Source organism: Triticum aestivum, chromosome 6D (assembly GCF_018294505.1).
Source record: "Triticum aestivum cultivar Chinese Spring chromosome 6D, IWGSC CS RefSeq v2.1, whole genome shotgun sequence".
Lineage (NCBI taxonomy): Eukaryota > Viridiplantae > Streptophyta > Magnoliopsida > Poales > Poaceae > Triticum > Triticum aestivum.
The window spans coordinates 39,980,670-40,052,758 of NC_057811.1; the positions used below are offsets into that span (position 1 = coordinate 39,980,670).

The 72,089-nt window shown below is 42.0% G+C and overlaps 4 protein-coding genes across 4 annotated transcripts; 3 read left to right on the top strand and 1 right to left on the bottom strand.

Moving 5' to 3' along the window:
• The first annotated feature begins 13,264 nt into the window (after positions 1 to 13,264).
• Positions 13,265 to 14,407, top strand: LOC123141095 (ervatamin-C). The gene has a single exon (XM_044560326.1). It carries the CDS (start codon positions 13,265 to 13,267, stop codon positions 14,387 to 14,389), a length of 1,125 nt encoding a protein of 374 aa, XP_044416261.1. The 3' UTR covers positions 14,390 to 14,407.
• A 5,975-nt stretch (positions 14,408 to 20,382) lies between these two features.
• LOC123140969 (uncharacterized) lies at positions 20,383 to 25,627 on the top strand. The gene is made up of 5 exons (XM_044560224.1): positions 20,383 to 22,540; positions 22,617 to 22,669; positions 23,867 to 24,047; positions 24,667 to 24,728; positions 24,874 to 25,627. Exon 1 carries the CDS (start codon positions 20,518 to 20,520, stop codon positions 21,826 to 21,828), a length of 1,311 nt encoding a protein of 436 aa, XP_044416159.1. The 5' UTR covers positions 20,383 to 20,517; the 3' UTR covers positions 21,829 to 22,540; positions 22,617 to 22,669; positions 23,867 to 24,047; positions 24,667 to 24,728; positions 24,874 to 25,627.
• Positions 25,628 to 36,873: 11,246 nt separating this feature from the next.
• On the top strand, positions 36,874 to 38,257 carry LOC123140970 (NAC domain-containing protein 96-like). The gene has a single exon (XM_044560226.1). The coding sequence runs from the start codon at positions 36,971 to 36,973 to the stop codon at positions 38,207 to 38,209; it is 1,239 nt and encodes a 412-aa protein (XP_044416161.1). The 5' UTR covers positions 36,874 to 36,970; the 3' UTR covers positions 38,210 to 38,257.
• A 5,635-nt stretch (positions 38,258 to 43,892) lies between these two features.
• LOC123140971 (histone-lysine N-methyltransferase ATXR6) lies at positions 43,893 to 45,670 on the bottom strand. The gene is made up of 5 exons (XM_044560227.1): positions 45,290 to 45,670; positions 44,874 to 45,190; positions 44,673 to 44,773; positions 44,362 to 44,574; positions 43,893 to 44,270 (listed from the first exon to the last, which is right to left on the bottom strand). The coding sequence occupies exons 1-5, from the start codon at positions 45,591 to 45,593 to the stop codon at positions 44,111 to 44,113; spliced, it is 1,095 nt and encodes a 364-aa protein (XP_044416162.1). The 5' UTR covers positions 45,594 to 45,670; the 3' UTR covers positions 43,893 to 44,110.
• Positions 45,671 to 72,089: the final 26,419 nt, after the last annotated feature.

Consider the following 72,089-nt stretch of genomic DNA (forward strand, 5'->3'; position numbering starts at 1 on the left):
TTGGTGGTTGCATTGAGCATAAATATGATTGGATCATGTTTGTTGCGATACGGTTATTCATTTAAGTCAGAGAATAATTGTTGTTCTTTTTACATGAATGAAACCTTCTATGGTCTTACATCCAATGTAAATGGTTTACTAAATCTCGATCACAATGATACACATAATATTGATGCTAAAAGATGTAAAGTTGATAATGATAGTGCAACTTATTTGTGGCACTGCCGTTTAGGTCATATTGGTGTAAAGCGCATGAAGAAACTCCATGCTGATGGGCTTTTGGAATCAGTTGATTATGAATCACTTGATGCTTGCGAACCATGCCTCATGGGCAAGATGACTAAGACTCCGTTCACTTATTGGAAATAATACATACTGATGTATGTGGTCCGATGAGTGTTGAGGCTCGCGGCGGGTATCGTTATTTTCTGACCTTCACAGATGATTTAAGCATATATGGGTATATCTACTTAATGAAACACAAGTCTGAAACATTTGAAAAGTTCAAAGAAATTCAGAGTGAAGTTGAGAATCATCGTAACAAGGAAATAAAGTTTCTACGATCTGACGCGGAGGCAAATATTTGAGTTATGAGTTTGGCCTTCATTTAAAAACAATGTGGAATAGTTTCACAACTCATGCCACCTGGAACACCACAGCGTAATGGTGTGTCTGAACGTCGTAACTGTACTTTATTAGATATGGTGCGATCTATGATGTCTCTTACCGATTTACCACTATCGTTTTGGGGTTATGCATTAGAGACAACTGCATTCACGTTAAATAGGGCACCATCTAAATCCGTTGAGATGACACCGTATGAACTGTGGTTTGGCAAGAAACCTAAGCTGTTGCGATGCTTATGTGAAAAAGCTTCAACCTGATAAGCTCGAACCCAAATCGGAGAAGTGCGTCTTCATAGGATACCCAAACGAAACTGTTGGGTACACCTTCTATCACAGATCCAAAAGGCAACATCTTTGTTGCTAAGAATGGATCCTTTCTAGAGAAGGAGTTTCTCTCAAAAGAAGTAAGTGGGAGGAAAGTAGAACTTGATGAGGTAATTGTACCTTCTCTCAATTTGGAAAGTAGCTCATCAGAGAAATCTGTTCTCGTGATGCCTACACCAACTAGAGAGGAAGCTAATGATAATGATCATGAAACTTTAGATCAAGTTACTACCGAACCTCGTAGGTCCACCAGAGTACGGTCCACACCAGAGTGGTACGGTAATCCTGTTCTAGAAGTCATGTTGCTAGACCATGATGAACCTACGAACTATGAGGAAGCGATGATGAGCCTAGATTCCGCTAAATGGCTTGAGGCCATGAAATCTGAGATAGAATCCATGTATGAGAACAAAGTATGAACTTTGGTTGACTTGCCCGATGATCGGCAAGCAATTGAGAATAAATGGATCTTCAAGAGGGAGACGGACGCTGATAGTAGTGTTACTATCTACAAAGCTCGAATTGTCACAAAAGGTTTTCGACAAGTTCAAGGTGTTGACTACGATGAGATTTTCTCACTCGTAGTGATGCTTAAGTCTGTCCGAATCATGTTAGCAATTGCCACATTTTATGAAATCTGGCAAATGGATGTCAAAACTGCATTCCTTAATGAATTTCTTAAAGAAGAGCTGTAAATGATGCAACCAGAAGGTTTTGTCGGTCCTAAAGGTGCTAACAAAGTGTGCAAGCTCCAGCAATCCATTTATGGACTGGTGCAGGCCTCTCAGAGTTGGAATATACGCTTTGATAGTGTGATCAAAGCATATGGTTTATACAGACTTTTGGAGAAGCCTATATTTACAAGAAAGTGAGTGGGAGCTCTGTAGCATTTCTGATATTATATGTGGATGACATATTGTTGATCGGAAATTATACTCAATTTCTGAATAGCATAAAAGGATACTTGAATAAGAATTTTTCAATGAAAGACCTCGGTGAAGCTGCTTACATATTGGGCATCAAGATCTATAAAGATAGATCAAGACGCTTGATAAGACTTTCGATAAGTACATACCTTGATAAGATTTTGAAGGAGTTCAAAATGGATTAGTCAAAGAAGGAGTTCTTGCCTGAGTTGTAAGGTGTGAAGTTGAGTAAAGACTCAAAACCTGACCACGGCAGAAAATAGAAAGAGAATGAAAAGTCATTCCCTATGCCTCCGTCATAGGTTCTATAAAGTATGCTATACTGTGTACCGAACCTATTGTGTACCTTGCCATGAATTTGGCAAGGGGGTACGATATTGATCCAGGAGTGGATCACTCGACAGCGGTCAAAATTATCCTTAGAAGACTAAGGAGATATTTCTCGGTTATGGAGGTCATAAAGAGTTCGTTGTAAAGAGTTGCGTTAATGCAAGCTTTTACACCAATCAGGAAGACTCTGGGTCTCAATTTGGACACATATTGAAAGTGGGAGCAATTACCTAGAGCTGCTCCATGCAGAGCATTGTAGACATAGAAAATTTGCAAAATACATACGGCTCTGAATGTGGCAGGCCCATTGACTAAATTTCTCTCACAAGCAAAACATGATCACACCTTATTACTCATGGGTGTTAATCACATAGCGATGTGAACTAGATTATTGACTCTAGTAAACCCTTCGAGTGTTGGTCACATGGCGATGTGAACTATGGGTATTAATCACATAAAGTTGTGAACAATTGGTGTTAAATCACATGGCGATGTGAACTAGATTATTGACTCTAGTGCAAGTGGGAGACTGAAGGAAATATGCCCTAGAGGCAATAATAAAGTTGTTATTTATATTTCCTTATATCATGATAAATGTTTATTATTAATGCTAGAATTGTATTAACCGGAAACTTAGTACATGTGTGAATACATAGACAAAAAGAGTGTCCTTAGTATGCCTCTACTTGACTAACTCGTTAATCAAAGATGGTTAAGTTTCCTAACCATAGACATGTGTTGTCATTTGATGAACGGGATCACATCATTAGAGAATGATGTGATGGACAAGACCTATCCGTTAGCTTAGCATAATGATCATTAAGTTTTATTGCTATTACTTTCATCATGACTTATACATGTTCCTCTGACTCTGAGATTATGCAACTCCCGAATACCGGAGGAACACCTTGTGTGCTATCAAATGTCACAATGTAACTGAGTGATTATAAAGATGCTATACAGGTGTCTCCGAAGGTGTTTGTTGGGTTGGCATAGATCGAGATTAGGATTTGTCACTCCGTGTATCGGAGAGGTATCTCTAGGCCCTCTCGGTAATGATCATCACTATAAGCCTTGCAAGCAATGTGACTAATGAGTTAGTTACGGGATGATGCATTACGAAATGAGTAAAGAGACTTGCCGGTAACGAGATTGAACTAGGTATGTTGATACCGACGATTGAATCTCGGGCAAGTAACATACCAATGACAAAGGGAACAACGTATGTTGTTATGCGATTTGACCGATAAAGATCTTCATAGATTATGTAGGAGCCAATATGAGCATCCAGGTTCCGCTATTTGTTATTGACCAGAGATGTGTCTCAGTCATGTCTACATAGTTCTCGAACCCGTAGGGTCCGCACTCTTAACGTTCGATGATGATTTGTATTATGAGTTATGTGATTTGATGACCGAAGTTTGTTCGGAGTCCCGGATGAGATCACAGACATGACGAGGAGTCTCGAAATGGTCGATACGTAAAGATCGATATATTGGAAGGCTATATTCGGACAACGGAAAGGTACTGAGTGGTTCGGGTATTTTTCGGAGTACCGGAGAGTTACGGGAATTCACCGGGGGAAGTGTTGGGCCTTCATGGGCCTTAGTGGAAAGGAGAGAAGGGCCATAAGGGGAGGCCGCGTGCCCCCCATGGGCTGGTCCGAATTGGACTAGGGAGGGGGCGGCACCCCCTCTTTCCTTCTCCCTCTCCTACTCCTTCCCTCTCTCCCTTCTTGGAAAAGGAAGGGGACTCCAACTAGGATTGGGAATTCTAGTTGGACTCCCCCTATAGGCGCGCCCCTCCTAGGCCGGCCTCCTCTTCACCCCTCCTTTATATACGTGGGCAGGGGGCACCCCAAAGACACACAAGTTTCTCTTAACCGTGTGCGGTGCCCCCCTCCAGAGTTACACACCTCGATCATATCGTCGTAGTGCTTAGGTGAAGCCCTGCGCCGGAAATTTCATCATCACTGTCGCCACGCTATCGTGCTGACGAAACTCTCCCTCGTCCTCAATAGGATCAAGAGCCCGTGGGACGTCACTGAGTTGAACGTGTGCTGAACACGGAGGTGCCGTACGTTCGGTACTTGGATCGCAAAGACGTTCGACTACATCAACCGCGTTACTAAGCGCTTCCGCTTTCGGTCTATGAGGGTACGTGGACACACTCTCCCCGCTCGTTGCTATGCATCTCCTAGATAGATCTTGCATGATCATAGGTAAATTTTTTAAAATACTGCGTTCCCCAACGGGAGCCATTGTCGGACGTCCGCAACCAGCACCGACGTGCCCGCTCACCTCTACGACGGCGCTGCACCCTGGAGCCGTTTGTACCTAGGTACACTCCACCCCTTGCCGACGACCTCCATTGCGGACGGTGTTGGAAATATGCCCTAGGGGCAATAATATTGTATTATTATATTTCCATTATTCATAATTAAGAGTTTATATTTCATGCTATAACTGCTATGATCCTGGAATATGTGATTCAGTGGAAAACTCATATGCACATGTGAAATGACAAACAATAAACAATATGTTCCTAGTCTCGCCTCTAAGACTGGGTCAAGTGTTGTTGGTGATCACGTTTTCCGGATCTTAGGATATCGTTGAGTGTAACGATAGTCCTAAAACTACATTAAGGGTATGACGTTAGAAGAACAATCATATCGAATTGACCCAAACTTGGTTGTTATACTTTGTGATTATATCGTCTGAAATCATTTGTTATAACACAGAGTGTTAGCATGTGTTTTAGTTACTCAGACCATGAGAGTGTCTCGGTCACTCCTACCAGACGGTGGACTTTGGGGTTGCTCAAACGTCATCTATAACAAGGTGATCATAACGACAACTTTCAGGCTCACCGAAAAGTTTGACAAGTGACCGGATAGCTCGAGAGTGGGATTTGCTCCTCCAACGATGGAGAGATATTCTTAGGGACCTCTCGGTGTTACGGCATCCATCATCGTCTGGGCAGACATAGGTGACTACATCACAGGGATGCTGGAATATGTCAACGGGAAAGAAGAAGAAAACCGCAAAAGGGAGCAACGGTATAGTGAGCATGGTGATGACTCGGGAGGATACTGATGCACACCGGGTTTTGTAAAGTATCATGAAGCAAAGGAAACACCGCATGATAACCAAAGGTTCACTCGAATATCAATCATGTAATCATAGGGACCGATATGGATGTCCACGGTTCCGCTATCGGTCAGTGAACAAAGGGGTTTCATTCATGTCTATGAACAGCGAACCTACGGGGTCACAAGCTTAAGGTAATCACGATCTACTGAGTGTTAGTGGTACGGGAGTAATGAGAATATATTTGTGGAATTATTCCATTAATATCCGAAATAGTTCCGAGAGGTTTCGGAAGCGTTTTGGGGTCACCGGAAGGGTTTCAGTGAATATCGGTAATACCGGGTATTAGCAATTAATATATATATAGGTGGAAAATGTTTGCGAGGATATTAGATTATATATATATATTGTTCTGAAAAAGTTTAGAACAAATATATATTTAATTTAATATCAACAGGCCTAAAAAAGCCAAGAGGTGGAAACCAACTTGGGCCACAAGGGCCCAAGTGGGGAGAGGCGCCCCTTCCCTATGGAAGGAGGCCGAATAGTAGTGGGGGAGGAGTCCAACTCCTCCTCCCCTTGGTTGGACGCCCCAAGGAGGGGTTCCTTCCATGGTGGCAGCCCTCCCTCTCCCCTCTAACCTATATATAGGGGAGTTTTGGTGCCCAATTAGATACACAAGTTTTGGAGCCTCCTCTAGTTGATCTAGTTCTAGTTCTTGTTGGTCCTAGTTGACTAATTAGAGCTAGCCCTAGCCACCTCTAATCCTCATAATTAGAAGCCTCGTGTGGTTCTAATCTCCTCCCTCTAATTCTCCAGCGACGATTAGCTCTGGACGGTGAAGCGCTGCCAGATCGTGAAGACCGTACGCTTGCAACCAAGTAGAGAGGTTGTGCTTTCGGTCTTCCATTCGAGGGCGGTTCATGGGATCATCATCGGCGTTCAAGGGACTCCAAGTAAGATACACCGACTCGTCTACTTCTGCTACACTCTCGGAGTCGGTAATGATCATTGATCCAAACCCGTTATGCATCTTCATATTGTTCTTGGGTGATCGCAGGGCGAAATTTTTGTTTTCTACTACGTTTCCCAATAGTGGCGTCATGAGCGGTTTTATGAGTAGATGCAGGTTTCGATCTAGATCACATGTGATAGTGAGGGTGATGTTCTTGCTATGCTTCCCTCGAGTGTTGCTTTGGTTCAGTTCATTGACGGCATGGTATCGCTTTCTACAAGGTTCTGACAATCGTTCGGCTCTGGCTGTCGATGATCTGCTAACAGTTCCTTGGGCTTCACCATAGTCAAGAATAGTGAACCGTCGCATGCGCAAGAGGGCAATGAATATGGATGATCTTCTAGGGGTTCACGCGTATTAGATGAAATTTAGTGTGGGGGAACGAGATTTTTGATTAAATCTCTTCTTTCACACACCCCGAAAGTTAATCTAGCAACAAGGATTATCACTTTATGGTGTGCATGTAGGTAGCTAGGTTTATCCAGAAACCCTAGAAGCCACGTAATTAAAATTTGCCAAACCGATTAGAGGACGTCTAACTTGGTTTTGCAGGGTTTGCATATGATGTGGTATAGCCTTCGTCATGATAATGAGTTTATCTACAAGATGGTTATATGTTGTAATGTTAAGTGGCCTGTGCGTCACGGCATGATGGCTGGAGCCACGAGATTGCCACCTTAATGTAAATATCATAGAGATAGGTTACAAGTGATGGTGGCAAGATGTACACAAAGGACCCCGACGAGGATAAGGTGTACCAGGCGCGTGACGAGGAGCTATAGTTTCGTGCCACGGCAAAATTTCATATTTTGGTGCCACGACAACGTTTTCTGAAACGACCGCTACGACAACATTTTCTGAGATTGCCGCCACGACAACATTTTTGAAATGTTTGCCACAACAACGGAATATTGGCCGTCACGTCGCTTCAACTGGAGATTGAGGACGATCATAGAGAACTCCCGGTGCCCAGGGCTATACCATATCATGCTATTATGAATTAGATGTTTATCCCTTTGTTGTTTGCACCCTTTGATTACGCAGTAGTCAAATTATTAGGGTGATCCCTCACAGTAAATATCAAGTTAAAAGGTGCTCTTCCCAGTGTTGCAACCGTCTATAACACGTAGCATTCCAGAGTGCGGCATGTCCACAGGAGTACAAATGGGACGTGGGGTGTAAGACGGGGACGATCAGACCACGGATGCAGATAGTAGTCGGTTGTCTTGAAGTTCTAGCAGAATTGTTCTGAGCTCGTAGCATGAAGCATCGAAAGATGAACAAGAGTCATATGGAGATATGATCGGCAAGAGTTTGCCCACCGATCAAAATTCTCGTCATCAGTGATCTCCACATCAATGGGTGAGAACTAGATTTGGATCTTGAATCACTTAAAATCAATTATGAGAGATATTGATTTGAGTCGGAGCACAACTAGATTTGGATCTTGAATCACTTAAAATCAATTAACTATGTCTATGTGTAGTTTGCATTATTGTTATAGAATTATGGCTCACAGTTCCGCCTTTGTTGTTGAAATTGATTGGCTATTACTTATCTGGTTGAATCTTTATGATTGAGAGGATTGTCCTCTAAGAATGCCAAGAAGGATTTTGTCCTATTGCATGTTTACAATACTCTCCAGCTAATGCTATGGATGATGAGACTCACGTCCTTCGATCCAAAAGCTAGAATTGCATTACAGTTTGATTGCTTCTGAGAAACCCGAACTTCAAAAATGTTTGGGATAGTTATGTGATATTCTTGGAACTAAAAATTGTTTTTAGAAACAAACAAAGGTTAAAGATATGTGATATCTAAAGGAGTGTTATATTTTTCAAGATCTAGTGAAGTGTTCAACTATGTTTAAGATTAAAATGTGTAAGAACCGAAAGAGCACCGCTCATGAGTTGGTGGCGAGAACTTAAAGAGAAAGAACAAAACCAAAGGATGTAATAAGATTTACAAGCATATGGAAGTTCGGGGCTCACACCACTCTTAAAAGGTTAGACGATTCTTCTGTTGAGTGGGAGAAATATTGAAAGTAAAACTATAAGAAGTTTAGAGGCGAAAGGAAAAAGAAGACTGGAATGTCCACCTTAGGTATGAATGTCATACAAGTTATAAGATATAGAGAAAGTCGGTCAAGTAAAGTGTGATTCTTGAGAATTGTGATTAAATTTTTAAACACTAAATTCTTCGGGGATTGTGGTTAAAAGTTGATCACAAGGATACTGACTCAATTGCATGTTGTTGCGAATCGGTGCAAGAATTACTACGACCTAATGACCAACAAATTAATGAGGTTAAAATATGTGTTGAAAATTTTGTAATAGTTATGATACTTTTCATCAACACATTACCTCTGAATTTATTATCATAATTCATTTAGAGTTTCATACACTCTAACCCATTGCATAGGAGTTGCAAAGAGGTTGTTCACGAGAGAACAATAGTTGTTGAATGCAATGAACAAAAGGGCCCTACTCCTACTGTGAATAGGATTTAAGTTATGAATATTGATGATAGGATTGAACATCCATACCACTGTCACTAAATGTCATAAGACTAAAGGAATACCACATATGTGTGGCGCTGCATTTAGTCACATTGGAGATACCCGCATGGAGAAATTCCATAGTGATGGATTTTGGAGTCATATGATTACGAATCATCTGACACTTGCAACTTTCGTCCAATAGAGTAAACTAAAATACCGTTCACAGGCCATAAAGAACGAGCAACAAAAATAATTGGAAACATGCATATTGATGTATGTAGTCCAATAAGTGTTGTTGCAAGCAGTGGATTTATCTATCTTCAAGGATGACTCAAGTAGATATTTATATTTACTAATTGAAACATAAATCTGGATCTTTTGAAATGTTTCAAAAAGACTTTCAGTATGAAGTAGAAATTATTATAACAAGGAAATTATGTTTCTACAATTGGATTGCAGAAAAAAGAATATTTGATTTACAAATTTAGCGAATGTCTAATGAGCTATAAAAGAATTTTGTAGCTTGCACCTCCTAGAAACACTACTGAGAGTAGAGTGTTTTGAGTAGATGTAATCAAGATATGTATGACATGGTGAGATCAGAGATGAAATTGATTGTTCCACCAATATACTTTTAAAGTGATGCTTTAGAGACTATGACTTCTACACTGAAAAGACGCCATAAAATTTATTGAAATAAGTGCTACTTTGTAGGTAATCCCAAATTGTTGGGTATTCCTCAATCACTACGCCGAGGCAAAGTGTTTTGTCATAGAGTGCGGAAATTTTGAAGAAAATCTTTTTTGCAAAAGAGTGAGTGGGAGGACAGTGCAATTCGACGAGATTACAGAATCTTTGTGATCAGGTCAAAGAAAAGTAACACTAGAAGTGGTTCTGGAATCTTTTACCGCGACCGATACAGAAGCCTCTACATAGGATATAGAGATCTCGGTCGAACATGCAGCTGAACTATCTAGGTTAGAAAAATTCATACATACCTTCAGGGTATGCATACGAAATATTGTTGAATCAAACAATGAACCTATGATACACAAAGAAGCGTTGATGGGCCCTGACTCCGGAATTGGCTATACGCCAAAATGATCTGAGATAGTATCCATACATATAATTCAAGTTTAGACCTTGATAGACCCTTTGAAAGACTTAAAGTCTAAAGTGTAGTGATGGTATTGTATGCGCTCATACTCCTTTCCTTACTGCAAGATGATCTGCTCTTGTCTTGTCTATTGCTGCAAGATGGTGGCCCTGTGATGCATAGAGCTTCCCCCTCTCGTTCTGGCATTCTGCAGTATAGTCCATTGATATACCCCCATTCCTTTGATACCGATGCATATGTAGTATAGATCTAATGTAAGTCTTGCGAGTATTTCGGATGAGTACTCATGGATGCTTTGCACCCCTTTTCTTCTACCCGGTTGCTGCGATCAGGTGATGGAGCCCAAGAGCCAGAGGATTCCGAGCTTGCTACTACGTGGAGTTCGACATCGACGAGTAGTTCGGAGGTCCTAGGCAGGAGGCCTGCACCTTTTCGATCTAGAGTCATTGTTTGTTTTCGCCTTCTTAAGGCACCCTTGTATTTGTCTGTAAGACAGACCTAACTCTTGATGTAATTTTGGGTCCTACGACCCAGGCTTGTAATATTTTGTTCTTTGTTTAAATTTGAGTCACAGAGTCGTGTTCTGATATTATAGCGTGAGTCACTGATCTTGATCATGCATGTTGCGTGGATGTTTAGTGCACGATTAATTTAGGGGTCGTCACACATTCGGACGTGTCCACGGAAATTTAGTATGTCTATTTTGATGTAATGCATAGGAGATGCCTTTACGACAAGAATGTGTGGAGAACAATAATTATAGCCGGGAACAACAAAAAAACATGACTCAGGCAAAGCCGAATCCTCTGACTTCCACGAGGAATTTCTTGTGTAAAAAAAGGGAAGGCAAGTTAGAGACCTTTGGAGATTGATAGGGATATTTTGAAAAGGTTAAAATGAGGCTTTTAAAAACTAAAACAAGGCTTTTGAAAATTGAAATGGATCTTTTGAAAACTGAAGTTACTTTTTTAGAAATTGAAATGAGCATTGTTCATGAAGTTAGAGTGAAAGGAAAGTCAAGTAACTTTCCTTCCTCAGTCAGAGGATCCGGCTCCAACTCAGACAGTCACGAAAACTTGCATCATTCATAATTCATATTTTTTTGTTGGTTTCTGAACCCATGAAGTACTCGCATCGAACAAGGTTCCTGGCCCAAATATGTACCATAAATAAATGGTTTTGCTAATTTCCATCCGACTGAAAACAATTCATTTTCAGTCGGATATTGTGTCCGTTTGATCCATACGCACCTATTCATGCATGCTTGCTTGGTTATTTGTTTTAGCGGGCTCACTCATGTGTCATGTGTTTATGGACTGCCCGTTAACCCGTGCCGCTGGCTATTTTCCCTTCGATTCTGAAACTTCTCTATTCACTCTGTAGCTTGTCTTCTTTTTACACCTTCGTCAGCGGTAGTTCAAGAAATACATTAAGATCATGGGAGAGAGAGAAAGACATGGGCGATTTACATTCCGAGCTCTACATCTCTCATTGCTTGAGCATTTGGTTGATGTTCTCGCCCGTTGTGCTTAGAGGTGCTCTTCCAAGTGGTTCGCATATGTTGTTCTCCCATCCCTGTATTCCTTGTTCCTTTTCTAGATCTTGGTTCGTGGATTTTTGAGCTCTCACCCGCCAATCCTAGCTAGGTTTATGTTCATGTTTTTGCCTTTTTTTGTAGCTCTTCTAATCCGTTGGAAGGACCCCTTGCTTGAAGTTTAGGTTGTTGCGGTTGGCTCACTTGGAGTTTGCTCTTCCCAGCGGTTTGTTGTTGTTCTTCATCCATTACTGTATTATCTAGATCAGTGAGCTATGGTCCTCCATTTTGTTGTTCCCATCCTTGTGTTTTGCGTCTGGCTTGTCGTCCTTAAGTTGATAGGTAGGTGCTTTGTGCTTGCCATGTGTAATGTTGGGGGCAATTCTAGGTGTACTGTATGCAAAATATCCTCATTGGAGAGTTGGATTTAGCTTTCTAAGGTTATTAGTTCTTTATGTAATTATTTCACATCATGAAACTTTTAGTGGTTGTTGATCTGTAATTTGTTTTGTTGTTTTTCTATAAATTTAGTGAGTTGTCTTCGTAATTTCTATTTGGTTAAAGTCCACAACATTTTAAAGTTACTATGTTGTACCTTATGAATGAATTGTAGTCCGAGAGTATCTTTGTAAGTCTTTTAGTGATTATTTGCATTATTACCTCTGCATCTTCTAATTGGTTGTTTCCTGCAGGTTTGTGATGTGGCCATCTTTATTGGGAGTTGAAAAAACATCTTATATTTAGTCACAGAGGTAGATTTTTTAATGTTAGGTTTGGTTCAATTTTTGAAGTTCAATGATATGACGATATAAGCAGCTATGACTTGTGCTTCCTCTATCGAGGTTGTAGTATGATAGATATGCTCCGCAAATCATGATCAGTTTACTGTAGAGTTTCTCTATAGCTAGGTTTTATTTGTGTTATCCACGTAGTGATTCTGTTAGTTTTTCAGTCCTACTTTTCATTTTTGATCATTTTTGTAGTTGCTTTACATACCCCCCCCCCCCAAACACACACATATGTACTGTAAATTGATCAATCGCTTCATGTACTTTGTGTGTTTGTGTAATGCAATTATCGAGTTTGTCTACATTATTGAGTTTGCACACACATAGTTGAACTGTTGAGGCTACATGTTTCGAGCTCTCTTACTGTGTTTCTTCATGTTTCTTACTATTTGTGGGCTGATGTATTTTTTTTGCCCCCACATGTAATCAAATGAACCATTTGATTGTATACTCTTCAACCATCTCTTTATTCGCTAGTTTTCCTTTTTGTTGTGGTATGTTTTGTACTACTTTTCAGGGGACTTTTTGTTCCACATGAGTTGTAGCTTATGTAGGGGGTTAGTGTAATAGAAATGGGTAGATTCCAGAAGCTTGGGGAGAAGGGCATTCTTGTTGTGTCTTCGGATGGAAGTGTTGATTCAGCAGCAGATATATCTTTTGTTATGTTTGAGATACTTTATACTTTCGATGAACTTTGATAATAGATATGAATTATTTAAAAGACATGCATTGCGTGTATGCATTTAATAGTACTAACATACACATTTACTAGTACTCTACAAGTAAATGTGTATTATTGGAAAGGAAATCAATTGCAAGTTGATAAGGCAGAATATCATTTGTGCATTAATTATGAGATTAGCACAAACATTCATATTTGGTATGATATTAATTGTGCATTAAAAATGTTGAGGGCTCACCATTGTTATAGATATAGATAGAGATAGAGATAAGCATGAGTTAGATTATTATAAGAAGGTCCACCATTACCAGACACTTGAAGCAACTACACACAATGGCAAGAGCACTTGCGATGATGCTACTCATGGCCATCGCGCTGACCACCACTATGTCGGCGGCGAGCACCATGGACATCACGGATAAGGACCTGGCGTCGGAGGAGTCCTTGTGGGCGATGTATGAGCGCTGGTGCGAGAACCACAGCGTGGAACGCGAAATTGGCGACAAGACTCGGCGCTTCAACGTGTTCAAGGAGAATGCACGCATGATCCACGAGTTCAACCAACAAGACGTGCCCTACAAGCTAAGCCTCAACCTCTTCGGCGACATGACCGATGAAGAGGTAGAACGCACTTACGGTCGCTGCTCCAACATCAGGTCCAATAGCCGGAAGCGCCGGCATCAGGGTCGGCTCACGCAAGGATCCATCATTGCCCGCGAAGACCTCCCAGCTGCCGTGGACTGGCGCATGATGGGATACGACCAACGTCCGTCAGCGGTGACGAACGTGAAGCGTCAGGGAACCTGCGGGGGCTGTTGGGCCTTCGCGGCGATAGCGGCGGTGGAGGGCATCAACTCCATCAAGACCCGGAACCTGACGTCATTATCTGTGCAACAACTTCTAGACTGCGATAAGGGGAATGAGGGATGTCGTGGCGGCAACGCGGAAGGGGCCTTCAAGTACATTATCCACCATGGGGGCATCGAAACGGAGGCTGAGTATCCGTACGTTGGCCATGAGCACGGCCGCTGCTTGGTGCCCAAGCAGGACCAGAACACCGTCGTCACCATTGACGGCTACAAACAAGTGCCGCCCAATGAGGTGGCATTGATGCAGGCAGTGGCGGCCCAGCCTGTCGTCGTGGCACTCGATGCTAACTCGACGGCCTTCCGACGCTATGGGGGAGGCGTCTTCGTGGGACCGTGCGGGACAGACCTAAACCACGAAATGACAGTGGTGGGCTACGGCACTACCAATGAGCAGGACTCAAAGAAACGCATGGATTACTGGATCATAAAGAACTCATTGGGGCCTGAATGGGGTGAAAATGGCTACATCCGCATAGCACGCGACGTCAACAGTCAGGCCGAGGATGGGTTGTGTGGTATCCTCATATATGCATCGTACCCAGTGAAGTTCAAAAGGAAAGGCGTGAATGATACCATGAAGATAGTGTAACAAATGCGTATAAAGATTTGAGAGTTCTTTCAACATGCATGTTCCAGACATATATATGGACCCTTCATTTTATTATCGCACAATAATACGTATTACCTTTATCATTGGGAAGGTAGGATGATGCATGTCTATGATAGTATATAACGATTATACGGACCGCAATATTGTGGGAATGCTTTATGGGAGCGTTTTTCTCAGCGAGCGTCAAATTTGTCATGCCAAACCAACTAAAGTTGCCATGGCATCTTTGTAGGATTTGCCATGATTGGAGGATAAAATTGCCATATAGCGCAAAAAAAAAGCCGAAAAAATGTCATGTTTCGCAGAAAAATTGTCCTTCGTTAGAGCTTTGAGGGTGTCCGCTGGGAGGCCCAAAAATTCAGACGTTCACTAGTTATCATTCCTGTATACTTTTATAAAACAAGGAAAATAATATCTTTATTAAGAACACGACACCAGATTAGAAAAGACATAACAATGTCCAGTTAATGCTATGTCTATCTTCCAATTTTGGTTGCCTATAATAATTTCCAGTATTAACACATACTTCCTTCGTTCCAAAAATAAGTGTCTTAACATTAGTATAACTTTATACTAAAGTTAGTAGTACAAAGTTGAGACACTTATTTTGAAACGGACGGAGTACAACATATGCTAGTACAACAAAGATTCTTAGTTATACAATATCAAACTCTCTCTCTGAAAAGAAATATAAGAGTGTTTAGATCACTACTATTTCCTTATGGAGGGAGTACTACTTCCGTCCTGATTTATTAGGCCACCTCATATTTTGGATCATAATTTTAACAAATAAAATATAAATTATGCATAGAAAATGAAATAATTGGAAGCTAAAGTTAAATACGAATCGAACAATATAATTTTTTGTGACATGAATTAACATCTTGCTAGTCAAACATATGGTTAAATTATGACCGAAAATACGATGAGGACTAATAAACTCATAGGGAGGTAGTAAAATTTAGGTTGTGAAAACACTTGAAAGCATTTGAGGCCCTAAAAAATCTGACGTCAATACACAAATAAGATTTCACATGTCGCTACCCGAAAGGATGTGTATGCCAAGCGTATTGTTATTTGCCATGTCTGCCAAAAAAACAATGCACGGGTCTTTGCTGAGTCAACCGAACAGAACACTCGACAAAGGTTGCGGCGAGCACTCAGCAGAGCCAGTGCCACGTTTCCCTTGCCGCCACAAGTGATGGTGCTGTTACAATGAGGCAAGTTTGTCAGAGCATCTCATGTTGAACACTCGGCAAAGAATTTATTATCTTTTCCAGATGTTGAAAATATTTACTAAGTACCCGACATATAACACCCACCATTTTTGTTTTTAAAAAACATCCCTTCCCTTTCTTTCTCACCGTTTCTGCCCCTTCTTTCCCAAAAATTTAGAGTACTCGGTGGCCCGTTTTGTCAAGTGTTGTGGGGCTTTTGTCGAGTATTTATGGCACTCGGCATAAAACAGATTCTAGTAGTAATGTGCGGAGTGAAGTCTATTTTAAATCCTAAATTTGTATGTGTAGTCCGTAATGAACCCTGACCTTTGAATCCCTGAAATCCATACCCTGAACTTCTAATTCCCGGTCGTTACTCACCTTGGCTCGTTTTTAGATGGGATTACTGACGTGGACATGGTCAGTTCTGGGATTGACTGCAAAGAAGCAACCCTTACATGTGGAGCTAGTGCACGGGGTTGCAGTTCAGGTTCAGCGCCGGAGCACTCTAGGTGGGGAGCTGGGCGTGGGCTGCTGTCGGGTCACCGGCGAGCTCGCCTGGCGCAAATTAATCAAGCTCCAAAGGCAGCCATGCACACAACAAATGGGTACGCACGCATCAGATGGGCTCGGAAATAGGCTTCGTTGGTGACGGGGCGATGTCCTTGTCCTCCCTTGACAGCAGCGTGTACTCCTCGTTGGAGCAGCCTTAATCCTCCTCCTACAGCGTTGGCTCCTCTTCCTGCGCGAGTGACAGCAGCGCGTACTCCCTGTGGTAGCGCGTACTCCCTGTGGTGCTGCTATTGTGTACGGCGCCGGCGACCGCGCGCGCCGCGTTGCACAGCGGTGGCTGCGCTCGTCACGCAGAACACCTCACACGACATCGAAGGGGTTCACGGCGTCTCTTCGCAGGAGCAACCAGTACCGCCGAAGCAACAACTTCCACGGGAGTCGCACCGGAGCAGAAGCTGCCACGGACGCGGCAGGCGCCCAACGGAAGTGGTGGACTTTTTGCGGGCGTAGTAGTAGGCGTTGAGCGGCACGAGCACAACATTGGGATGGCGGAGACGGCCGAGCAGGGCCATGTGGTGCTCGAAATCCTTCTTGGTTGGTCGAATATATTTGTTAAATAATTAACTTTTGGCCTCTATGTGATGCGCACAATATTTTACTTTGTTATACTATATAAGTGCAGCGATTGACTGGGCCGGCCTAACAACCTATACGGGTACTGTAGTGCAAACATATGCAAAAAAAATCAAGCACTCGCTAGGAATCAAACACAAGACGCCGAATTCATGAGTGCGCGGTGCTAACCAAGGGACCACCGAGGATTCGTGTCTACATAGCAGCGCGAAGACTTAAGATCAACAGCAACAACAGATCATTTTTTTTTAAACAAACAAATCTTTTTAGAAATGAATATTTCTTGAAACGAGACCACTTTTAAAATTCATGAACGAATTTTCAAAAACTCATTTTTTAAATGCGACCATTTTTTAAATCTATGATCAAATTTAGAAAAACTGAACACAAATTGAATCAATTTTTGAAATTTCGAATAAAAATTTGAAAACATGAACACTTTCTGAAAACCCACAAAAATTGAAAAGGGGGACATTCTTTTGAAAAACATGATGTTTTTTCAAAAAAAATTAACAATTTTAGTGGGAGTTACTTTTTTGAAAATTCAGTATTTTCTTTGAGCGAGAACATTTTTTCAACAAAACTTTGTAAATTTGATCATTTTTTGTAAAAAGTGAACAAAACTTGAAATTCCAAAAGGTTTTTTTAAAAGCACGAATTGTTTTGAAAATTGATATTTTTTGTTATTTTTGTACAAATTTCGAAGATATGAAATTTTTTGAAAAAGTTTTAAAAAAATTCCAAAGATTTTTACATAACACGCTTTTTGTCGACATTCCAAGCATTTTTTTGAAGAAAAAAGACTTTGAAAATTTTGAATTTTTTAGATGATTTAGAAACTGACAATTTTCGGACAAGAAAAGAGAGAGAGAAAGAAACAAAAAAGAGAAAAAGAAAAATAAAAAATAGAAGAAGCAAATGTTAGTTCAGGAACCTGCTAGAAGGTTCCTGAAACCGGGGCGAAGGAATGGGTTAAATGGGCCAGCCAAAGTGCGTTGTGGGTATTGAGACATGTGCGTTTGGTCGACGTTCTTGCAAAATGCGATAGATACGCACTCCCTCAAGATTCAGTCCCAAGCCCACGGGAACACGTCTTCCACCCGGCCACCCCTCCCATCTCAAACCCAAAACGTTCTCTTTCCGAACATCTGTCATAAATAAACATACACACCAAACACCAGACTCCGTGCCATCATCGGCATTTCCTATTCGGCGCCTTACTGCGCATTTAGCAAACGTATGCACAGCCCCATCCGCCCTGGGCCGGCCCATTGGCCTTTTTTCTCTTAAATTGCAAAAAAAAGGTGCGACCGGCCTTAATCGAACCTCCAATCTCTTCCTCAAGTATAACTCGAGGTAACCACTCGGATAACTTGGCTCTTCAAACTTCATTCTTCTTTTTACGATTTATTCTTTTTAAGCTCACGGAAAGCCCCCGTTTTTTCCGGCCCCTAGGCAGTTTACGGTTCACAGAAAGCCACTGGTTTTTAGACCAGTTTTTGTTTTTTTTTTCCTTCCTTTTCCTGTTTATTTTCTTCAATGTTTTTTCTTTTTTCCTTTTTATTTACTTTTTTTTAAATGCTCAAACTTTTTTAAATTTGATTAACCTATTTTCAAATCAACAAACCTTTTTCAAATTTAATGATTTCTTTTCAAATTTTAGGAACATTTTCAAAATCGACGAACCTTTTTTAAAACAATTATTTCTTTCAGAATAGATTAACCTTTTCAAATTTGATGAACTTTTTTCCAAATTCATGAACTTTTCTGAAGTTTGTGAAACAAATTGAAATCTGCAAAACTTTTTGATTTTCTTGCTATTCTCTTAGAAAAAGTTCATATTTTCAGAAAAGCCAATGGTTGACCGGTCCGCGACTGGTCAAACACGGTCCGACCTACAAAAAAGAATGTGATCGAGCGACTAGGGAGAGATTGCCTTCTTCTTGGGCCGGCCCATGAGCAGGGCGCATGGGCGCCAACAAACCTATTCGGGCGCTTAAGGCGCTGAACGAGAAGCTCCTGTCATCATCATCCTTGCAATTTTTTTTTTTGAAAAATGCTTGGCTTTAGCCGGTGGATAGCACGCGAGCATCCATCCGTCGTCCATGTGACGTGTGTCTTTGTCTCCCACGTGGTCGCTGCTCGCTGCTCGCTATAATGCATTTCTTCAGCAAAGTCTTTGTTGCAAAAAGAACTATAATAAGACCTCTGTCGCAAAAAAATTAAATTGCAACGAAACCTTGTTGCAAAATAAATTAATTGCAACAAGACATTCATTGCAAAAAATTTAAATTGCAACAAGACGTCTGTTGCAAAAGAAAAAACCGTAACAAGACTTTTGTTGCAAAAAATCTGCAACTTGACCTATGTTACAAAATTTTCTACAACATAACCTGTATTGCAGAATTTTTTTGCGACACGACATGTGTTTATTTTGCGGGAACGACACAACATGTGTTGCAATGGTAGAAGATGACGCTCGGCCAGTCAATCCGTAAGATCCCATGGCTCGCGAGGCGACGGATCTTTTAAAATGATCTGCCGGCCTACGCGTAGCAGCGCCTTTTTATTTCTTTGAGAAAGTATCCTTGCACTTTTTTAGGGTTGGAAAAGTATCCTTGCAAATCTTCAGTGTGTAGTTTTGACCGACGAAGGGAAATCATTGATTTTATTTTAGGACAACGCTAACGCCCACACGTGTAGTGTGAGCCAAACCCGCCCACACACCCTATAACACACAGACTGTGCAACGTCACCGCATGCATGCATGTGAGAATCTTTTTGGATTTTTAGTTTTTAAAATGTTTTATCTCTTAAATGAAAAATCCGATTGAAAATCCGTTTTCATCATTAAATCCCTCGCGACGAGATCTTCGAAACTAGATCCCATATCAATATATTTCGACGAAATTTTGTGAGGGTTAAAAGTTGTCATGTCTATTGTACATGAATTACCATGATGTTTACACCGAAGTTGCCATGATATGTTTCAGCTATTTTTTTTCTATATTTAAAAGTAAATTTTCACATTTATAAAACAGGGAATTAAGAAACTAGACTTTCCATGAACCATAAACTAAAATTGCCATGATACATGCACTTAAAATTGTCATGGTTCATAAAAAAATAATTTTTATGGTCAAAGTATTGGAGTTGCCATCATAAAAATACTAAAATTGCCATGCTTTACAAATTGAATTGCCACATGGCAACTTTAGTTTAAGCACTATGGCAACTATAGTGTAAACATCATGGCAACTTTTGGGCAAAATAAAATTTCATCGAAACATATCAACATGGGATCTAGTTTTGAAGATCTCGTCGAGACGGATTTAATGGTGAAAACGGATGTTTAATTTGATTTTTTAATTAGGAGAAAAAATTGAGCCAAAAACCTAAAAGATTCCTGCTGATGTCATATGTTCAGATGTGGCAAAATGAGTGATAAAAAAGCGTGTGGAAGATGTGCAAAATGTCACACGTGGGCGTTAGTTTTTTCCTTATTTTATGGAAAGAGCCCACGGACGCGTCTTCCACCCCTCCCATCCCAAATCCAAGCCCAAACCCAAACCCGCGTCCTCTTCTCCATACGCGCCATCCCTCGAAGATTCAAGATTTCAAGCACTACAAAAGGCGGCAGAGAGCGCGCGCGCCTTCGATCCACCCAACCCGAACCCGCCGCCGGCGCCTCCCAGATCTCCCAAACCCTAGCCAGCTCCCCGCCGGCCGCCATCCCGATGTCCCATGGCCTCCTCCTCCGTCCTTCCCATGGGCTGCAGGTTCAGCCCCTCCGACGCCGACCTCATCTGCGCCTACCTCCGCCCCATGATCGCAAGCGAGCCCCTCCCTGAGCCCGCCGCCAGGTTCCTGCACACCGCCGACGCGTACGCCGCCGATCCGGCCGCCCTCGTCTCGGGCCTCCAGCCCGCGGTCCTGCTGGCGCCCAAGACCGGGGCGGAGAGGCGGTGCTGGTACTTCTTCGGCTCCGCCAAGGCCCTGTCCGGGCACAACAAGCACAGGTCCCGCGCCGTCGGCGGCGGCGAGGGCACGTGGCACGCCGAGAAGGGGAGGAAGGCCATGCTCGACGGCGAGGGACGCGGCGGAGTCGTCGGGTACAAGCAGAGTTTCAGGTATAAGCCCATCCATGCCGACGGATCCGTGGAGGCCGTGTGGCTCATGGTGGAGTTCCGTATGGCCCATGATCAAGGAGATGATGGGAAAGGTGAGACGGTTCCGGTTCTTTGCAAGGTCTACCAGAGCCCGCGCAAGCCCCGATCTGCGTCCGTCTCGACGTCGCCAGCATACAGGAGGGGGAGGAAGAGGAAGGCCGGAGACGACTCAGCTCCGGTGACGACTGTGAAGCGGCGGCTGCTTGTCCCTCCTGCTGCACCAATTCTGCCGCCGGTCGTCGAGCCACAGCTAGACTTGAACAACTGCTCGGATGGCGTCTCATTGGAGTTGGACCAGCTTCTTGATGATCTCATGTCCGGCCTCACGCCTGATCAAGTCCTGGGTGACTTCGTGATGCCTGCCCCTGAATCAGATGTCAATTGCAGCTTCTCCATGGCCATCCACGCCGGCAGCTACTGTGACAGGGTCCTCCTGGACGAAGGTGGTGACTTGTTGATGCCTTTTCATCAGAATTCTGATCAACTCCTTCTGGGTGACTTGTTGATGCCTGTCGTCCCTGAATCAGAGGTCAATTGCAGCTCCTCCATGTCCGACCATGCCGGTTCCATGGTGAGCAACTACGACACTGTCGTCCATGGCGGTTCAGTCACACCCCTTTTTGACAATTCTGATCAATTTGACTTGTCGATGCCCATCATCGAACCACTGCCAACTGACTTGCAGAACCAGACAGCAATGCTAAATTTCGGCTTCCTGCCGTGTGCCCTGTATGCTGGAATTTGTGATTCTTGGACAGGAGGCGACACCACGGACGATGAAGCGGCCTCGGTCAGCTGGTATGACTCTGCTCAAAGCTCACCGGCGGTTCCAACCGAGTGGATGATGCAATCACCATTTGCCACCCCATATCAATATCAATTCTGAAGCTGACCAGCTTCTTATTGTGTTTTTTTTTCTCACTACCCCATGGATAGGATATATGTTTTTGTTGCTTGTGCCAAGGTTCAAGACCTTGATGTGTTGGCTGATGATCGATACAGTTTCGTCTTATAATGATCTGGTTATGTATGTCAGGGTACATTATTAAGTAGTAATGGCTAAAAGATCATGATGTGTATTGTCATCTTTAACTGAATTTAGATGGCTGTTCAATCTGAATTTAGATGTTTTATTATTCAGCATGTGCCTGCTTGTGATTTCCTGTGTTGTAAGCTGTAATTAATCCCATTTAGCTGGCTGTCTTTGATCCTACAGCTGGCTCATGCACTTGGGATCCTTTGCTGTCTGATAACTAATGAGTGTAGTATATATTTGGATCTTAATTAGAATGCAATGCTTTTCTAACAGCTGGGGGAGAAAATAATGGTACTGAACTCATGGAAAAGGAAAAGAATGAAATTTACTAGTTACAGTTTGACATTGTTCTAGCTAACTCTTTCAGCACATCTAACACATTAGACCGGGATTCCTGGTTCTATCATTCTTGAACCATATGATTATGGAATATTGGAGACACAAATTATCGGCCTTAGAAATAGTTCTCTCTGTATTACTCACACTTTATTGTCATCTCATTTAGGTGGAATTTGTGGTGGGCCTATGTGCTGGAGCACTCGTACAATTTCTGCATCTTCCGGTAGGATCTTTGATCAGCAATTGGCGTGCTTCCTTGTTCTGGTTCTAACTATTAAAATAGTTTGCTCCTTGAACAGGCAAAGGTGCTTATTTTAATGGGCAAAAAATTCATGTCAGGTCGACAGATAAGGTAGCCTATTTTTCTCGTATACAACTGTACAAGAACAATATGAGCACACCTGTGTTTGCCAGCCATGAAAATCTTCCAGTGAGAATAGACCCAATGTATATGTTCATTTAATTATTCAGGATGCAGTCATAACTCATGTAATACAGATAGTTCAGGCAGCAGATACGAGCCAATATAAATTTGTTCAAGGAATTTACTTTCATTAGTAGGGTAAACTGTATCACCATGTGTTCAGTAACAAGAAACCAAACACCATGCACCCACTTTTCTCCTTTATGCTGTTTCTTTTATCCTTCTTTGAATTCCTTCAGGGAGTACAAAAGCTAGGCTCAGCTGCTGCTGATATGTCCCATGTTGGTCTAGGCATTACAGAAGCCTATTGGGAATAACGGCTTTAAGCGATAGAACAATCTCTTCTGGTAAGGCCTTGTTTGGTACTAGGGTTTTTGAGGGGATTGGTGGGGATAATTCCCACAGGGATTGGGTGAAACCCTAACCTTCACCCAATCCCTTCAAATCCCCATTTATCCCCAATCCACTAGGTAAGGGTAGTGTATTGGGTATTGAGAAAAACGCACTAGAGTTTGTGGATTTGTGGGGAAATGTGGGGATGAAACATGTTAAATACAATAGAACCAAATGGTGTTTTGGGATATGTGGGAATTTAGGGGTTTGATCGGGATAATCCCCACCAATTCCCTAAAATACGATAGTACCAAACAAGGCCTAGCTGGGTTTGGATATGTCCCATGATCCTTTTTACCCCGGGAAATTAGTTTTGTCAAAATATTTATCAGTTTGGTAAAAAGTGGGACAGGCTTATTTGCTTATTTTCGAACCTTACCGCATTTTTATCCAGGTAAATGTTTTTTCATGTTTATGATAGTTCTTATATTTCTCATAATTTGGTTTGAAAATTGCATAGAGGTAAATCTTAAAGGTATCATTGAGCAGTTTTGAACTAATTTCTGAAAGCAATCAATTTCATTTTAGGTAATCAAATGTAGAATTTCCATAGTAAAAGGTATCAAAGTGATGCAAATATTCTGAAATGTATTTATTTAGCATAGTATTAGTTTCAGTTATAAATTTCTGCTCATTAATTTTGAGTAGGATGGCTTCTTTTTGCCTGCTCTATGCTTACCTTGTGGAGTTTGTCAGTATAATTACTTTATGAACTTGGTTATTTCTTAATAGATAGCTGAAAAAAGCCACAATCTATAGATAGAGCCACACGGACAGACGATACATGGTATTGAGGAAACCTCAGAAGCTGATAAAAAAGAAAGACATGGATGGTGTATAGTTTACAGTCTTTGGTGCTTCTGTTGTTGTTTCCAATGGTGCTGTTCACGAACAGGTCGGTTTCCACGAACAGGTTGGTGCCTCCAGAATTTCACAAGCAAACAAACTTTACATGTACATGTCACTTTATTCCAAATACCTATTACTGTACTTTCCTTACTATAATTGACCTCTCATATTGACAGGATTTCATGTAAATTGAATGTGCATGTCATTTCTCTTATAATACATATTACGGAATGTACCTTGCTGAAGTTGATCTCTGATATGCTTTACTATTAGATACAAAGTCAAAGTATTCGTGGATATGGGAATGGTAATCCTAAAATTCTAAAAAAGCAATGGACTTTATTGTATTTATAATTTAAAGCTTGCATAGGAACTCACTTCAGGTACTAATCCTGTATGTCCCTTTTTGTTTTCTTTACTTCCGTATGCAATCAAGCTTGGTAATCAAATCCGGCAGAGTATAGAAACTCTTATCTGCATATTCAGAAGTTAATGCAAACACACTCTAGGTGCGAGATAAACTTTTTTAATTTTACTATGATTTTTACTACTCAGCTAGTTTTCAACATCCATTCCAGCCTTCTTAACTGTGATCAGAAAATTTTCTTTTTCAGTACTTGAATCTACATAAGTTCACGTAGGTAGTATTTAGACAAGGCGTCTAATTTTTTCTTCATATGTAGGCGTCCAAGTAGCTGATTACATGAACTTCCTACAAGAACGATGCTGAATCTCAGGCTTTTTGGTCAGTAGTGTCAATCTTTTTTCCTTCAAAAGAACATTTACATCAATGCTTCAATTTCTACTGGATTATGCTTGCTATGTATGCAGTTTCGTATTGTTTCTGCAGACTTCATTTGGCTCACGATTTATTCTTTTCAAGCTCACAGAAAGCCCCCGGTTTTTTCGGCCACTGGACAGTTTCCGGTTCGTACATATGGAAGCATACGACAAGTGGTCACTACTCCGCGACCTCGGCATATAAGGCTCAATTCCTTGGCGCCACGCGATCACCCATGGGCCAGACGATCTGGAAGGTCTGGGCGCCCCCAAAAGTCAAATTTTTTGCATGGCTTGCAACTCAAAACCGACTTTGGACGGCGGATAGGCTCCAGAAGCGAGCTTGGCCAAATTGCGGTTTATGTCCTCTTTGCAAGCAGACTAATGAAACGGTGGATCATCTCTTCTTCAAGTGTCGTTTCACTAGGAGGCTTTGGGGCATGATCAAGGATTGGCTTGGGCTAGACGGCATGGACACTTATCGCTGGAATGACGAGCGCTCCATCAAGGATTGGTGGATCAACATGTCCGAGAAGAACGTGGCAAATCGGAAGGCAATGGCAACCCTCACCATGTTGTCTTGTTGGAATATTTGGTGCGAGCGAAATGCTAGGGTGTTCCAACAAAAATCGACGCTGCCATCCATCATTTTTGGTAACATCAAGAATGAGGCTAGGCTTTGGATCGCCGCCGGCGCGAAGCACTTGGGAAACATCATGCCGCGAGAGTAGAATCTATGTATCTTATCTTGCTTTTCTGTTGTAAAAGCAACTCTAAACTTCTTCTTAATTAATGGATGAGGCAAATCTTTTGCCTCCGTTTCGAAAAAAAAAGCCACTGGTTTTTGGACCAGTTTTTGGTTATTTTTTCTTTCCTTTTCCTGTTTATTTTCATCAATATTTTTCCTTTTTTCCTTTTTCTTTACTTTTTTATTTTTATTTTCAAAATGCTCAAACTTTTTTAAATTCGATTAATTTTTTTTCAAATCAATGAACTTTTTCAAGTTTGATGATTTCTTTTCAAATTTTAGGAATATTTTCAAAATAAATGAACCTTTTTAAAAACAATTATTTTTTCAAATTAGATTAACCATTTCAAATTTGATGAACCTTTTTTCCAAATTCATGAACTTTTCTGAAGTTTGCGAACAAAAAATCGGAACCTGCAAACTTTTTGATTTTTTGTTATTCTCTTAAAAAAGCTCATATTTTCATAAAAGCCAATGGTTAACCAGTCGGACTGGTCAAACACGACCCGACCAGCAAAAAAAGAACGTGATTGAGCGACCAAGAAGAGATATCCGTCTTCTTGGGCCGGCCCATGAGCGGGTCACATGGGCGCCAACAAACCTGTTCGGGCTCTTAAGGTGCTGAACAGGAGCTCCCGCCATCATCGTCCTTGCAAATCTGTTCTTTAAAATGCTTGGCTTCAGCCGACAGATCGCACGCGAGCATCCGTCTGTCATTCATGTGCCGTGTGTCTTTTGTCTCCCACGTGGCTGCTGCTTGAGGCTCGCTACAATGTGTTTCCGCAGCAAAGCCTTTGTTGCAAAAAAAACTATAACAAGACCTCCGTTGCAAAAAATTAAATTGCAATGAGACATTTGTTAAAGATTTTTCAGAAATGCGAACAACACATGATGTCAAAAAAGTGTTGTAAATTTTCCCGAATATTTTTTCAACTTGGGAACAATATTTATTTAGAATAAAATCATTTTTTTAATTATGAACAAATTCCAATAGGCGCCCGACCGGAGCGATGACGTCGCTTAGTTGGGCAAGGCCTAAGATTTCATTTTCTTTTCTTCAGAAAATTGAAATACCAAAATAACAGTTTTAAGTAACTACTTTAAATTATGTTGCCTATGCTTTAAGAAAGCATTTGCTGTTTTCAATTCTATAATTTTGTATTTATTAGTTATGTTAAAAACTTAAAATGAGAGTTTTAAGTACATATATAAATTGTGATTTTAAATATCCTTTTTCCTTCGAACCTGGCATGGATGCCTACTCGGACACGCTACGCGGGACATGGTGTTTTTTGGACATTCTTGAAATGACCCTAACTTTTGCCAGCAGGTGGCATGCCCATGGTAGGCATCCATGCCCCCAATTTTTTTTCATGGTCTTGTGTAACCAATTCAAAGCAACAAGCCAAGCTGCTTGGTTTTTTGACAAGTTTTGTATTTTCCTTGAAATGACCCCATTTTTTCATGGGCTTGTATGACCAATATTCAAGGCACCATGCAAAATTGTTTGTGTTTTCAACCAGTTTTGTATTTTCTGAAGTTTTTTTGGTTAAAAAGGACGATAAATGGCCGGATGCGTTACCACTTCCATACGGTGTCGAAAATCGTCTGAACTAGGTATGTGCCTACCATAGGCATGCCTACCTTCTTGCAAAAGTGGGGTTCATTTCAAAGATGCCAAAAATAGACTATGTTCAACGGAGGGTGTTCGCTTAGGCCAGAAGGGTCTTTTTGAAAGCTCGTTGTTTTTCGACATCCATTAAATGACAAATGTATTCCACCAGCTTCTACAACCAATTTCAGGCACCATGCCAAGTTATTTAGATTTTTGAAAAGTTTTGCATTTTCTGGAGTTTTCTCGGTGAAAATAGGCCGATAAATGGTCGGACGCGCCACAACATGTAAATAGTGTCGGAAATTGTTCGAATGTAGCATGGATGCCTCATATGCATGTGCCAGGCTGTTACAAGAAGCCGAGATCATTTATCCATGGCCTTACAAGTTTAGATGAGTGTATTTGTAATTTATATCATTTACAATCAACACGACCATTTTCTTTTGTCCTAGAAATTTCTTGAAATTTGTCAACAATTTTGGAATTACAAAGTGTGTATGAAAATGTTACAAACTAGAAAACTTTTTCCAATATTGTTAAGATATTACGAAAATCCGATGGAAATTTCGAACAAAATGGCAAACCACATACTTTTTATAAAAAAAATAACAACTTTTCTGAAATGCATACATTTATTAAATTTGTGAACAAGTAAAATTCAAAAACTGAACGTTTTATGAAATTTCCAAACCTTTTTGAAAACTATAAATAACATTAGAAAACAAAAACATTTTATGTTATACCAAACAATTTTTCAAATTTTTGAACAAGTTCACAAAGAATAATAAAGTTCAAAAGTAGAAAAATGAATTAACAAAAAGAGAGGAAAACGGAAAAACTTGAAAAGAAAAAGTGCTTATGCCCTAGAAATTGAAAATTGTTTTCAGATACTGTTAGTATAGTTGAAATATTCATAAAATTTGAGAAAATGTTTGTGTTTTCGAATAAAGCTCACAAATTTGAAAAAGTAGTGGCATTTTGAAAAACAATTGTTCGAAAATTTAAAAATTGTTCATGTTTTCAAGAAAATATACATACATTTGATAAGTTACTGTAATTTAAAAAAAAATGTTTTCAGTTTCACAAGAATGTTTACAATTCTGAAAATAATGTTCTTAAATTTGAAAAATATTCACAAAATCAAATTATTTTTCATAAAAAATGGTTCGTACATTTGAAAGAAATACCCACGTTCCCCTAAGAAGTTCAAATTTTGGAAAACGTTTCATTTTTAAAAAATATTCCAAAAGATAAGAAAACACATTAGTTTTTGTTGAGCTATAAAAAACGATTTAGCTACAATGCCCCGTGTTGGTCGCTACAGTGTCCATCCAGGTTGTACAGTATCAATTTGTTCTGTGACAGTATTTCTAAGAAAAAAAAACTCCTACAGTACGTCCAGTTAGGTCATAAGAAACTGCGCTGCAATTGTATCAGCAAATCGTGTTTGTTCTTGTGGTATTAGCAAGTTCACCTCCACCTGAGGTCCTGAGTTCGAAGCCTAACAGGCAGAATATTATTTTTGGATTTTCGAACCTTGCTACAGTACATACTCATTAATGGGCCGGCCCAAGGCGGACTCAGAAATATCTTCGCGAGTATTTTCTGGAAAGACCATCCTACCCTTTGTTAGGAAGAGGTATTAACAAATCTCGTCCGTTGATGTGTTTAGGGGGTTGTACCGAAGCGGAAGTCTTATTAAGTAGTAATGGCTAAAAGATCATGATGTGTATTGTCATCTTTAACTGAATTTAGATGGCTGTTCAATCTGAATTTACGTGTTTTTACTATTTAGCATGTGCTTGCTTATGATTTCCTGTGCTGTAAACTGTAATTCACCTTTAGCTGCTGTGTTTGATCCTACAGCTGGCTCATGCACTTGGGGTCCTTTGCTGTATGGTAATTAATGAGTGTACTAGTATGTATTTGGATCCTAATTAGAGCGCAATGCTTTGCTAACAGCTGGGCGGAAAGTAATGAAACTGAACTCATGGAAAAGGAAAACAATGAAATTTATCACTTACAGTTTCGCATTGTTCTAGCTAACTCTTTCAGTACACCTAACACTTGAGAGCGGGATTCCTTGTTCTGTCATTCTAGAACAAATCATCGGTGTTAGAAATAGTTTCTCTCTGTATTGCTCTCACATCATTGCCATCTCATTTAGGTGGATTTTGTGGTGGGCCTATGTGCTGGAGCATTGGCGTGCTTCTTGTTCTGGTTCTATGTAGTAAAATAGTTTTCAATGGTTTGCTTGCTCCTTGAACAAGCAAAGGTACTTATGGGAAAAAGATTCATGTCAGTCGGCAGACAAGGTAGCCTATTTTCTCGTGTACAACCGTACAAGAACGATATGTGCACACCTGTTGCCTGCCATGAAAATCTTCCAGTGACCATAGACTAAATGTATTGGTTCATTTAAGTATTGCAGGATATTGTGCAGGATGCAGCCATATCATTTAATTCAGATAGTTCATGCAGCAGATATGAGCCAATATATGTTCAAGGAATTCACTGACGCTAGTAGGGTAAATGAATCTTCCCCTGATTAAAATGGTATCACCGTGGGTTCAGTAACAAGGAAACACCGTGCACCCACTTTTCTCCTTTCTGTTGTTTCTTTTATCCTTCTCTGAAATGTGCTTTCTTTCAGGGAGTACGAAGGCTAGGGTCTGCTGCTGCTGACATGTCCCATGTTGGTCTAGGCATTACAGAAGCCTATTGGGGATAACGGCTTTAAGCGATGGAACAATCTCTTCTGATAACTGGGTTTGGATGTGTCCCATGATCCTTTTTACCCTGTGGAATTAAATTTGTTAAATAGATTTTTTTTAAACGATTTGTTAAATAATTCTCAGTTTGGTGGAAAGTGGGACTGTCTTATTTGCTTATTTTCAAACCTTTACCGCATTTCTATCTGGGGTAATGTTTTTCATGCTTATAATAATTCTTATATTTCTTGATTATCGTTATTTGGTTTGAAAATTGTATAGAGGTAAAGCCTAAAGGTATAATCGAGCAGTTTTGAACTAATTTCTGGAAGAAATCTATTTCATTTTCTGTAATCATACGTAGAATTTGCATAGTAAAAGGTATCAAAGTGATGCAAATATTCTGGAATGTATTTGTCTAGCATAGTACTCCCTCCGTACATAATTACTTGTCGCAGAAATGAATAAAAACGAATGTATCTAGAACTAAAATATATCTAAATACATCCATCTCTCCAACAAGTAATTCCAAATGGAGGGAGTATTTTTTTAAGCTATATAAATTTCTGCTCCTTGATTCTGAGTATGATGGCTTCTTTTTTCCTGCTCTAAGCTTACCGTGTGTAGTTAGTCAGTATAATTACTTGATGAACTTGGTTATGTTTCAACAGATAGCTGAAGAAGCTGCTGGGGTTTTGTCATGCATGGATGGTGGATAGTTTACAGTCTTTGGTCATTCTGTTTTCGTTTCCAATGGTGCCGTTCACGAACAGTTCAGTAGTGATCTAAACACTCTTTTTTTTTTTTACGGAGTGAGTATTTTTTTTTTCTTATTCGGTAGAAATCACCTCCTATGGTATTACTCCCTCTGTAAAGAAATATAAGAGCGTTTAGATCACTACTTGATGGAGTACAATACTAATGTCTCAAACATTGACAATCATACTAATATCTCTAATGGCCAGGGGTAGTCCTGACTATGTCCGTGGTGGAAGCCCATGCGGCCCCAAGTATGACCGTGAACACGGCGGACAGTGACGGAGCTAGGGGTGGGAGAAGGGGGGGGGGGCATGGCCCCCTCCAAGATTGAAAAAATTGCACACATATATATATGAGTTAAGTACACCTGCAGTACACCAACTTGCACTGCGGCAACACTTTCATACAAAAACTTAAAATTTGAGACAAATGGGCCACTAAACTTGCTTTGCGGGAACAAAATCATACAAATTAGTCCGAAACAGCCATGTGGCATGCCACGTCGGCAGGGGAGCACGAGTCGGTGGCTGGTTAGTTTGTAGAAACTCCCCTTAGTAATGTAAACATTGAACCTGCAGTCCTGGTTGAGATTGAGGAGGGGGGAAAATATGGATAACCCTGTACTTATGCAAAAGTCACGTTGGCACCATTAACCCTCTCCAAACCCCTTCGCTCTTCATCTTCGTGGCCTGTTCATCTCCTCTTTCGCATCGTTGTGGCCGGTTCGTCTCCTCCGCATCTCCCTCGCCGTGGTTACGCTGGATGGATTTCCTCCGGACTACGGATGAAATCGAGTTGTCCCGCTCTTTGCTCCCCTCTTTGGTCATGTTCTGCTAGGGTTTTGATCGGGTGTGATCGGCGGTATTTGTGCCCGCGGCATAGATGAAAGTCTGGGCTTTTTGTTGAGTTTGTGGGGGGTGGGGGGTGGGGGCCGTGTGGTTAAGATTTGCTGTTTTCTCAGATTCGGCATAGATGTAGTGCATTTTCATGTATTGTGGTGTCCCCTGTTTTGATCAGAAATATTTGTTGCATGCGGTGTTAAGCATGTGGTTCAGATTTGCTGTTAATATAGTGCAGTAAAGAAGAATATAGGTTCAGAAATCATATAGATTCAAATCAGTTTCAGAAATGTGATATATACTGTACTGCAGTTTCATAATTGATATAGGTTCAGAATTGAGTGGCAGAAATTAGTGTACTGTAGTTTTTTATATATGTCCATAATCCAGTGGCCGAATCTACTGAAATGTAGTTCAGAAACAATGGTAGATATAAGGGGTTCCCTGCAATGTTAAGCACGTGGTTCCGATTTGTCGTTAATATAGTGTAGTAAAGAAGAATATAGGTTCATAGTTGATATAGGTTCAAATCAGTTTCAAAAATGTGATGTACTGTTTCAGAATTGATATAGGTTCAGAATTGAGTGGCAGAAACCAGTGTACTGTAGTTTTTGATATATGTTCATAATTCAGTGGCCGAATTTACTGAAATGTAGTTTATAAACAATGCTTGATATATGGTTAGGGGCATATTTGGAAGTGTTGTTGTAAAAAAAATCAGTAAAGGATATGCATATTCATTAACAACAGTTAGCATTTTCCGTGACACGTAACAATTGTGTACTTCTACTTGCAGGAGAAAATTCTAATTTCTTTACAGCGGTGTTTGAACACAATGGCATATTTTGTGGGCTGGATGATAGAGACATTTTGGGGAAGCACCCAAGAGGAGTATGCCAATTGTGATGCCAACACATGGTCTAGGGATGTGATGAATTACATATTGCAGCATTTGGGATATGACATTACTACTCCTGAGCTACAAGTGTACTGGTTATTGCCTGGGAAGGACATCCTAGATGGCATGGTTTGTTTAGATAATGAAGAAGCAATTGCTTCAATGGCAAGGGCGGGCAGAGAAAACAGAAGTTTGCATGTTATAGTAGATGAGAGCAATCATGTGAAATCAGAATGGGATGATGTCATATATAGAGGTTGCCTTGAGCTGCCAAGGTTAATGACTCAAAGGAAAATGCCAAGTGGATTTAGGCCTGGAGAAGGCACTTCTGGAAGCACTAGTTCATGTATGATGCTGGTGAATGAAGCAGAACCAGATAGTTATGTTCCTCGAGAATATGAAGAGGAAGCCGAGAAAGGGCATGGAGAGGCAGCAGAGGATGAGCCTGGACAGAGAGCAGAGGACGAGCATGTAGAGGCAGCAGAGCATGAGCATGAAGATGGAGCAGAGGATAAGCATGCAAATGGAGCAGAGGAAGAGCATGAAGAGGATAGTGGCACAGATGAAGATTTTTATGGAAGTGATTATGATGTTCCCGATGGGGATGATGATCTATTTGTTCAGAATGTTGATGAGAGTGTGAATGACCACAATGAGCAGAAGGAATACATAGATGGTGAAGGTCCAGTGGAAGATGATGATCGTCTAAACTTGTTTGAGAAAGAGCTTTGAGGGTATCTGCTGGGAGGCCCAAAAATTCAGACATTTGCTAGTTATCATTCTTGTATACTTTTATAAAACAAGGAAAATAATATCTTTATTAAGAACACGACGCCAGATTAGAAAAGACATAACAATGTCCAGTTAATGCTATCTCTATCTTCCAATTTAGGTTGCGTATAATAACTTCCAGTATTAACACATACTCCCTCCTTTATAACTTTGTACTAAAGTTAGTACAAAGTTAAGACACTTATTTTGAGATGGAGGGAGTACAACATATGCTAGCACAACAAAGATTTTTAGTTATACAATATCAATACTCTCTCTGAAAAGAAATATAAGAGTGTTTAGATCACTACTATTTCCTTATGGAGGGAGTACTACCTCCGTCCTGGTTTATTAGGCCACCTCGTATCTTGGATTGTAATTTTAACTAATAAAATATAAATTATGCATAGAAAAATAAAATCATTGGAAGTAACATTCAAATACGAATCGAACAATCTATTTTTCGTGACATGCATTAACATCTTGCTAATCAAACATATGGTCAAATTCAAACTCAAAATACGATGAGGATAGTTTTGGTGAGATTGTCTTCTCAGCGGGTTGTCGTTTTCATGGATGCTCAGATGCTGAGGAAGCTGAAGTCCATGCCCTATCTTTTGGCCTTAACCAGGCTCGTAAGCTGGATTTGAACATAGTGCAGATGGAGACCGATTCCAGAGCTGTAGTGGCCTCTGTGAATGATATTAATGTTAGCAGGGCCAGCTGGTGGGCTTGCTATACGAATTCTAAGGATATGATCAAGGAGTTTGGAGCTTGTTTTGTTTCCAAAGTCCAGAGGGAGAGCAATGTGGTCGCGCATGAGCTTGCTGCCTATGCTAGAGTGCATGGAGATTTCTCTCCGTTAGCTGATGTGCTACATGCTTTGAAGCATGTATTTGCTTGATTGTAACCCAGATTTATTGATATAAATAAATGAAGCTCTCCCTTATCCTCAAATAAATAAAATACGATGAGGACTAATAAACTCAAATGGAGATAGTAAAATTTAGGTTGTGAAAACACTTAAAAGCATTTAAGACCCTAAAAGTTCTGACGTTAATACACAAATAAGATTTCACATGTCGATACCGGAAAGGATGTGTATTGTTATTTGCCCTGTTTGCCGGACATAAAAAAACTTGGCAAGCACATGACACTCAGCAATGCACGGGTCTTTGCTGAGTCAATTGAACCGAACACTCGACCAAGGCTGCGCCGAGTACTCAGCAGAGCCAGTGCCACGTTTCCCTTGCCGCCACAAGTGATGGTGCTGTTACAACGAGGCGAGTTTGTCGAGTATCTCATGTTGAACACTCGGCAAAGAATTTATTGTCTTTTCCAGATGTTGAAAATATTTGCTAAGTACCCGACATATAACACTCAACATTTTTCTTTTCTTTTTTAAATGCCCCCTTCCTTTTTGTCTCACTGTTTCTCTCTCGTCCTTTCTCGCCCCTTCTTTCTCAAAAAAATTGGAATACTCGGCGCCCGTTTGTCAAGTGTTGTGGGGCTTTTGTTCAGTATTTCTGACACTGGCATAAAACAGATTCTAGTACTGTGTGTACATAAATATATTTGTTAAATACTTAACTTTAGGCGTCTATGTGATGCGCACAATATTTTTCTTTGTTATACTATATAAGTGCAGCGATCGACTAGGGCGGCCCAACAACATGTATGGGTACTATAGTGCAAAAATATGCAAAAAGTCGAGTGCTCGCGAGGAATCAAACGCAAGACGCCGAGTTCGCCAAGGGTTCGTGTCTACATAGCAGCGAGAAGACATAAGAATCAACGAACACAGCAGATCCGATTTAAAAAAGAAACTTCAAACATATTTTTTTCTAAATGAATATTTCTTGAAACAGACCACTTTTCAAATTCGTGAATGAATTTTTAATAACTCAACTTTATTTTGAAATTTTGACCATTTTTTAAAATCTATGAATTTTTTTTGAAATGTTGAACACCAATTGAAATTGCGAATACTTTTTTAATCAGTTAAGAAAACCCGAATTTTTTTTAAAAGGGGAACAATTTTTTAAAAACATGATTTGTTTTCAAATTTATTGACAAATTAATGGGAGCATTTCTCGAAAATTCTGTATATTTGTGAATGAGTCTTTTAAAAAAGTCTGACCATTTTTTCTTTTTTTAGTTCCAAATGTGTATTAAAAACATGATTTGATTTTAAATTTGATATTTTTTGTTATTTACGAACAAAATTCAAAGATTCAAACATTTTTACAAAGCATGATTGTTTTTGAAATTCCAAATATTTTTTGAAAAAAAAACACTTTTCAAAAATTCTAACAATTTTAGATGGTTTGAACATTTTTAAAAAATTGAAAAATTGTGAAAAAGAAAGAAACAGAAAAGGAAAAAATGGAAAATTCAAAAGAAACTAAAAGTTGGTTCATAAACCTGCTAGAAGGTTCCTAAAACCAGGACGAAGGAATAGCTTAAATGGGCCGGCCCAAGTGCGCTCTGGTCTTGCAAAATGCGACAGATATGCACTCCCCTCAAGATTCAACCCCAAGTGCACGCGAACACGACAGATAAGCCTTAAGCGCCCATTACTATGCACTTTGCAAATGGGCGTACTTCCGGCCTGAATCAAAGTCGTGATCTCCTCCTCAAGTATAACTCGAGCTAACCACTAGGATAACTTAGCTCTTGACCCTTCTTACTTCTTCTTCATGTTTTATTCTTTTTAAGCTCGTGGAAAGCCTCCGGTTTTGGGAAGCTGTCAGAAACTTGCCAATCCGGTTTTTCTGGTCACTGGACAGTTTCCCATTCGCAGAAAGCCTTGTTTCTGGACCAGTTTTTGTTTTAGTTTTTTCTTTATTTTCTTGTTTTTCTTATTTTTTTCAAAATGCTTGAACTTTTACAAATTCAATGAACTTTTTTAAGAATCAATAAACTTTTTCCAAATTTGATGTTTTTTATTGAAATTCGATAAACTTTTTATGAAACTATGAACCTTTTTCAATGATTTTTTAAAAATCAATGAATTTTTTTCCAATTTGATGAACTTTTTTCAAACTCAATGAACTTTCTTTTCCAAATTTGATGATATTTGTCAAATTCATGAACTTTTTCGAAGTTTGTGATTATTTTAGAAATCTGCAAACATTTTTTCAGTTCACTATTTTTTCGATTTTTTGCTATTTGTTTAGAAAAATTTACGTTTTTTCAAAAACACAATGATTGACCTCAGTTGGTCAACCATGACCGGTCAAAAGCGATCAGACCCACAAAAAACATGATCAAATGACTAGGGAGAGATTGCTTTCTTCTTGGGCCGGCCCATGAGCGGGGCGCGTGGGTGCCAACAACTTGTTCGGGTGCTTAAGGCGCTGAACAGGAGCTCTGCATATCATGAATTTAGTCATGAATTTAGGAGCTTGAAAGTCGAGGTTCATAAACTCGCAAAGCATGCTTTATATGTAGGGGATGGCCACCAGACAACATGTCTGGTTAGTCAGGCCAATAGACTTGGTTTCGCCCCTAAACATTGTGACAGTTGAATAAAAAGCTTCGGAGTTTGTAAAAAAAAGTAATTATAGCAAATCTTCAGTGTGTAGTTCGGACCCACGAAAGGAAATCACTGATTTTCTTTTATGGAAAGAGCCCACGGAACGCGTCTTCCACCCCTCCCATCCCAAATCCAAGCCCAAACCCAAACCCGCGTTCTCTTCTCCAATACGCGCCCTCCTTCAAGATTTCAAGCACTACAAAAGGCGGCAGAGCGCGCGCGCATCTTCGAATCTTCGATCCACCCATCCCAGACCCCGCCGCCGGCGCCTCCCAGATCCACCGAACCCTAGCCAGCTCCCCGCCGGCCACGCCAGCTTCGATGACCCATGGCCTCCTCCTCCATCCTTCCCCAGGGCTGCAGGTTCAGCCCTTCCGACGCCGACCTCATCTCCTTCTACCTCCGCCCCATGATCGCTTCCGAGCCCCTCCCTGAGCCCGCCGCCAGGTTCCTGCACTCCGCCGACGCGTACGCCGCCGACCCGGCCGCCCTCGTCTCGGGCCTCCTGCCCGCGATCCTGCTGGCGCCCAAGACCGGGGAGGAGAGGCGGTGCTGGTACTTCTTCGGCTCCGCCAAGGCCCTGTCCGGGCACGACAAGCGCAGGTCCCGCGCCGTCGCCGGCGGCGAGGGCACGTGGCACGCCGAGAAGGGGAGGGCGGCCGTCCTCGACGGCGAGGGCCGCGGCCGAGTCGTCGGGTACAAGCAAAGTTTCAGGTACAAGCCCGTCCATGCCGACGGATCCGTGGAGGCCGTGTGGCTCATGGTGGAGTTCCGTATGGCTCATGATCAGGGAGATGATGAGAAAGGCGAATCAGTTCCAGTTCTTTGCAAGGTCTACCAGAGCCCGCGCAAGCCCCGATCTGCGTCCGTCCCCACGTCGCCGGCATACAAGAGGGAGAGGAAGAGGAAGGCCAGAGACGACTCAGCTCCGGTGAAGACTGTGAAGCGGCGGCTTCTTGTTCCTCCTGCTGCACCAGTTCCGCCGCCGGCCGTCGAGGAGCCACAGCCAGACTTGAACAACTGCTGGGATGGCGTCTCAGTGGACCAGCTTCTTGGTGATCTCATGTCCGGCCTCACGCCTGATCAAGTCCTGGGTGACTTCGTGATGCCTCTCCCTGAATCAGATGTCAATTGCAGCTTCTCCATGGCCAATCAGAATTCTGATCAAGTCCTCCTGGGTGACTTCTTGATGCCTGTCGTCCCTGAATCACAGGTCAATTACAGCTTCTCCATGTCCGACCATGCTGGTTCCATGGCGAGCAACTACGACACCGTCCTCCATGGTGGTTCAGTCACACCCCTTTTTGATAATTCTGATCAATTCGACTTGTCGATGCCCATCATCGAACCACTGCCCACTGACTTGCAGAGCCAGACAGCAATGCTAAATTATTTCAGCTTACTGCCTTGTGCCCCGTATGCTGGAATTTGTGATTCTTGGACAGGAGGTGACACCACGGACGATGAAGCAACCTCAGTCAGCTGGTACGACTCCGCTCCAAGCTCACCGGCAATCCCAACCGAGTGGATGATGCAATCACCATTTGCCACCCCATATCTATTCTGAAGCTGACCAGCTTCGTATTGTGTGTGTGTTTTCGCTACCCCATGGATAGGATACATGCAACCGCCATTTACCCCAAGGATAGGATACATGTCTTTGTAGCTCGTACAGTACCAAGGTTCAAGACCTTGATGAGTTTTTGACTTTATAATGATCTGGTTATGTATGTCAGGATACATTATTAAGTAATGGCTAAAAGATTCTTTAACTGAATTTAGATCTGTTCAATCTGAATTTAGATGTTCTATTATTCAGCATGTGGTTGCTTGTGTGATTTCCTATGTTGTAAACTGTAATTAATCACTTTTAGCTGCTGTCTCTAATCCAACAGCTGACTCATACACTTGGGATCCTTAGCCGTTGCATATAATTAATGAACGTAGTATGTATTTGGATCTTAATTAGAGCGAATGAGTGGAAAAGGAAAACAATGAAATTTACTACTTACAGTTTAGCATTGTTCTAGCTAACTCTTTCAGTACACCTAACACTTCAGATCGGGATTCCTTGTTCTGTAATTCTCGAACCATATGACTATGGAATATTGGACACAGTCACACAGATTATCTCGGTCTTAGAAATAGCTTCCCTCCGTATTACTCACGCGATATTGCCATCTCATTTAGGTGGAATTTTGTGGTAGGCCTATGTGCTGGAGGCCTGGAGCACTCTACAGTTTCTGCATCTTCTGGTAGGATCTTTGATGAGCAATTGGCGTGCTTCCTCGTTCTGGTTCTAATAACTATTAAAATAGTTTTTCCACGTTTTGTTTTCTCATTTAACAGGCAAAGGCGCCTATTGTAATGGGCAAAAGATTCATGTCAGCCTGACAGGCAAGGTAGCCTTTTTTTCTCCTATACAACTGTACAAGAAGGATATGTGCACACCATTGTGTGCCTTGTTAGCCGAGATTCTAGTGTGCTGAGCGCAAGTAGTACTAGCACTTGGCTCTTCCACCGGTTGTTTATCAGTGTACTCGAGTGCTAGCGAGTAGTTCTGGGCTGACATGCCTGCCATTAAAATCTTGCAGTGACCATAGAACCAATGTATCTGTTCATTTAAGTACTTCAGTATGCAGTCATAATTCATGTAATTCAGATAGTTCATGCAGCAGATGTGAGCCAATATAAGTTTGTTCAAGGAATTCACTGACGTTTGTAGGGTAAGTGAATCTTCCCCTGATTAACAAGGAAAAGTATTCTGAATAGGATGGCTTTTTTTCCTTTCATTCTTTCAGTTTTATAAATTTCTGAAATGTATTTATCACACATGCACCCACTTTTCTCCTTTATGTTGTTTCTCTTATCCTTATTCTTTGAAATGTACTTTATTTTAGGGAGTACGAAGACTAGGCTCTGCTGCTGCTGATATGTTCCATGGTGGTCTAGGAATTGCAGAAGCCTATTGGGAATAAAGGCTTAAGCGATGGTGGGTTTGGATATGTCCCATGATCCTTTTTACCCCGTGAATTTGATTTTATTAAATAATTATCTCTTTTTTTCGCGAATACGCAAGCTGCGTATCTTTGTATTGATAGAAGAAGAGTACAAGCATGGGATTACAACGCTTACAAGGCCATGTGCGCACTAGGCATGGTGTACTAGCGAAGGAGCACAACAGATGGGGGTATGCTCAGCCCCGCGACCGGAAACTAGAGACTAAGCACTGGGGATAATGTTTTGCAGTCCGGTGGCGCCCGCCTTGGCCCATAGTCGCGCCTCGTCCTTGATGGTGTCGGAGGTGAAGTTGATCGATGGTGTCGCTCCGTCAAAAATACAAGCATTGCGTTGCTTCCAAATCCACCAAGCTGAGAGGATGATGAGGGAGGATAGACCCTTGCGCATGGAAGCGGGCGCGAGGTCGAGAGAGGATTGCCACCACAATTGGAATGGCGTGTCGGGGTCAGGGAGGTTGATGGGCACACGCGCCCAGCCGAGGATCTCGTGCCAAATTTGGCGATAGAAAGAGCATCCGGCAAGAATGTGGTGCATGGTCTCTTCCCCATGGTCACACAAGGCGCAAGCGTCGTCGTGGGGCAATCCGTGGCGAGCCAGGCGTTCCACGGTCCAGCAGCGGTTTAGCATGGCCAGCCAAAGGAAGAACTTGACGCGGAGAGGAGCCCAAGGTCGCCAGGTGAGCCGCCAGAAAGGGTCTTCACAAGCTCCGAAGAATAAGGCCTTGTAGCAGGAGCTTGCCGTGTATGTAGCAGAAGAGGTCCATCGCCAGCGTAGCATGTCCGGCTCGCTGGAGAGGTTAGTGTGTCGCACCAAGCGCCATAGCTCAACGTACTGCACCATGGCCGCCGGCCCAAGCGCGCCTCGGATATCCTGCACCCAAGAGCGCTGGTGTAGACCATCACGCACGCAGCGCTCCTTCCGAAGGTGCCTTGGGACGAGAGCGAGAACGAGAGGGGCGATCTCGGCCACAGACCTGCCAGCGATCCAGTGGTTGGTCCAGAATCTGCAAGAGTCTCCTGCTCCAAGCTGCCAAGTCGTGGAGGCTCTGAAAATTGCACTCGCATCCGCGTCGTGGGGGATGTGAAGGTGGCTCCACGGGCGAGTAGCGTCAGTACGTTGCAGCCATAGCCATCGAACACGGAGAGAGATGCCCGTGCGCTGTATGTCTCGGATGCCGAGGCCACCGAGGGAGATAGGCCGGCATACACGCTGCCAGTTGACGAGGCACTGACCACCGTTGGCCTTATCCGATCCTGCCCATAAGAATCCGCGGATGATCCGGTTCACCTTCTTGATGGCAGTGCTGTTGAAGGCGATGGCCGTGAGGAAGTGGGACTGGCTTATTTTATTATTTTCAAACCTCACCGCATTTTTATCCAGGTAATGTTTTTTCATGTCTTGTGTTACCAGAGTAACTGAATGGACTGCCAGATATTTCTATGAAAGTTACATGGAATTTTTACTGGTCCAGCACTAAATACTCCGCAAAAAAGAATTTACCTTCAGTTTGCTGGTAATCCACCTGATGCTGCCAAACCCTTTCACTGGATATGGAAATCCAGCTGTCTGCATAAACAGAAGTTCTTTTCGCTTCTCCTACAAGACAGATTGAACACAAGGGACTTACTTACCAGAAAGTACTTCTATGTGGAAAACAACAGATGTGTTCTGTGTGGTGATGAAACTAATGAGGATTATATCCACCTATTCTTTTCATGTGATTTCAGTCAAAACTTCTGGATTGCTCTGGGCTCTGAATGGAATGCAGATTTGACTATATTCGATATGTTGATGGAGGCCAAAAAGAGAATTACAATCAAATGTTTCAAATAATGTTTGATCGCAGGTTGCTGGAGTCTATGGAAACACAGGAATGGCATCATCTTTGATCACAAGCAAAGAAACTTAGAATATTGCATTAGTTGCTTCAAAGAACACTTTGCTATGGTGACCAAGAGAACCAAACCTAGTCTTAAGGAGGGAATGCAATCATGGTTAGATTATTTGTAGGAACATTTGTAAGACTATAGCTATGCTATACCCCACCATTTGTAATTTTTCCATTATACAATGAAAAAGAGTTACAGTAGGGGCCTTCCCTACTGTTTTTGCTAAAAGAAAGATAGTTCTTATATTTCTGGATTCTTATAATTTGGTTTGAAAATTGTATAGAGCTAACCTTCATTGTTCAGTTTTGTACTAATTTCTGAAAGCAATCGATTTCATTTTCTATAATCAAATGTAGAATTTCCATAGTAAAAGGTATCAAAGTGATGCAAAGTTTCTGAAATGTATTTATCTAGCAGTCTTAGTTTCAGTTTTATAAATTTATGCTCGCTGATTCTGAGTAGGATGGCTTTTTCGTTCCTCTAAGCTTACCGTGTGGAGTTTGTCAGTATAATTACTTGATGAACTTGGCTATTTTAAAACAGATAGCTAAAGAAGCTGGTGGGGTTTTGTAACCCATGGTCATGGATGGTGGATAGTTCACAGTTTCCAGTGGTGCTGTTCATAAACAGGTCAATTTTCAAAAGTAGTTTGTTCTCTAATTTGGTAGAAATCACCTCCTATAATGGTATTACAATACTAATGTATCAAGCATTGACAGTCATACTAATATCTCTAATGGCCAGAGCTACTTCTATAACCTATTGGCTAGCTCTAGCTGAATGTTTTGTCGATTTGGTTTGAACTGTGATTGTTAGCTTAAACTTTGCAAATGGGTCATTTCAGTGACACCATTGGGGAGCGATGAGATGTACCGTGCATTGACCGACAGTATCATAGGTTGCATTACTAGTAAACTTTGCTTGTTCTTTCATATGTTCCTGTTCTCTGCTATTGTTTCTGTTTTGTGCTGGTCAACATGTCCAAATTGCTTTGCTCCCAGCCCTCAACTAGAGCTAGTTTGTGTGTTTGTGGTGTTCCTTATGTTGCATGCAAGTGTTGCTGTGGTGGATTTCTGCACACTTTTCAAATGATTGACGATCAATTCATGAAGATGGAATTTCACATGAGTCTGTTCAATTCTTGCATCCCAAGATGAACAGGGATCACATCCTCTGCCTAAATGCGTAACTTTGATCTCTGTATCAGGATGAAACGGTGTATCATTATGCGCATAACATGCCTCTGTGTTGATAAGAAAAAGAAGACAGTTGTTGGATGCATGTTTTGCATAACGACATTAGGGACAGTTCTTTGTGTGATCAACGCTTTGTGTTGTTTGAGGGAAAAGATTATGGACGGACCTCTGCACAACGGAATAGCCACGAGTTTGATGGCGGCGAGATGAACGATTCGCTAAAATTTGTCCAGTCATTATTTTTGTAGGCAAGGCAAGCAAACTTGACAGCTTGCATTGCATTTTGATGGCAAGAATATTTGTAAAATTGCCGATGGCTGATCTTGTGTATTCTGCTGATGTGTTAAACATTCCCTTCTACCTGTCCAGAATGTGTATGTATTGCTGATTTTCAGTGTGTTGCATGAAAGCAGATTTTTTATTTGTTTGCTGCACATGAGTAGATTCACTTGATGCGTCGATAATCATTATGTATGGTCAAGTATTTTGTAGAACTTCATATTCGCGGCAACTTGCACAAATAACGGGCTGAAACAATTGTTCCATCTACTAGACTACTCCAAGGGCTATTTCAAACTTTACACCATTCACCACTCAGAATAAACTGATATCCATAAGTTTGTTCTAAACCCATCCTCACAAATTTGACAAGCTTATTCTCACCACAGCTTATGTTGGACCTAACTGGACATCTAGACATACGCACAATCCTAAGCCGTTTCGAACTTTGATTCAACATTTCAGATGCCCCTATGCCTCGCTCTAGAAAGAAAAGAAAAAAAAACTGCTAAGCTCAGCCCTACAGCCCTGTGAGTTTCACTTGACTTGCACAAATAAGTGACATCTTGGATACCTTCAGTTAAGCTTTTAAAACTAACTATGAATACCATTTTAATTGTCCAAAATATTGAAAACATATGTACAGATTTGTTTTAAAAGATATTTATAATTTTTAAAATACTGTAAATATATTGTGTTATGAATTAGTGGAACCCCATCTTGAGGACCATGCCAACTGTCTCTAAAGTCATTTATTTGTAACATTGATACGGAGGGAGTAGCACAATATATTTCATCTTCTTTTGGCATTTGTACCTTTGAACAAAAACATTGACAAAGAGCAATTACACCAGACACAGGCATGAACAGAACAACCCATTTGCCATTGCATTCCATTCCATTGGATACACAATGTTTACAATTCCCCTTTTCCCCTTTTCCAAGTTAAAAATTTCCAGATCTATCAACCACTTAGATGACTCTACATGTTGAGTTTTGGGGGAATGGGATCATCACAATTGTTTTCCTATGACTACAGATAAAATGAATATGCAGATTGCAGACTAAACATCAGCTCATGTGTCATACAAAATGGTGAGTTGGGTACTCGTGCTCGTCACCGTTGTAGTCGTAGTACAGCCTCTCCCCCTTGGAGATGTCCCTGTTGGCCACCAGGAGACAGTGGCACTCGCCGTCGATGGCGAACCGCACGCACTTGAGGTTCTGCTTCTTCCTGCCTTCCCTGCAATGGTCATCATCACGCAAATTTTTTCAGGCATGGTTCCTAACAATGCGTAAATGCACGGTGGTGGTCAGAGGAAGAGAATGCTTACGGCGTGTGGTTGTTGATCCCGTTGATGAACCGCGCAATGTTGCTCCGCTTGTCGGGGCAGATGACCAGGCTCTTGGATGGGGGCGCGGCGGAGAGCAGGGTCATCATGCTGTCGCCGTCGTCGTGCTCGCGGTTTGTAAGGTAGTCCACGTCGCCGACGTACTCGGTGATGATGGTCAGGTCCTTGATGTGCCTGTCTGCCTCGACCGTGAATCTGTCCGAGAAATTTCCACACAATCATCATCAGTGCCCGAAGGATTCTGAAGAACAAGTTCAGAAATGAGCAGTGAATTTGTCGATAATGCTACTAACCCTTCCACTGGATCGAAGACGACGAGGAGAGGGGGCCATTCCCCTTGCTCCATCATCCTCTTGCACAGGCTCAAGGTCTCTGCATCCTCCCTCGGCAGCACCTGAGATGAAATGTCAACCGAGATTTCAGCAAAACTGAAATGGCGTCGCGACACTGAATTTAATGGAGATCGGGTGGTGGAATTGGGGGAAGCGTCTGACCTGCATCCCTCCCGCCTCGAGGGCGGACTGGTTGGCGGAGCGGGGCGCCATGCCGGGCACGTAGGTGAGGTCGTTGCTGAAGACGGCGCCGGTGGCCGTGAGCGCGGTGGCGAGCGAGGCCATCTGCGTGAGGCGCCGGACGGGGTCCTCGCTGGGGGTGAAGGGCAGCAGCTTCCGGCTCTTCTTCTTGGACACCACCAGCGCGGTGGCGGCCTTCCGCTTCCTCTTCTTCCCCTCCGGCGGATCGGCGGCCACGGCCGCCGGGCGGCGCTGGATCTTGAAGAAATCGACGATCTTCGTCTGGATCAGCGGGAACTCTGCAACCAAATCACGAGATCCAAATCAGCAAACGAGCAAACGAGCAGATCCAATCCAGAAATGGTCAACGAGATAGGAATCTGTTTTAATCTACTTACGTTTGGGCATCTTGGTCTGGACGACGGCGGCGGATTTGGCCGACGACGAGGTGGTGGCGGCGGCGGCGCAGGAGGGGCAGAACCAGTCGCCGGCGGGCACGCGCGGGAGGATGGGGCGGAGGCAGAAGATGTGGAGGCCGCGGTCGCAGCCGTCGCAGAGCAGCAGCTCGTCCGCGTGGCGGCCGGACCCGCACGCCTCGCACCTGACGCCGCCGTCGTCTTTGTCGGCCGCCGGAACCCTGGGCCGCCTGGAGGCCGGGCGCCCCGCGCGCGTCCGGTGGCGCTGCTGCGTGGCGGGGCCCATCTGCGGCGCGCGTCCGAGGGAGGCCGAGGGGGGGCTGGGGAGCGGGAGACGGAGGGGGGCGGGGGAGGGGAGGGCGGCTTGGGTCAGGTGGGTTGCCGTCAAGGGCTTGTGGAGGGGGGAGAAGTAGCCGGAGAACGGCGGGAGAAGGGGGGCGGGTTTTGGCGCGAACGGGGCTGCTCGGCTTCGGCTTCGCGGGAAGCCGAGCGAGCGCGCGCTGCGTTTCGTCACGCGGGTTCGGGTTTTGGCGCGAATCGGCGGGCCTGGGTGAGCGCCTGTGTCTCTATGGGCCGTCAGGGGGCCTGGGGAACCCTGCGTTTCTATGGGCCGTCCGAGCCGGTAAAAATGGGTGCTCCTTTATTCATCCCCGCTTGAAGCGAGATGGAAGAAGCTAGCATCGCCCCAAGCGAGCGTAAAAGTACGGTGTCAAATCACCTAAAAAAAAGGTACGGTGTCAAATTATAACGCAACATACATGACAGATTCAACACGTACCCATGATGGTTTTGCTCTAGCCTGTGATGGATTAGAACCGTCATGGATTAACAAATTTCTTGTAGTGTATCTTCTCCTTTAACGCCTTGTATCGGTTGATCGTATGGGTCTGTCCCATCCCATAGTTAGAGATCTACGGGGAACCTGAGCCTTCTTAGCGTTTTGAGAATTGTGGCCATTCGATCTGCCCCTGGGATGAGCTCGACTGTTTGATATAATTTGGAACAGGAGCAATGACGAGTTCTTTTTTCGCCTCACCTCAGGCTATTGATTTCACCAAGAAGTGGGACTGATAGTCTTGGGTCGTGACTGTCAGCCCACTGCCTTGCATCAACCTTAATCCGGTCTATGATTTTCTTTGCAGCGGCGTGCGAGTGTGGTCAAAAACTCTCTCGTCCCTCTCTCAACTTTTAAAGATGTTCACGCAACTAGCAGTCAAAAAAATATTCGAACACTTCAAAAATATGTCCGTGATATTTTTTTGAAAACAATTATACTATGTAAAAAAGTGTGCATACTTTTAGAATTTTTTAACATTTATTTAAAATGTTTTAACATGTATTAAATAAATAAACATTCAAAATATGTATTTGAAATATGTACATCACGCACTTTAAAAATGTTCAACGTGTGTCAAATAAATGTTCCACGAGTATATGAAAAATGTGAAATATGTATTGAAGAAAGTAGACATGTGTTAAAAAACCCAAAGAAACCCGTTGAAGAAACACAGAAAAAAACAAGAGAAAATCAACGCGACAAACTAAATAAACGAGCTAAAACCAAAAGAAACACTGAAAGAAAACCGAATAAAACATCAGAACAAAATAGTGTGACCGGGCCGGCCCACTAAGAGAAAATTTCAAGGTGGCACTATCTTCCAGGTCGCAATAACCGACGTATAGCTCTGGGTAAAATGCTCCTCAAAAGAAGAAGAAAAAAAGCTCTGGGGTAAAAAGTCCGGTATTATCCTAGTCACGGTGGAGAATAACTTACACTAGTAACATACACGTTATTCTAGACTATATTATTATCTGCATAGTGCTTACATTGTTGCTTTTCATAAAACACGTGAACAAGTACATATCCAAAACTTGTACTCCTGGGAACAATGTCATCGCGTCTAGACTATGGTTGATCACACAACATGACATGTGAACTTTTGTTAATAATTGTAGATTGCTGCCGTCTCTTTGGGGCATCGAGATTAGTGTTTCTCATCATGTGGCGAGATTTGGTGTCAGATGTTTCTGATCTATTCAAGGGTTTAGCAAAGACAATTGCGGCTTTAGGGTGCTGATACTTACGGGCACATGCACGAAGACTTTTCAGTTGTCATCGATAAGGTTAAGCCGGCTTCGATACGAGCGCGACGACAACGTCATGTCGGCTGCTCGTTCTAACGGCAGTAGTGGTCGTTCGGTGGTCTCAAAATCTCGATGCATTTTTTATTATGTTTGAGGTGATTTGTTCTTCCGGTGATTTTTGGTAATAGATCTGGATCATTTTCGCATAAAAGTTATAAACATATATTTTACAATTGATGCTGGACTTGGAAACATTTTTTTAATATAATACAGACGCAGACGCTCATATATACGTACATACGCTCATCCCTATGAACTTACGCACGCATAAACTACCCTATGAACACCTGTGAGAGACTGAGACGGCACATCATCTTAAGATTGACGTTGTTGATGTATGACTATGGACGATATGCCTGCTCATCAAGTGCAAGCCCAAAAAATGAATCGCACCACAAAAGAGCAACAAAACAAGCAATCCAACTAGCAAAGGCAAAAACAAATATTATGGACAATACAGAGGCGGAGTATCTGCTCTTGAGTTCAAAATCTCGTTCATGAATAGTAAAGTTTTAAATAGCAAAAAAAAAAATCTGATTTTTTATAAGGTAAACTTTGACAAATTTTTATGTGCTTGTAAAAAATTATCAAGAAATGACATTCGTGGAAGTCGTGGCAAAAAAATCAATCCTCCTAAAATGCTAGATTTGAATGCATTTTCGAGTGTTGATTTTGATTTTTTCCATGACTTCCACAAATGTCATTTAGTGATGAAAATTTGTCGAGAACACAAAAACATTTATTATATTTTTACTGTTAATTCAGGCATCTCCAACATTGACCCCCAAACCGGATACCGTATTGATAACCCACAAGTATAGGGGATCGCAACAGTTTTCGAGGATAGAGTATTCAACCCAAATTTATAGATTCGACGGAAGGGGAGCCAAATAATATTTGAAGGTATTAGCAGCTGAGTTGTCAATTCAACCACACCTGGAGATTAATTATCTGCAGCAAAGTGATCAGTAGCAAAGTAGTTTGATAGTAGTGACAGCAGCAACGGTAACAGTATCAGGGACAGCAGTAATTTTGTAGCAAGTGTAACAGTGATGATAGCAGTAGTAACTTAGCAGAAACAATATAAGATAAATCGTAGGCATTTGATCGGTGACTTGTTGGATGACATTCATCATGTGACAGTTATAACCTAGGGCGATACGGCACTAGCTCCAGTTCATCGATATAATGTAGGCATGTATTCCGTAAATAGTCATACGTGCTTTATTAAAAGAACTTGCATGACATCTTTTGTCCTACCCTCCCGTGGCAGCGGGGTCCATATTGGAAACTAAGGGATATTAAGGCATCCTTTTAATAGAGAACCGGAACAAAGCATTAACACATAGTGAATACATAAACTCCTCAAACTACGGTCATCACCGGGAGTGGGCCTGGTTGTTGTCACTTCGGGGTTGCCGGGTCATAACACGTAGTAGGTGACTATAACTTGCAAGATCGGATCTAAAACATGGATATAATGATGAATTCATAAACGGTTCAGATCTGAGTTCATGGCACCCGGGCCCAAAGTGACAAGCATTAAGCACAACAAAGTCATAGCAACATCAATCTAAGAACATAGTGGATACTAGGGATCAGGCCCTAACAAAACTAACTCGATTACATGATGAATCTCATCCAACTCCTCACCGACCAGCGAGCCTATGAAGGAATTACTCACTCCCGGTGGGGAGCATCATAGAATTGGCGATGGAGTTTGGTTGGTGATGACGAAGAATGAAGATCCCCCTCTCCGAAGCCCAAAACAGACTCCAGAACTGCCCTCCCGAGGAAGAACAGGGCTTGGCGGCGGCTCCATCTCGTGAAACGCGATAATTCTTTTTCCCTGATTTTTTCTGGAAATATGTGATTTTATAGTATCAGGGGGGTCATGAGCGGGGCCATCAGGTGGGTACAACCTACCTGGGCGCGCTAGGAGAGTAGGGCGCGCCCTGGTGGGTTGTGCCCACCCAGGGGCCCCTCTCTGGTGGACAATACAGAGGCGGAGTATCTGCTCTTGAGTTCAAAATATCGTTCATGAATAGTAAAGTTTTAAATAGCAAAAAAAAAATCTGATTTTTTTATAAGGTAAACTTTGACAAATTTTTATGTGCTTGTAAAAAATTATCAAGAAATGACATTCGTGGAAGTCGTGGCAAAAAAATCAATCCTCCTAAAATGCTAGATTTGAATGCATTTTCGAGTGTTGATTTTGATTTTTTCCATGACTTCCACAAATGTCATTTAGTGATGAAAATTTGTCGAGAACACAAAAACATTTATTATATTTTTACTGTTAATTCAGGCATCTCCAACATTGACCCCCAAACCGGATACCGTATTGATAACCCACAAGTATAGGGGATCGCAACAGTTTTCGAGGATAGAGTATTCAACCCAAATTTATAGATTCGACGCAAGGGGAGCCAAATAATATTTGAAGGTATTAGCAGCTGAGTTGTCAATTCAACCACACCTGGAGATTAATTATCTGCAGCAAAGTGATCAGTAGCAAAGTAGTTTGATAGTAGTGACAGCAGCAACGGTAACAGTATCAGGGACAGCAGTAATTTTGTAGCAAGTGTAATAGTGATGATAGCAGTAGTAACTTAGCAGAAACAATATAAGATAAATTCGTAGGCATTTGATCGGTGACTTGTTGGATGACATTCATCATGTGACAGTTATAACCTAGGGCGATACGGCACTAGCTCCAGTTCATCGATATAATGTAGGCATGTATTCCGTAAATAGTCATACGTGCTTTATTAAAAGAACTTGCATGACATCTTTTGTCCTACCCTCCCGTGGCAGCGGGGTCCATATTGGAAACTAAGGGATATTAAGGCATCCTTTTAATAGAGAACCGGAACAAAGCATTAACACATAGTGAATACATAAACTCCTCAAACTACGGTCATCACCGGGAGTGGGCCTGGTTGTTGTCACTTCGGGGTTACCGGGTCATAACACGTAGTAGGTGACTATAACTTGCAAGATCGGATCTAAAACATGGATATAATGATGAATTCATAAACGGTTCAGATCTGAGTTCATGGCACCCGGACCCAAAGTGACAAGCATTAAGCACAACAAAGTCATAGCAACATCAATCTAAGAACATAGTGGATACTAGGGATCAGGCCCTAACAAAACTAACTCGATTACATGATGAATCTCATCCAACTCCTCACCGACCAGCGAGCCTACGAAGGAATTACTCACTCCCGGTGGGGAGCATCATAGAATTGGCGATGGAGTTTGGTTGGTGATGACGAAGAACGAAGATCCCCCTCTCCGAAGCCCCAAACGGACTCCAGAACTGCCCTCCCGAGGAAGAACAGGGCTTGGCGGCGGCTCCGTCTCGTGAAACGCGATGATTCTTTTTCCCTGATTTTTTCTGGAAATATGTGATTTTATAGTATCAGGGGGGTCATGAGCGGGGCCATCGGGTGGGTACAACCTACCTGGGCGCGCTAGGAGAGTAGGGCGTGCCCTGGTGGGTTGTGCCCACCCAGGGGCACCTCTCTGGTGGACAATACAGAGGCGGAGTATCTGCTCTTGAGTTCAAATGCTCGTTCATGAATAGTAAAGTTTTAAATAGCAAAAAAAATCTGATTTTTTTATAAGGTAAACTTTGAAAAAAAATATGTGCTTGTAAAAAATTATCAAGAAATGACATTCGTGGAAGTCGTGGCAAAAAAATCAATCCTCCTAAAAAGCTAGATTTGAATGCATTTTCGAGTGTTGATTTTGATTTTTTCCATGATTTCCACAAATGTCATTTAGTGATGAAAATTTGTCGAGAACACAAAAACATTTATTATATTTTTACTGTTAATTCAGGCATCTCCAACATTAACCCCCAAACCGGATACCGTATTGATAACCCACAAGTATAGGGGATCGCAACAGTTTTCGAAGATAGAGTATTCAACCCAAATTTATAGATTCGACGCAAGGGGAGCCAAATAATATTTGAAGGTATTAGCAGCTGAGTTGTCAATTCAACCACACCTGGAGATTAATTATCTGCAACAAAGTGATCAGTAGCAAAGTAGTTTGGTAGTAGTGACAGCAGCAACGGTAACAGTATCAGGGACAACAGTAATTTTGTAGCAAGTGTAACAGTCATGATAGCAGTAGTAACTTAGCAGAAACAATATAAGATAAATTCGTAGGCATTTGATCGGTGACTTGTTGGATGACATTCATCATGTGACAGTTATAACCTAGGGCGATACGGCACTAGCTCCAGTTCATCGATATAATGTAGGCATGTATTCCGTAAATAGTCATACGTGCTTTATTAAAAGAACTTGCATGACATCTTTTGTCCTACCCTCCCGTGGCAGCGGGGTCCATATTGGAAACTAAGGGATATTAAGGCATCCTTTTAATAGAGAACCGGAACAAAGCATTAACACATAGTGAATACATAAACTCCTCAAACTACGGTCATCACCGGGAGTGGGCCTGGTTGTTGTCACTTCGGGGTTGCCGGGTCATAACACGTAGTAGGTGACTATAACTTGCAAGATCGGATCTAAAACATGGATATAATGATGAATTCATAAACGGTTCAGATCTGAGTTCATGGCACCCGGGCCCAAAGTGACAAGCATTAAGCACAACAAAGTCATAGCAACATCAATCTAAGAACATAGTGGATACTAGGGATCAGGCCCTAACAAAACTAACTCGATTACATGATGAATCTCATCCAACTCCTCACCGACCAGCGAGCCTATGAAGGAATTACTCACTCCCGGTGGGGAGCATCATAGAATTGGCGATGGAGTTTGGTTGGTGATGACGAAGAACGAAGATCCCCCTCTCCGAAGCCCCAAACGGACTCCAGAACTGCCCTCCCGAGGAAGAACAGGGCTTGGCGGCGGCTCCATCTCGTGAAACGCGATAATTCTTTTTCCCTGATTTTTTCTGGAAATATGTGATTTTATAGTATCAGGGGGGTCATGAGCGGGGCCATCAGGTGGGTACAACCTACCTGGGCGCGCTAGGAGAGTAGGGCGCGCCCTGGTGGGTTGTGCCCACCCAGGGGCCCTCTCTGGTGGACAATACAGAGGCGGAGTATCTGCTCTTGAGTTCAAATGCTCGTTCATGAATAGTAAAGTTTTAAATAGCAAAAAAAAATCTGATTTTTTTATAAGGTAAACTTTGACAAATTTTTTATGTGCTTGTAAAAAATTATCAAGAAATGACATTCGTGGAAGTCGTGGCAAAAAAATCAATCCTCCTAAAATGCTAGATTTGAATGCATTTTCGAGTGCTGATTTTGATTTTTTCCATGACTTCCACAAATGTCATTTAGTGATGAAAATTTGTCGAGAACACAAAAACATTTATTATATTTTTACTGTTAGTTCAGGCATCTCCAACATTGACCCCCAAACCGGATACCGTATTGATAACCCACAAGTATAGGGGATCGCAACAGTTTTCGAGGATGGAGTATTCAACCCAAATTTATAGATTCGACGCAAGGGGAGCCAAATAATATTTGAAGGTATTTGCAGCTGAGTTGTCAATTCAACCACACCTGGAGATTAATTATCTGCAGCAAAGTGATCAGTAGCAAAGTAGTTTGATAGTAGTGACAGCAGCAACGGTAACAGTATCAGGGACAGCAGTAATTTTGTAGCAAGTGTAACAGTGATGATAGCAGTAGTAACTTAGCAGAAATAATATAAGATAAATTCGTAGGCATTTGATCGGTGACTTGTTGGATGACATTCATCATGTGACAGTTATAACCTAGGGCGATACGGCACTAGCTCCAGTTCATCGATATAATGTAGGCATGTATTCCGTAAATAGTCATACGTGCTTTATTAAAAGAACTTGCATGACATCTTTTGTCCTACCCTCCCGTGGCAGCGGGGTCCATATTGGAAACTAAGGGATATTAAGGCATCCTTTTAATAGAGAACCGGAACAAAGCATTAACACATAGTGAATACATAAACTCCTCAAACTACGGTCATCACCGGGAGTGGGCCTGGTTGTTGTCACTTCGGGGTTGCCGGGTCATAACACGTAGTAGGTGACTATAACTTGCAAGATCGGATCTAAAACATGGATATAATGATGAATTCATAAACGGTTCAGATCTGAGTTCATGGCACCCGGGCCCAAAGTGACAAGCATTAAGCACAACAAAGTCATAGCAACATCAATCTAAGAACATAGTGGATACTAGGGATCAGGCCCTAACAAAACTAACTCGATTACATGATGAATCTCATCCAACTCCTCACCGACCAGCGAGCCTATGAAGGAATTACTCACTCCCGGTGGGGAGCATCATAGAATTGGCGATGGAGTTTGGTTGGTGATGACGAAGAATGAAGATCCCCTCTCCGAAGCCCCAAACAGACTCCAGAACTGCCCTCCCGAGGAAGAACAGGGCTTGGCGGCGGCTCCATCTCGTGAAACGCGATAATTCTTTTTCCCTGATTTTTTCTGGAAATATGTGATTTTATAGTATCAGGGGGGTCATGAGCGGGGCCATCAGGTGGGTACAACCTACCTGGGCGCGCTAGGAGAGTAGGGCGCGCCCTGGTGGGTTGTGCCCACCCAGGGCCCCTCTCTGGTGGACAATACAGAGGCGGAGTATCTGCTCTTGAGTTCAAAATATCGTTCATGAATAGTAAAGTTTTAAATAGCAAAAAAAATCTGATTTTTTATAAGGTAAACTTTGACAAATTTTTATGTGCTTGTAAAAAATTATCAAGAAATGACATTCGTGGAAGTCGTGGCAAAAAATCAATCCTCCTAAAATGCTAGATTTGAATGCATTTTCGAGTGCTGATTTTGATTTTTTCCATGACTTCCACAAATGTCATTTAGTGATGAAAATTTGTCGAGAACACAAAAACATTTATTATATTTTTACTGTTAATTCAGGCATCTCCAACATTGACCCCCAAACCGGATACCGTATTGATAACCCACAAGTATAGGGGATCGCAACAGTTTTCGAGGATAGAGTATTCAACCCAAATTTATAGATTCGACGCAAGGGGAGCCAAATAATATTTGGAGGTATTAGCAGCTGAGTTGTCAATTCAACCACACCTGGAGATTAATTATCTGCAGCAAAGTGATCAGTAGCAAAGTAGTTTGATAGTAGTGACAGCAGCAACGGTAACAGTATCAGGGACAGCAGTAATTTTGTAGCAAGTGTAATAGTGATGATAGCAGTAGTAACTTAGCAGAAACAATATAAGATAAATTCGTAGGCATTTGATCGGTGACTTGTTGGATGACATTCATCATGTGACAGTTATAACCTAGGGCGATACGGCACTAGCTCCAGTTCATCGATATAATGTAGGCATGTATTCCGTAAATAGTCATACGTGCTTTATTAAAAGAACTTGCATGACATCTTTTGTCCTACCCTCCCGTGGCAGCGGGGTCCATATTGGAAACTAAGGGATATTAAGGCATCCTTTTAATAGAGAACCGGAACAAAGCATTAACACATAGTGAATACATAAACTCCTCAAACTACGGTCATCACCGGGAGTGGGCCTGGTTGTTGTCACTTCGGGGTTGCCGGGTCATAACACGTAGTAGGTGACTATAACTTGCAAGATCGGATCTAAAACATGGATATAATGATGAATTCATAAACGGTTCAGATCTGAGTTCATGGCACCCGGGCCCAAAGTGACAAGCATTAAGCACAACAAAGTCATAGCAACATCAATCTAAGAACATAGTGGATACTAGGGATCAGGCCCTAACAAAACTAACTCGATTACATGATGAATCTCATCCAACTCCTCACCGACCAGCGAGCCTATGAAGGAATTACTCACTCCCGGTGGGGAGCATCATAGAATTGGCGATGGAGTTTGGTTGGTGATGACGAAGAACGAAGATCCCCCTCTCCGAAGCCCCAAACGGACTCCAGAACTGCCCTCCCGAGGAAGAACAGGGCTTGGCGGCGGCTCCGTCTCGTGAAACGCGATGATTCTTTTTCCCTGATTTTTTCTGGAAATATGTGATTTTATAGTATCAGGGGGGTCATGAGCGGGGCCATCAGGTGGGTACAACCTACCTGGGCGCGCTAGGAGAGTAGGGCGCGCCCTGGTGGGTTGTGCCCACCCAGGGGCCCCTCTCTGGTGGACAATACAGAGGCGGAGTATCTGCTCTTGAGTTCAAATGCTCGTTCATGAATAGTAAAGTTTTAAATAGCAAAAAAAAATCTGATTTTTTTATAAGGTAAACTTTGACAAATTTTTTATGTGCTTGTAAAAAATTATCAAGAAATGACATTCGTGGAAGTCGTGGCAAAAAAATCAATCCTCCTAAAATGCTAGATTTGAATGCATTTTCGAGTGCTGATTTTGATTTTTTCTATGACTTCCACAAATGTCATTTAGTGATGAAAATTTGTCGAGAACACAAAAACATTTATTATATTTTTACTGTTAGTTCAGGCATCTCCAACATTGACCCCCAAACCGGATACCGTATTGATAACCCACAAGTATAGGGGATCGCAACAGTTTTCGAGGATAGGGTATTCAACCCAAATTTATAGATTCGACGCAAGGGGAGCCAAATAATATTTGAAGGTATTAGCAGCTGAGTTGTCAATTCAACCACACCTGGAGATTAATTATCTGCAGCAAAGTGATCAGTAGCAAAGTAGTTTGATAGTAGTGACAGCAGCAACGGTAACAGTATCAGGGACAGCAGTAATTTTGTAGCAAGTGTAACAGTGATGATAGCAGTAGTAACTTAGCAGAAATAATATAAGATAAATTCGTAGGCATTTGATCGGTGACTTGTTGGATGACATTCATCATGTGACAGTTATAACCTAGGGCGATACGGCACTAGCTCCAGTTCATCGATATAATGTAGGCATGTATTCCGTAAATAGTCATACGTGCTTTATTAAAAGAACTTGCATGACATCTTTTGTCCTACCCTCCCGTGGCAGCGGGGTCCATATTGGAAACTAAGGGATATTAAGGCATCCTTTTAATAGAGAACCGGAACAAAGCATTAACACATAGTGAATACATAAACTCCTCAAACTACGGTCATCACCGGGAGTGGGCCTGGTTGTTGTCACTTCGGGGTTGCCGGGTCATAACACGTAGTAGGTGACTATAACTTGCAAGATCGGATCTAAAACATGGATATAATGATGAATTCATAAACGGTTCAGATCTGAGTTCATGGCACCCGGGCCCAAAGTGACAAGCATTAAGCACAACAAAGTCATAGCAACATCAATCTAAGAACATAGTGGATACTAGGGATCAGGCCCTAACAAAACTAACTCGATTACATGATGAATCTCATCCAACTCCTCACCGACCAGCGAGCCTATGAAGGAATTACTCACTCCCGGTGGGGAGCATCATAGAATTGGCGATGGAGTTTGGTTGGTGATGACGAAGAATGAAGATCCCCCTCTCCGAAGCCCCAAACAGACTCCAGAACTGCCCTCCCGAGGAAGAACAGGGCTTGGCGGCGGCTCCATCTCGTGAAACGCGATAATTCTTTTTCCCTGATTTTTTCTGGAAATATGTGATTTTATAGTATCAGGGGGGTCATGAGCGGGGCCATCAGGTGGGTACAACCTACCTGGGCGCGCTAGGAGAGTAGGGCGCGCCCTGGTGGGTTGTGCCCACCCAGGGCCCCCTCTCTGGTGGACAATACAGAGGCGGAGTATCTGCTCTTGAGTTCAAAATATCGTTCATGAATAGTAAAGTTTTAAATAGCAAAAAAAAATCTGATTTTTTTATAAGGTAAACTTTAACAAATTTTTATGTGCTTGTAAAAAATTATCAAGAAATGACATTCGTGGAAGTCGTGGCAAAAAAATCAATCCTCCTAAAATGCTAGATTTGAATGCATTTTCGAGTGTTGATTTTGATTTTTTCCATGACTTCCACAAATGTCATTTAGTGATGAAAATTTGTCGAGAACACAAAAACATTTATTATATTTTTACTGTTAATTCAGGCATCTCCAACATTGACCCCCAAACCGGATACCGTATTGATAACCCACAAGTATAGGGGATCGCAACGGTTTTCGAGGATAGAGTATTCAACCCAAATTTATAGATTCGACGCAAGGGGAGCCAAATAATATTTGAAGGTATTAGCAGCTGAGTTGTCAATTCAACCACACCTGGAGATTAATTATCTGCAGCAAAGTGATCAGTAGCAAAGTAGTTTGATAGTAGTGACAGCAGCAACGGTAACAGTATCAGGGACAGCAGTAATTTTGTAGCAAGTGTAATAGTGATGATAGCAGTAGTAACTTAGCAGAAACAATATAAGATAAATTCGTAGGCATTTGATCGGTGACTTGTTGGATGACATTCATCATGTGACAGTTATAACCTAGGGCGATACGGCACTAGCTCCAGTTCATCGATATAATGTAGGCATGTATTCCGTAAATAGTCATACGTGCTTTATTAAAAGAACTTGCATGACATCTTTTGTCCTACCCTCCCGTGGCAGCGGGGTCCATATTGGAAACTAAGGGATATTAAGGCATCCTTTTAATAGAGAACCGGAACAAAGCATTAACACATAGTGAATACATAAACTCCTCAAACTACGGTCATCACCGGGAGTGGGCCTGGTTGTTGTCACTTCGGGGTTGCCGGGTCATAACACGTAGTAGGTGACTATAACTTGCAAGATCGGATCTAAAACATGGATATAATGATGAATTCATAAACGGTTCAGATCTGAGTTCATGGCACCCGGACCCAAAGTGACAAGCATTAAGCACAACAAAGTCATAGCAACATCAATCTAAGAACATAGTGGATACTAGGGATCAGGCCCTAACAAAACTAACTCGATTACATGATGAATCTCATCCAACTCCTCACCGACCAGCGAGCCTACGAAGGAATTACTCACTCCCGGTGGGGAGCATCATAGAATTGGCGATGGAGTTTGGTTGGTGATGACGAAGAACGAAGATCCCCCTCTCCGAAGCCCCAAACGGACTCCAGAACTGCCCTCCCGAGGAAGAACAGGGCTTGGCGGCGGCTCCGTCTCGTGAAACGCGATGATTCTTTTTCCCTGATTTTTTCTGGAAATATGTGATTTTATAGTATCAGGGGGGTCATGAGCGGGGCCATCGGGTGGGTACAACCTACCTGGGCGCGCTAGGAGAGTAGGGCGTGCCCTGGTGGGTTGTGCCCACCCAGGGGCACCTCTCTGGTGGACAATACAGAGGCGGAGTATCTGCTCTTGAGTTCAAATGCTCGTTCATGAATAGTAAAGTTTTAAATAGCAAAAAAAATCTGATTTTTTTATAAGGTAAACTTTGAAAAAAAAAATGTGCTTGTAAAAAATTATCAAGAAATGACATTCGTGGAAGTCGTGGCAAAAAAATCAATCCTCCTAAAAAGCTAGATTTGAATGCATTTTCGAGTGTTGATTTTGATTTTTTCCATGACTTCCACAAATGTCATTTAGTGATGAAAATTTGTCGAGAACACAAAAACATTTATTATATTTTTACTGTTAATTCAGGCATCTCCAACATTAACCCCCAAACCGGATACCGTATTGATAACCCACAAGTATAGGGGATCGCAACAGTTTTCGAAGATAGAGTATTCAACCCAAATTTATAGATTCGACGCAAGGGGAGCCAAATAATATTTGAAGGTATTAGCAGCTGAGTTGTCAATTCAACCACACCTGGAGATTAATTATCTGCAACAAAGTGATCAGTAGCAAAGTAGTTTGGTAGTAGTGACAGCAGCAACGGTACCAGTATCAGGGACAACAGTAATTTTGTAGCAAGTGTAACAGTCATGATAGCAGTAGTAACTTAGCAGAAACAATATAAGATAAATTCGTAGGCATTTGATCGGTGACTTGTTGGATGACATTCATCATGTGACAGTTATAACCTAGGGCGATACGGCACTAGCTCCAGTTCATCGATATAATGTAGGCATGTATTCCGTAAATAGTCATACGTGCTTTATTAAAAGAACTTGCATGACATCTTTTGTCCTACCCTCCCGTGGCAGCGGGGTCCATATTGGAAACTAAGGGATATTAAGGCATCCTTTTAATAGAGAACCGGAACAAAGCATTAACACATAGTGAATACATAAACTCCTCAAACTACGGTCATCACCGGGAGTGGGCCTGGTTGTTGTCACTTCGGGGTTGCCGGGTCATAACACGTAGTAGGTGACTATAACTTGCAAGATCGGATCTAAAACATGGATATAATGATGAATTCATAAACGGTTCAGATCTGAGTTCATGGCACCCGGGCCCAAAGTGACAAGCATTAAGCACAACAAAGTCATAGCAACATCAATCTAAGAACATAGTGGATACTAGGGATCAGGCCCTAACAAAACTAACTCGATTACATGATGAATCTCATCCAACTCCTCACCGACCAGCGAGCCTATGAAGGAATTACTCACTCCCGGTGGGGAGCATCATAGAATTGGCGATGGAGTTTGGTTGGTGATGACGAAGAACGAAGATCCCCCTCTCCGAAGCCCCAAACGGACTCCAGAACTGCCCTCCCGAGGAAGAACAGGGATTGGCGGCGGCTCCATCTCGTGAAACGCGATAATTCTTTTTCCCTGATTTTTTCTGGAAATATGTGATTTTATAGTATCAGGGGGGTCATGAGCGGGGCCATCAGGTGGGTACAACCTACCTGGGCGCGCTAGGAGAGTAGGGCGCGCCCTGGTGGGTTGTGCCCACCCAGGGGCCCTCTCTGGTGGACAATACAGAGGCGGAGTATCTGCTCTTGAGTTCAAATGCTCGTTCATGAATAGTAAAGTTTTAAATAGCAAAAAAAAATCTGATTTTTTTATAAGGTAAACTTTGACAAATTTTTTATGTGCTTGTAAAAAATTATCAAGAAATGACATTCGTGGAAGTCGTGGCAAAAAAATCAATCCTCCTAAAATGCTAGATTTGAATGCATTTTCGAGTGCTGATTTTGATTTTTTCCATGACTTCCACAAATGTCATTTAGTGATGAAAATTTGTCGAGAACACAAAAACATTTATTATATTTTTACTGTTAGTTCAGGCATCTCCAACATTGACCCCCAAACCGGATACCGTATTGATAACCCACAAGTATAGGGGATCGCAACAGTTTTCGAGGATGGAGTATTCAACCCAAATTTATAGATTCGACGCAAGGGGAGCCAAATAATATTTGAAGGTATTAGCAGCTGAGTTGTCAATTCAACCACACCTGGAGATTAATTATCTGCAGCAAAGTGATCAGTAGCAAAGTAGTTTGATAGTAGTGACAGCAGCAACGGTAACAGTATCAGGGACAGCAGTAATTTTGTAGCAAGTGTAACAGTGATGATAGCAGTAGTAACTTAGCAGAAATAATATAAGATAAATTCGTAGGCATTTGATCGGTGACTTGTTGGATGACATTCATCATGTGACAGTTATAACCTAGGGCGATACGGCACTAGCTCCAGTTCATCGATATAATGTAGGCATGTATTCCGTAAATAGTCATACGTGCTTTATTAAAAGAACTTGCATGACATCTTTTGTCCTACCCTCCCGTGGCAGCGGGGTCCATATTGGAAACTAAGGGATATTAAGGCATCCTTTTAATAGAGAACCGGAACAAAGCATTAACACATAGTGAATACATAAACTCCTCAAACTACGGTCATCACCGGGAGTGGGCCTGGTTGTTGTCACTTCGGGGTTGCCGGGTCATAACACGTAGTAGGTGACTATAACTTGCAAGATCGGATCTAAAACATGGATATAATGATGAATTCATAAACGGTTCAGATCTGAGTTCATGGCACCCGGGCCCAAAGTGACAAGCATTAAGCACAACAAAGTCATAGCAACATCAATCTAAGAACATAGTGGATACTAGGGATCAGGCCCTAACAAAACTAACTCGATTACATGATGAATCTCATCCAACTCCTCACCAACCAGCGAGCCTATGAAGGAATTACTCACTCCCGGTGGGGAGCATCATAGAATTGGCGATGGAGTTTGGTTGGTGATGACGAAGAATGAAGATCCCCCTCTCCGAAGCCCCAAACAGACTCCAGAACTGCCCTCCCGAGGAAGAACAGGGCTTGGCGGCGGCTCCATCTCGTGAAACGCGATAATTCTTTTTCCCTGATTTTTTCTGGAAATATGTGATTTTATAGTATCAGGGGGGTCATGAGCGGGGCCATCAGGTGGGTACAACCTACCTGGGCGCGCTAGGAGAGTAGGGCGCGCCCTGGTGGGTTGTGCCCACCCAGGGGCCCCTCTCTGGTGGACAATACAGAGGCGGAGTATCTGCTCTTGAGTTCAAAATATCGTTCATGAATAGTAAAGTTTTAAATAGCAAAAAAAATCTGATTTTTTTATAAGGTAAACTTTGACAAATTTTTATGTGCTTGTAAAAAATTATCAAGAAATGACATTCGTGGAAGTCGTGGCAAAAAATCAATCCTCCTAAAATGCTAGATTTGAATGCATTTTCGAGTGCTGATTTTGATTTTTTCCATGACTTCCACAAATGTCATTTAGTGATGAAAATTTGTCGAGAACACAAAAACATTTATTATATTTTTACTGTTAATTCAGGCATCTCCAACATTGACCCCCAAACCGGATACCGTATTGATAACCCACAAGTATAGGGGATCGCAACAGTTTTCGAGGATAGAGTATTCAACCCAAATTTATAGATTCGACGCAAGGGGAGCCAAATAATATTTGAAGGTATTAGCAGCTGAGTTGTCAATTCAACCACACCTGGAGATTAATTATCTGCAGCAAAGTGATCAGTAGCAAAGTAGTTTGATAGTAGTGACAGCAGCAACGGTAACAGTATCAGGGACAGCAGTAATTTTGTAGCAAGTGTAATAGTGATGATAGCAGTAGTAACTTAGCAGAAACAATATAAGATAAATTCGTAGGCATTTGATCGGTGACTTGTTGGATGACATTCATCATGTGACAGTTATAACCTAGGGCGATACGGCACTAGCTCCAGTTCATCGATATAATGTAGGCATGTATTCCGTAAATAGTCATACGTGCTTTATTAAAAGAACTTGCATGACATCTTTTGTCCTACCCTCCCGTGGCAGCGGGGTCCATATTGGAAACTAAGGGATATTAAGGCATCCTTTTAATAGAGAACCGGAACAAAGCATTAACACATAGTGAATACATAAACTCCTCAAACTACGGTCATCACCGGGAGTGGGCCTGGTTGTTGTCACTTCGGGGTTGCCGGGTCATAACACGTAGTAGGTGACTATAACTTGCAAGATCGGATCTAAAACATGGATATAATGATGAATTCATAAACGGTTCAGATCTGAGTTCATGGCACCCGGGCCCAAAGTGACAAGCATTAAGCACAACAAAGTCATAGCAACATCAATCTAAGAACATAGTGGATACTAGGGATCAGGCCCTAACAAAACTAACTCGATTACATGATGAATCTCATCCAACTCCTCACCGACCAGCGAGCCTATGAAGGAATTACTCACTCCCGGTGGGGAGCATCATAGAATTGGCGATGGAGTTTGGTTGGTGATGACGAAGAACGAAGATCCCCCTCTCCGAAGCCCCAAACGGACTCCAGAACTGCCCTCCCGAGGAAGAACAGGGCTTGGCGGCGGCTCCGTCTCGTGAAACGCGATGATTCTTTTTCCCTGATTTTTTCTGGAAATATGTGATTTTATAGTATCAGGGGGGTCATGAGCGGGGCCATCAGGTGGGTACAACCTACCTGGGCGCGCTAGGAGAGTAGGGCGCGCCCTGGTGGGTTGTGCCCACCCAGGGGCCCCTCTCTGGTGGACAATACAGAGGCGGAGTATCTGCTCTTGAGTTCAAATGCTCGTTCATGAATAGTAAAGTTTTAAATAGCAAAAAAAAATCTGATTTTTTTATAAGGTAAACTTTGACAAATTTTTATGTGCTTGTAAAAAATTATCAAGAAATGACATTCGTGGAAGTCGTGGCAAAAAAATCAATCCTCCTAAAATGCTAGATTTGAATGCATTTTCGAGTGCTGATTTTGATTTTTTCCATGACTTCCACAAATGTCATTTAGTGATGAAAATTTGTCGAGAACACAAAAACATTTATTATATTTTTACTGTTAGTTCAGGCATCTCCAACATTGACCCCCAAACCGGATACCGTATTGATAACCCACAAGTATAGGGGATCGCAACAGTTTTCGAGGATAGGGTATTCAACCCAAATTTATAGATTCGACGCAAGGGGAGCCAAATAATATTTGAAGGTATTAGCAGCTGAGTTGTCAATTCAACCACACCTGGAGATTAATTATCTGCAGCAAAGTGATCAGTAGCAAAGTAGTTTGATAGTAGTGACAGCAGCAACGGTAACAGTATCAGGGACAGCAGTAATTTTGTAGCAAGTGTAACAGTGATGATAGCAGTAGTAACTTAGCAGAAATAATATAAGATAAATTCGTAGGCATTTGATCGGTGACTTGTTGGATGACATTCATCATGTGACAGTTATAACCTAGGGCGATACGGCACTAGCTCCAGTTCATCGATATAATGTAGGCATGTATTCCGTAAATAGTCATACGTGCTTTATTAAAAGAACTTGCATGACATCTTTTGTCCTACCCTCCCGTGGCAGCGGGGTCCATATTGGAAACTAAGGGATATTAAGGCATCCTTTTAATAGAGAACCGGAACAAAGCATTAACACATAGTGAATACATAAACTCCTCAAACTACGGTCATCACCGGGAGTGGGCCTGGTTGTTGTCACTTCGGGGTTGCCGGGTCATAACACGTAGTAGGTGACTATAACTTGCAAGATCGGATCTAAAACATGGATATAATGATGAATTCATAAACGGTTCAGATCTGAGTTCATGGCACCCGGGCCCAAAGTGACAAGCATTAAGCACAACAAAGTCATAGCAACATCAATCTAAGAACATAGTGGATACTAGGGATCAGGCCCTAACAAAACTAACTCGATTACATGATGAATCTCATCCAACTCCTCACCGACCAGCGAGCCTATGAAGGAATTACTCACTCCCGGTGGGGAGCATCATAGAATTGGCGATGGAGTTTGGTTGGTGATGACGAAGAACGAAGATCCCCCTCTCCGAAGCCCCAAACGGACTCCAGAACTGCCCTCCCGAGGAAGAACAGGGCTTGGCGGCGGCTCCATCTCGTGAAACGCGATAATTCTTTTTCCCTGATTTTTTCTGGAAATATGTGATTTTATAGTATCAGGGGGGTCATGAGCGGGGCCATCAGGTGGGTACAACCTACCTGGGCGCGCTAGGAGAGTAGGGCGCGCCCTGGTGGGTTGTGCCCACCCAGGGGCCCCTCTCTGGTGGACAATACAGAGGCGGAGTATCTGCTCTTGAGTTCAAATGCTCGTTCATGAATAGTAAAGTTTTAAATAGCAAAAAAAATCTGATTTTTTTATAAGGTAAACTTTGACAAATTTTTATGTGCTTGTAAAAATTATCAAGAAATGACATTCGTGGAAGTCGTGGCAAAAAAATCAATCCTCCTAAAATGCTAGATTTGAATGCATTTTCGAGTGCTGATTTTGATTTTTTCCATGACTTCCACAAATGTCATTTAGTGATGAAAATTTGTCGAGAACACAAAAACATTTATTATATTTTTACTGTTAGTTCAGGCATCTCCAACATTGACCCCCAAACCGGATACCGTATTGATAACCCACAAGTATAGGGGATCGCAACAGTTTTCGAGGATAGGGTATTCAACCCAAATTTATAGATTCGACGCAAGGGGAGCCAAATAATATTTGAAGGTATTAGCAGCTGAGTTGTCAATTCAACCACACCTGGAGATTAATTATCTGCAGCAAAGTGATCAGTAGCAAAGTAGTTTGATAGTAGTGACAGCAGCAACGGTAACAGTATCAGGGACAGCAGTAATTTTGTAGCAAGTGTAACAGTGATGATAGCAGTAGTAACTTAGCAGAAATAATATAAGATAAATTCGTAGGCATTTGATCGGTGACTTGTTGGATGACATTCATCATGTGACAGTTATAACCTAGGGCGATACGGCACTAGCTCCAGTTCATCGATATAATGTAGGCATGTATTCCGTAAATAGTCATACGTGCTTTATTAAAAGAACTTGCATGACATCTTTTGTCCTACCCTCCCGTGGCAGCGGGGTCCATATTGGAAACTAAGGGATATTAAGGCATCCTTTTAATAGAGAACCGGAACAAAGCATTAACACATAGTGAATACATAAACTCCTCAAACTACGGTCATCACCGGGAGTGGGCCTGGTTGTTGTCACTTCGGGGTTGCCGGGTCATAACACGTAGTAGGTGACTATAACTTGCAAGATCGGATCTAAAACATGGATATAATGATGAATTCATAAACGGTTCAGATCTGAGTTCATGGCACCCGGGCCCAAAGTGACAAGCATTAAGCACAACAAAGTCATAGCAACATCAATCTAAGAACATAGTGGATACTAGGGATCAGGCCCTAACAAAACTAACTCGATTACATGATGAATCTCATCCAACTCCTCACCGACCAGCGAGCCTATGAAGGAATTACTCACTCCCGGTGGGGAGCATCATAGAATTGGCGATGGAGTTTGGTTGGTGATGACGAAGAACGAAGATCCCCCTCTCCGAAGCCCCAAACGGACTCCAGAACTGCCCTCCCGAGGAAGAACAGGGCTTGGCGGCGGCTCCATCTCGTGAAACGCGATAATTCTTTTTCCCTGATTTTTTCTGGAAATATGTGATTTTATAGTATCAGGGGGGTCATGAGCGGGGCCATCAGGTGGGTACAACCTACCTGGGCGCGCTAGGAGAGTAGGGCGCGCCCTGGTGGGTTGTGCCCACCCAGGGGCCCCTCTCTGGTGGACAATACAGAGGCGGAGTATCTGCTCTTGAGTTCAAATGCTCGTTCATGAATAGTAAAGTTTTAAATAGCAAAAAAAAATCTGATTTTTTTATAAGGTAAACTTTGACAAATTTTTTATGTGCTTGTAAAAAATTATCAAGAAATGACATTCGTGGAAGTCGTGGCAAAAAAATCAATCCTCCTAAAATGCTAGATTTGAATGCATTTTCGAGTGCTGATTTTGATTTTTTCCATGACTTCCACAAATGTCATTTAGTGATGAAAATTTGTCGAGAACACAAAAACATTTATTATATTTTTACTGTTAGTTCAGGCATCTCCAACATTGACCCCCAAACCGGATACCGTATTGATAACCCACAAGTATAGGGGATCGCAACAGTTTTCGAGGATAGGGTATTCAACCCAAATTTATAGATTCGACGCAAGGGGAGCCAAATAATATTTGAAGGTATTAGCAGCTGAGTTGTCAATTCAACCACACCTGGAGATTAATTATCTGCAGCAAAGTGATCAGTAGCAAAGTAGTTTGATAGTAGTGACAGCAGCAACGGTAACAGTATCAGGGACAGCAGTAATTTTGTAGCAAGTGTAACAGTGATGATAGCAGTAGTAACTTAGCAGAAATAATATAAGATAAATTCGTAGGCATTTGATCGGTGACTTGTTGGATGACATTCATCATGTGACAGTTATAACCTAGGGCGATACGGCACTAGCTCCAGTTCATCGATATAATGTAGGCATGTATTCCGTAAATAGTCATACGTGCTTTATTAAAAGAACTTGCATGACATCTTTTGTCCTACCCTCCCGTGGCAGCGGGGTCCATATTGGAAACTAAGGGATATTAAGGCATCCTTTTAATAGAGAACCGGAACAAAGCATTAACACATAGTGAATACATAAACTCCTCAAACTACGGTCATCACCGGGAGTGGGCCTGGTTGTTGTCACTTCGGGGTTGCCGGGTCATAACACGTAGTAGGTGACTATAACTTGCAAGATCGGATCTAAAACATGGATATAATGATGAATTCATAAACGGTTCAGATCTGAGTTCATGGCACCCGGGCCCAAAGTGACAAGCATTAAGCACAACAAAGTCATAGCAACATCAATCTAAGAACATAGTGGATACTAGGGATCAGGCCCTAACAAAACTAACTCGATTACATGATGAATCTCATCCAACTCCTCACCGACCAGCGAGCCTATGAAGGAATTACTCACTCCCGGTGGGGAGCATCATAGAATTGGCGATGGAGTTTGGTTGGTGATGACGAAGAACGAAGATCCCCCTCTCCGAAGCCCCAAACGGACTCCAGAACTGCCCTCCCGAGGAAGAACAGGGCTTGGCGGCGGCTCCATCTCGTGAAACGCGATAATTCTTTTTCCCTGATTTTTTCTGGAAATATGTGATTTTATAGTATCAGGGGGGTCATGAGCGGGGCCATCAGGTGGGTACAACCTACCTGGGCGCGCTAGGAGAGTAGGGCGCGCCCTGGTGGGTTGTGCCCACCCAGGGGCCCCTCTCTGGTGGACAATACAGAGGCGGAGTATCTGCTCTTGAGTTCAAATGCTCGTTCATGAATAGTAAAGTTTTAAATAGCAAAAAAAATCTGATTTTTTTATAAGGTAAACTTTGACAAATTTTTTATGTGCTTGTAAAAAATTATCAAGAAATGACATTCGTGGAAGTCGTGGCAAAAAAATCAATCCTCCTAAAATGCTAGATTTGAATGCATTTTCGAGTGCTGATTTTGATTTTTTCCATGACTTCCACAAATGTCATTTAGTGATGAAAATTTGTCGAGAACACAAAAACATTTATTATATTTTTACTGTTAGTTCAGGCATCTCCAACATTGACCCCCAAACCGGATACCGTATTGATAACCCACAAGTATAGGGGATCGCAACAGTTTTCGAGGATAGGGTATTCAACCCAAATTTATAGATTCGACGCAAGGGGAGCCAAATAATATTTGAAGGTATTAGCAGCTGAGTTGTCAATTCAACCACACCTGGAGATTAATTATCTGCAGCAAAGTGATCAGTAGCAAAGTAGTTTGATAGTAGTGACAGCAGCAACGGTAACAGTATCAGGGACAGCAGTAATTTTGTAGCAAGTGTAACAGTGATGATAGCAGTAGTAACTTAGCAGAAATAATATAAGATAAATTCGTAGGCATTTGATCGGTGACTTGTTGGATGACATTCATCATGTGACAGTTATAACCTAGGGCGATACGGCACTAGCTCCAGTTCATCGATATAATGTAGGCATGTATTCCGTAAATAGTCATACGTGCTTTATTAAAAGAACTTGCATGACATCTTTTGTCCTACCCTCCCGTGGCAGCGGGGTCCATATTGGAAACTAAGGGATATTAAGGCATCCTTTTAATAGAGAACCGGAACAAAGCATTAACACATAGTGAATACATAAACTCCTCAAACTACGGTCATCACCGGGAGTGGGCCTGGTTGTTGTCACTTCGGGGTTGCCGGGTCATAACACGTAGTAGGTGACTATAACTTGCAAGATCGGATCTAAAACATGGATATAATGATGAATTCATAAACGGTTCAGATCTGAGTTCATGGCACCCGGGCCCAAAGTGACAAGCATTAAGCACAACAAAGTCATAGCAACATCAATCTAAGAACATAGTGGATACTAGGGATCAGGCCCTAACAAAACTAACTCGATTACATGATGAATCTCATCCAACTCCTCACCGACCAGCGAGCCTATGAAGGAATTACTCACTCCCGGTGGGGAGCATCATAGAATTGGCGATGGAGTTTGGTTGGTGATGACGAAGAACGAAGATCCCCCTCTCCGAAGCCCCAAACGGACTCCAGAACTGCCCTCCCGAGGAAGAACAGGGCTTGGCGGCGGCTCCATCTCGTGAAACGCGATAATTCTTTTTCCCTGATTTTTTCTGGAAATATGTGATTTTATAGTATCAGGGGGGTCATGAGCGGGGCCATCAGGTGGGTACAACCTACCTGGGCGCGCTAGGAGAGTAGGGCGCGCCCTGGTGGGTTGTGCCCACCCAGGGGCCCCTCTCTGGTGGACAATACAGAGGCGGAGTATCTGCTCTTGAGTTCAAATGCTCGTTCATGAATAGTAAAGTTTTAAATAGCAAAAAAAAATCTGATTTTTTTATAAGGTAAACTTTGACAAATTTTTTATGTGCTTGTAAAAAATTATCAAGAAATGACATTCGTGGAAGTCGTGGCAAAAAAATCAATCCTCCTAAAATGCTAGATTTGAATGCATTTTCGAGTGCTGATTTTGATTTTTTCCATGACTTCCACAAATGTCATTTAGTGATGAAAATTTGTCGAGAACACAAAAACATTTATTATATTTTTACTGTTAGTTCAGGCATCTCCAACATTGACCCCCAAACCGGATACCGTATTGATAACCCACAAGTATAGGGGATCGCAACAGTTTTCGAGGATAGGGTATTCAACCCAAATTTATAGATTCGACGCAAGGGGAGCCAAATAATATTTGAAGGTATTAGCAGCTGAGTTGTCAATTCAACCACACCTGGAGATTAATTATCTGCAGCAAAGTGATCAGTAGCAAAGTAGTTTGATAGTAGTGACAGCAGCAACGGTAACAGTATCAGGGACAGCAGTAATTTTGTAGCAAGTGTAACAGTGATGATAGCAGTAGTAACTTAGCAGAAATAATATAAGATAAATTCGTAGGCATTTGATCGGTGACTTGTTGGATGACATTCATCATGTGACAGTTATAACCTAGGGCGATACGGCACTAGCTCCAGTTCATCGATATAATGTAGGCATGTATTCCGTAAATAGTCATACGTGCTTTATTAAAAGAACTTGCATGACATCTTTTGTCCTACCCTCCCGTGGCAGCGGGGTCCATATTGGAAACTAAGGGATATTAAGGCATCCTTTTAATAGAGAACCGGAACAAAGCATTAACACATAGTGAATACATAAACTCCTCAAACTACGGTCATCACCGGGAGTGGGCCTGGTTGTTGTCACTTCGGGGTTGCCGGGTCATAACACGTAGTAGGTGACTATAACTTGCAAGATCGGATCTAAAACATGGATATAATGATGAATTCATAAACGGTTCAGATCTGAGTTCATGGCACCCGGGCCCAAAGTGACAAGCATTAAGCACAACAAAGTCATAGCAACATCAATCTAAGAACATAGTGGATACTAGGGATCAGGCCCTAACAAAACTAACTCGATTACATGATGAATCTCATCCAACTCCTCACCGACCAGCGAGCCTATGAAGGAATTACTCACTCCCGGTGGGGAGCATCATAGAATTGGCGATGGAGTTTGGTTGGTGATGACGAAGAACGAAGATCCCCCTCTCCGAAGCCCCAAACGGACTCCAGAACTGCCCTCCCGAGGAAGAACAGGGCTTGGCGGCGGCTCCATCTCGTGAAACGCGATAATTCTTTTTCCCTGATTTTTTCTGGAAATATGTGATTTTATAGTATCAGGGGGGTCATGAGCGGGGCCATCAGGTGGGTACAACCTACCTGGGCGCGCTAGGAGAGTAGGGCGCGCCCTGGTGGGTTGTGCCCACCCAGGGGCCCCTCTCTGGTGGACAATACAGAGGCGGAGTATCTGCTCTTGAGTTCAAATGCTCGTTCATGAATAGTAAAGTTTTAAATAGCAAAAAAAAATCTGATTTTTTTATAAGGTAAACTTTGACAAATTTTTTATGTGCTTGTAAAAAATTATCAAGAAATGACATTCGTGGAAGTCGTGGCAAAAAAAACAATCCTCCTAAAATGCTAGATTTGAATGCATTTTCGAGTGCTGATTTTGATTTTTTCCATGACTTCCACAAATGTCATTTAGTGATGAAAATTTGTCGAGAACACAAAAACATTTATTATATTTTTACTGTTAGTTCAGGCATCTCCAACATTGACCCCCAAACCGGATACCGTATTGATAACCCACAAGTATAGGGGATCGCAACAGTTTTCGAGGATAGGGTATTCAACCCAAATTTATAGATTCGACGCAAGGGAGCCAAATAATATTTGAAGGTATTAGCAGCTGAGTTGTCAATTCAACCACACCTGGAGATTAATTATCTGCAGCAAAGTGATCAGTAGCAAAGTAGTTTGATAGTAGTGACAGCAGCAACGGTAACAGTATCAGGGACAGCAGTAATTTTGTAGCAAGTGTAACAGTGATGATAGCAGTAGTAACTTAGCAGAAATAATATAAGATAAATTCGTAGGCATTTGATCGGTGACTTGTTGGATGACATTCATCATGTGACAGTTATAACCTAGGGCGATACGGCACTAGCTCCAGTTCATCGATATAATGTAGGCATGTATTCCGTAAATAGTCATACGTGCTTTATTAAAAGAACTTGCATGACATCTTTTGTCCTACCCTCCCGTGGCAGCGGGGTCCATATTGGAAACTAAGGGATATTAAGGCATCCTTTTAATAGAGAACCGGAACAAAGCATTAACACATAGTGAATACATAAACTCCTCAAACTACGGTCATCACCGGGAGTGGGCCTGGTTGTTGTCACTTCGGGGTTGCCGGGTCATAACACGTAGTAGGTGACTATAACTTGCAAGATCGGATCTAAAACATGGATATAATGATGAATTCATAAACGGTT

Bases quoted from the DNA above. Each gene is read 5' to 3' on its own strand.
- LOC123141095 (XM_044560326.1), top strand. From the start codon at position 13,265: ATGGCAAGAGCACTTGCGATGATGCTACTCATGGCCATCGCGCTGACC.
- LOC123140971 (XM_044560227.1), bottom strand. From the start codon at position 45,593: ATGGGCCCCGCCACGCAGCAGCGCCACCGGACGCGCGCGGGGCGCCCG. The intron at 45,191-45,289 runs GTAAGTAGATTA...ATTTGGTTGCAG, and splicing joins CCAGACCAAGATGCCCAAAC to AGTTCCCGCTGATCCAGACG. The intron at 44,774-44,873 runs GTCAGACGCTTC...ATTTCATCTCAG, and splicing joins TCGAGGCGGGAGGGATGCAG to GTGCTGCCGAGGGAGGATGC.
- LOC123140970 (XM_044560226.1), top strand. From the start codon at position 36,971: ATGGCCTCCTCCTCCATCCTTCCCCAGGGCTGCAGGTTCAGCCCTTCC.
- LOC123140969 (XM_044560224.1), top strand. From the start codon at position 20,518: ATGGCCTCCTCCTCCGTCCTTCCCATGGGCTGCAGGTTCAGCCCCTCC.